The sequence below is a fragment of the Eubalaena glacialis genome, chromosome 6, assembly GCF_028564815.1.
Source record: "Eubalaena glacialis isolate mEubGla1 chromosome 6, mEubGla1.1.hap2.+ XY, whole genome shotgun sequence".
In the NCBI taxonomy this organism is placed as follows: Eukaryota; Metazoa; Chordata; class Mammalia; order Artiodactyla; family Balaenidae; genus Eubalaena; species Eubalaena glacialis.
In genome coordinates, this window is record NC_083721.1 from 18,217,759 (window position 1) to 18,289,847 (window position 72,089).

Sequence of the window (72,089 nt, forward strand, 5' to 3'; positions counted from 1 at the left end):
TTTTTTTTTTTTTTCTATATTTACATTTATGTTTCACTAAAAAGCCTTTCTAGGCTTTTTTACAACTCCCCTTTCTTTCTTTTCCTTTCTATGCTCTTAGCAACATTAGTCCCTCCACTTTCTCAATGTATTTTTCTAATGGTTACACTGAGGTTATAGGTTTTTGGGAGAAAGACTATAGAGATGAAAGACGAAGTATCATTCTCATCACATCATATCAAGGATACTTACTATCAACATTACTTATCACTGGGATTATTGACTTGGATCACCTGGCACGGTAGAGTTTGTAGGCGTTCTCTCCCCTTTCCACATTCTACTCATTGGACACAAATCACTAAGTGTAACCCATACTCAAGGGGCTGGAGAGCTAAGCTCCATCTATGTAAAAGGGGCACTGTATTGACATATTGTGTGGGAAATTTGTCTTTTTTCTTTTTACTTTTTCAATAGTATATTTGTATCCACATGATTTCATGGATATTCATTATACACTCTGGGTTATAATCCAATAATACTTCATTTATTTTTTTGCTGAAATTGTCCCATCTTTAGTCACTTGAGAGCTCTTTCAGTTTGGCTCCTTTATTAAAGCTCATAATAAACTCCACCATTTTTATTATTTTAGATAAATGCTTTAAGAAAAAGCATACAAAATGTGCTGTTTTTGCCATTATGTCAAAATTCAGTATATTAATCAACATATTATGTCAATTTTGCATTTATCATTTTATCTTGTATTCTATGCTTCTCCTCTGTGCCGACCTTTCTTCTTGCTAATTTTTATACTTTAACCATTCCTATATAGGGGCCTATTGGATGATGGCAAAATTTCGTAGTCTTGGAAAAAATTTTCTGATCTCCATTTTGCCCTCATTCTTGGAAAATAATATGGCTGGGTATAAAATTCTAGGCTTACAATGTCTTCCCGTCAGTCTTTTTAAGATCTTAACCCACTGTTTTCTGTTACCTTTTTTTTGCTGACCAAAAGTCTGCTAAATATTTATCTGGGTTTCCCCTCACTCTGGTAACCTTTACTATATAATCCTTTATGTTAGGAAGATTCAGAGCAATAAGTTAAATAGAAATTATTTTTATTAATTAATTTTGATACTCAGAGTAAACTTTTGATCTAATGAATTCTGGAAACATCAACTATTTTCCCTTTATATACTTCTTCTCAACCATCCTCTCTGTTCACTGAGTCTGTTGGATCCTTCCTGATTAATACCCACATCTTTTGCCTGCTCTTTTGTCTCTATACGATGTTACTATGGTCTGAATGAATGTGTCCTCCCAAAACTCACGTATTGAAGTCTAATGCCCAGTGTGATGGCATTAGGAGGTGGGGCCTTTGGGAGTGGTTTAGGTCATTAAGGTGAAACCCTAATGAATGGGTTTAGTCCTCTTATAAAAGACCCCACAGAGCTCCCTTGCACCTTGTGTGAATACAATAAGAAGTCTGTGGCCCATCTGACCACAGACTGAGCAGTAAAAAGAAAAAAAAAAAAAAGTCAATGAATATTTTCCAATATATCATTAAAATTTAACATTTAGAAAGATATGTATTTAACAAGCTTCTATCTAGAGCTTAGGAAGGAACAGGGTTTTTTTTAACCTTTTTTTAAAGTAAGCCACTTCATATGGTAGAGTATAGCATAGTGGTTAGAACTACAAAATTTGGAATAAAATAAACTCAGTTCAAAAAAACTCTGCCACTTTACTAGCTATGTGTGACCTTCAGAATGTTATTTAATGTGACTGAGTCTTTCTTGGGCTCACTTGACCACGCCGGACCCTGATTTTAAACACACAGCCTCCAGAATTGTGAGAAATGTATGTTTGTTGTTTATAAGCCACTCAGTTTTTGGTATTCTATAAAGCCACCTGAACAAACTAAGACAGATGCACCTTGATGAATTCAATACCTTCTTCCAAATTACTATCTTCAACTGTATGCAGAGTTTATGGATGTATTTTGTGTATATATATATATATATATATATTTTTTTTTTTTTTTTTCCTGTATATTATGATGTTTTGACATCTTAAAAAAACCTTTCTGGCTGGGGAGAGACTACACCTCCCAGGGCTAGCAGATTCTTAGAGGTAGAAGGTGATTCAGGGATTCAGCTGGGGAACATACCGTTGATATGCAAACCAACCCATGCAAAGCCACACCTCCTCTATCATGTGGCCCTCATACAACAGAAGATCCTCTGTCTGGTCTTTGTACTACAGTTGACAATTCCCTCTGCCTTAATCATCCCAGGGAACTAAAGCCAGGCAACTGAAGCCCACACCTATAGCTCAAAGCCCACTGAAATTACACAAACTGGATATTCCTAAACTGTTGACCCTGCACTGCCTTGCCTCCTTCCCGTGAAAACCCCGAGAAAGGTCATAGCCTAGGCCTTCCCCAGCTCCTGCTTCAGCTTCCTGACTAAAACCTGGTGTTCCTCCAGCGGTCCTGTGATGCAAGTTGTGCCTGTCATTTCTAAGGAACTATGAGTAAATTAAACTTTTTTTTCCAATGGCATTGCCCTTCTGTGTTGTCATTCAGTCGCATGTATAAATGAAGACCTAGGCCCAGAACAATGAAAGTAATTAAAATAGTTTTATACTTTAAAAATACATTTTTTATTTTCAAGATTTCTAATTTCTAAAAATATATTACCTATGTTAGCATGTAATAGGTTTATTATTATTACAAATGAATCAACAAATATTTACTTTTTTCAATTCTATTTTCTATTATGGTAACTATCAGTAGATATAATCATATACTGAGAACCCCACATAAACCAAAGTTTGGGAGGTCCTCAATCATTTTTAAAGGGACAAAGGGACCCCAAAATTTTTGAGATTCACTGCTTTCTAGAGGATAGAAATTTTTTTTCCCTTGTTTCAACAAAAACATGAAGAAAAAGAAAGTATAGACAAAGTATTCTACTCTATAGATATGCCAAGAAAACATTGAGAAGACACACATTTTAAAATGCCATCTTAGCACAAAGTACTTGTGGACATTTTTGAAAGAAAAAAATAAAAGAATTTGACCACGCTTTATACTGTTTTTAATGGAACGTCAATAAACATTAAGGCAGTTCTTATTCAAGTCCCTTAATGTTGGGAAATGACAGAACAGGAAAACAAGTGAGTCTTAATCCCAAAATATGCTACTCTGCCACAAAAGTAGATGAGTCAGTTTATCCTTGGCCTCCTTAAATCCTTGTGTTTTCCTACCCATCTCATGGACGAATGAATATTTAGGAAGAAATTTTCTCTATTGAACATGCTCTTTCTCCACTATGAGTTTCTCCACTTCAAGAGAACACTTCTGGGGCAATGAGTCAAATAATGCATTTGTTGATTTCACATGTGTCGAAAAATAAAATGCTTCGGGAAGTTTCAAACCAACATTTACTCTAGGCATGCTTAGTCCAATTGCCACTGTCTTGCCTTCATCATTTGTAGCTCTGTTTGCATTTTTGACTTTCTCTTCAACCTTATTTTAATGGAGACCCACAGTTGTGTGCTTTTTGTACCTAATACATTTCGCCATCTTGCAGCTTTTTTCCAAATGTTTATCTCACTGGTGAGTAAACTGCATTGCATAAACCACTTGGAGTCACCGTCCCAACTATTTCCTTTTCTTATACCTCTGGGCAACATAAGTGAAATTGTTTACATGGTAGATCTGAGCCTTTACTGAATTCCCTTTTTCAAATCTAGCCATTTTATTTTCTGTCTTAAAGCACAACCGCTTTACACTTTGTGTTCTCTTCACTTCCACCACCAATAATAATAGTGACCTCCTTTGAAGAAACGTCTGTTTTAAATAACAGACAATAAATGTCTGTTTTCAGTTTTTTAATTTTTTTTTTATTTTGGGGTCAAAACATTTGGCTCAGGAATTAATTTTCTCACATCCTGAAGGATAGAAGTCCAAAATTAGTGTCAGCTGGGTCACATGCTCTCTAAAAGCACTAGGGAAGAATCCTTTCTCGTCTCTTCCTAGCTTCTGGTAGTCGTCCACAAGCCTTGGCTTTCCTTGGTTTGTAGCTGCTGAATCAGTGCAATCTCTGCTCTGTCTACTCCGTCTTCACGTGACCATCTTCCCTCTGTGTGTTTGTTCTTTTTGTATCTGTGTCTTACAAGGACACCCGTCACTGAATTTAGGACCCACCCTAACCCTGTATGACCTCATCTTAACTAAATCTGCAACAGCCCGAATTCCAAATAAGGTCACATTCTGTGGATTTGGATGGTTTCTTTTAAAGAAACAAAAAGTTGTGGTTTTCATTTTTTGTTTAATCTCTTTACCTTAGCTTTTTGTTGTGTGATAAGGACTTTTCAAAACAAAACAAACAAACAAAACCCAGAACCGAAATACCAGGCAACTACCTAGGCTGACCACATTCCAAATTATGAATTGCTGTGTACTATGTACCTAAGTTCTTCCAGGAACCACCAAGAAACTGGAAATGTGAATATTATGTCCACTAACCCTAAGGGTCCCATATATTATATCATGTGATGGGAAAGATAAGTGTCATTGAGTCTTCCCTCAAGTACCAACAACCTGTACCGTATTGTCACCATTTATATTCTCTTCTGGACATGGGGTTCTAGAAGTTTCTACTAGACTGAGTTATAGATGGTCATGATTGCTTTCATAAGCTACAATTATTTCTCTTTTCCTTGAACTCAGATCAAGATTATAGAAAAGAAACAGAAACTAAATATTTTGTGCTTTATTTCTCCTCACTTAAACCCTGTGGGATTAAAGGAGATTAATTTAATTGAAATAAATTAAAGCAAATGTTTGTGGAGAGACTATAAGGTCTGATGTGCTAGGCTCTGGCGGTATGTGTAGATGGGGGTGATGGTCCCTATACTCTACGATGGCAATCTAGCACATGGCAGAGGGACAAAAAGACAAGCACACAAATGACTTCAACACCATCAGGGAATATAAACACAAGAAGACATGAATGGAAAAAATAAAGTTGTTTTTTTTTTTAATTCCTCTTTACCGTTCACTCAGACATCAGAGGTAATAATGACCATTAGAAGATACTTCTCTCTAAACCCTTTTGGAATTTCCACTTTGCATCAGGCTTTTCTCCAAATTTAGCACCTGGAATGTTTTAAATATCTTTATTCTTCACAGCCTTAGTGATGTTCTTTCAAAACCTCCTTTCAGGACAGTCAGAGACACACTCTGAGCCAAAATATAAATGGACATGAAAGAGTTAAAACTAAATCTGCAACTGCCGTAGTGGGATGATAATAATAATAATAATAATAATAATAGTAATATATTATTTATTTACTGTGCACCAGGCACTTCATACATATTTAAACTCTTAATCTTTATAAGAACCCAGGAAGGTAAGTGTTACAATCGTCACTCTTTGGCACATGAAAAACAGGTGCAACAAAGGGTCTAAATGACTTCTAAATTACAAAGGATCACAGACAGTGCCTGGGCTGAGATAGAAACTTGGGCATTTTGGCTTCTTGCTGCTGTTTTGGAGGGATGTGCTCAACCATACAGCAAGTTGGCACAAAGTAAATCTTCTGCTACTCCCGTGCCTCATGGTTTGGTAGAAGAATTTTCTTACGATGTTTGGCTCTGGTGATTTCCTCTAATTACCAAAGCCCCGTGATGACTATCTTTCCACACTGCGGGGTCAGCACAGAGAGGGGGCAGGGAGCCAAACATCTCTTCAGAGCACACATCAGAGGGATGTTAGGTGTCCTTATGTTCCAGAATTTCACAGACATTTGCAGTGTTTAACAGGATTAAACAGATTTAGAATCAAAGAAGTACAACTGAAGTCTCAGTTTTAACTAATCATAAATGTGAAAATTTCTGCAATAAGTGAATCAACCCAGATAAAAAGTGTTGAAAATTTTGATACAGATCATCATGAGACACATCAGCGACATGAAACAGAATAACAGGAAATATAATGATAGACTGTGTGGTGCATTTATTAGTATAAGTTTGACAGCTAACATCAGACAAATATACTAATATTGAGTGTTCATTCCTATAATCTGTGATTCAAAAAATATTTAGACTGTCTACCACATGCAAAGCATTGTGTTTAAGCCTACATATAGTGTTGCAAGCAAAACAGGGGTGTGTTCATTCAGATTATTTCTATTTTAGGTGACAGAATTTCTAATTAAACTAGCATAAACAAAAGTAAAGATTTTATTGACATTGTGAATTCAAGGTTTCTAATGTTACTGTCTTCTTTTTTTTTCTCCCTCTTTCTTATTTTCTCCCTCTTGTTCTCTTTCTCACCACTGCTTGGCTTCATTCTTAATCTTTTTCCATTGGTGGCATCTCTAAGATAAATGGCAATCATCAGAGACTGACTAAATGTTGTTTTCACCCCCTTTTTTCTTGGGTTCACACCTGCATCCCTCTGCCTTACATCTGGGTTGGTTCCTAAGGCTAGTTATGCCAATGGACTGTTAACAGAAATGAAGTATGCCACTGTTGGAAGAGGCAAATAAGAGAGAATGCCTTATCTACCCTCTCTTTCTTCCCTTTCTAAGTCAGCCTCTGAGGCAACAGGTGAAGAATGGGGTAGGATCACAGGATGAAACAAGGTTGAATTCTTGATTGATTGCATGGAGCAGCCTCCCGCCTGCCATCAACCTACAAAGAACTGTGATATCGAAGGAGAAAATACGATTACGTAAAAACACTGAGAATTTGAGGGTGTTTATTATACCAGTTAGAATAAACTTCAATTGTGTGAGACCACTGAGAATTTGTGGGTGTTTTACAGCAGTTAGATTTCCGTTTTTAGTACATGGTCCTTACATCTTTTGATCATGGAAAGAACAGTACATTTGCCTAATGACCTGGGCAAATGTCCCAAGTGAGAAAACAATGGGCAGAGCTCTTTCTGGGACCAATTTCTACCGCCAGGTCTATGGGGAGCTCTGAGCTGCCAGGTTTGGTGTCAAGTGCCCAGACCTGTGGGAAGGGGACAGAAATGGGATCAGCTTTACTCAAACATGTGGATTAGGGTTCCCTGAAAAGGTGTGGATTTATTATTAGAGAAAGAATGATTAAGAAAGGTGACAGACAAATGCCAAAAAACACATGCACAAATACTTTTAAAAAATAGTTAACATAGATGTTTTGTATAGTTACCATGTATCTAGTCATGCCTCCCATTTGCAAGTTACCAAGCTAGAAACTGGAGTTACAAGGTGATAAAGATAAGCATCGGTCCTGTTTTCATGGCGCATGCATTCTAGTGGAAAAGACAGGCATAAGGAAAAGGAGAGGGAGGGAGGGAAAAAGAGAAAGAAGGAAGAGAAAGAGGCCAAGAATAATTCTGATACATGGAGTTATCTTGGGCATGCAAAAAGTTTACTTGTGTAGGAGGAACCCAACCATTAAACTTGTCAATGATCAAAGCAAAACATTATTTTGCATTTTTTGGAGAATAAATTGTTTGGCTGAAAGCTAGCAGAGAGTCCAGTTGGGATAGTTTACCCTTTAATCCTCTGACTACTAATTTTTTTTAAATTATTTTTAGATTTTCTGAAAATTCTGTAGAATTTAGCTGTGAAACATATGTGAGAGGCTTTCTTTATGTCATACTTGATAGTTTCCTGCTGTGACTGCCTCTGCCTTATTTAGTTTCAACCTGCATCATTTTCTTCAACCCACTTTTCTAAAATAAATCTCATGAGCAAGTAGGTGAATAAAATACTGACCGATTTGATTACTGCTTTGGCAGAAATAAATGAAGATCTGAGATGCAGAAAAACAGGCTAGAGATTATATAGTTCATTGTAAATATGTGTTTAGTAATTCACAACCAACTACTGGTAATTAATTCTAAAGTCATGAGTCAAAAGAGCTCTTTCAGGTATAATTCAACAGTCACTTAAAACATCTGGGCCCAAACTGACATGGACCATCAAGGTCTGATAATGACTGTGGGCAGATCTGGTGAGGACACCTTTGAGAAGATGATTTTGAATGTAGGTCTGAGTTTCATGAGTGACAGCACCGCAACCTCATTCTTTCCTACCCAGCTCTGTTCTCAATAGAATGGGACGCCCCAAATGCCTGAAGGACAAGGGGAATCTTGCTTCATCACGTATATGGACTGGAAAGGGTGTAGATGGCTTGAAAGAGGATCCCGAAATGAGAAAAATGAAGGAGCAAAAGTAAGAGTCTGGCTTTGGGGACAAATACAGAAAAATGTGGGCAAAGATTAGTTCCCTCAACTATAACTCAGTCAAATTCTATTTCCTCTTCTCTTCCTGCTGCCTCAAGCCCATCAACTCATATTCTTAAAGATGAGAGGTAACAGCCTCGTTGGGACCCTGGGTCACGTCAGTAGAGGTGAAAGGGGAGTTTCCAACAGGTTCAGGATGGGCTAATGGGAAGGAGGAAAGAGGGAGAGTTGATGGTGATTGTCATGAATGGGCTCCTTCCTGGAACTGAGAATAAAATCTTTATTCAGTAAGTCAGTAAGTAATAGTGGCATTGTTACTTCCTGTTTCCGCCATGAAGCTTGGGAAGAGGGGTATAGGAAGAGGGACACCTGTGAAGTAAAATAAGGGAACACTGCAAGCTTTTTACCTGCACCCCCATCCTCACGTAGGATCATAACCAGGGTAACTGCTCCTTCCACCTGCTAGTACCTGTCTAAGAAAAGTGTGTGTTGGACAGGTATGTATTAGTCCATGGAGAGTCATGAAAAATGATACTCTGTATTTCTTTCTTAAACCACCTAAGCAACCAGCAGCATGGGTTTCCGGAAGGTAAGCTTATTGATTAGGCAGCCACTGTCTTCATTCCTTACTAGCCAGGGGCGAGTGAGGCAGGAACCAATTGATGTTTATCAGCTTTGTTTGGACTAACTTCCGCTTCTTACTTTACTGACCACAATAAGGCAAATACTTTTAATAAGGAGAGATTCACTGGTTTCCAAGGAGACTGTGATATTGCAGAGGTCGAACAAAGTGTTGCTACCATGTAAACTTTACTTAAAAAAACAAAAAAAGGGCTTTCCTGGTGGCGCAGTGGTTGAGAGTCTGCCTGCCAATGCAGGGGACACGGGTTCGAGCCCTGGTCTGGGAAGATCCCACATGCCGCGGAGCAACTAGGCCCGTGAGCCACAACTACTGAGCCTGTGCATCTGGAGCTTGTGCTCCGCAACAAGAGAGGCCGCGACAGTGAGAGGCCCGCGCACTGCGATGAAGAGTGGCCCCCGCTCGCCGCAACTGGAGAAAGCCCTCGCACAGAAACGAAGACCCAACACAGCCAAAAATAAATAAATAAGTAAATTAATTTTAAAAAAAAAAAACTAGTTGTAGGGCTATGGAACAAAATTCTTACCTGCTACAATTACAATGGCAACAACTACTCATTAAGCAATTTGAAATCTTTGCTTAAATTTGCCATCATGAAGGAAAAAATAAAAACCTCAAATGTTTCAAATTACTCTAGGCTGGAAATTCCTGATTTTCCATGTGTTTCCAGTAACGTTTGATTTTGAGATGATTTTTGGAAAATAAAGAAAAAAAAAAAAGAACTTGAGTAACTCATGAAAGAAAGTAATATGTGCATATTTGTGTGAGAAAAGCTAAAACAACGTTTCACAGCTGGTCAGCATAAAAACACTTGTCGGTTTTACTTTACAGATAGCACCTGTATGTCTTAAATAATACCATGTACATTACTCACTTGAAGACTTTTATACTGTATAAAATTTCTGCATATAAAAAAATGAAAATCTAGCTTTGCCCAAAATTTATTCTTTATAAAATTAAATAACACTGATTCTGAAGCATATGTTATCTGTCACAAGAGGTAGACCATTCTGTAATATGTCCTAAGCAGAGACCAGAGAAAATGGTTTTGAGTTTTATCAAAAATGTGGTATACTTCCCTAAAAAAAAAAAATCTCTACAATGAAGGTCTCAAGAAAGTTTTCTCTGCAAGGGGAAAGGAAGAGCTGGCATAATACCCTCTCTTATTTTCTCAGGACGTTCTATCCCCTTGTCACATCAGTACAGCCTAGATGGGAAACCGAGTTAGGGCAAAGTGTGTGCGCAGGTGCACACATGCTGCTGTGTGTTGTGTGTCCAATATGTGTGAGATTGTGCGTGTACACTGACGTGTACACCATTGTAGGTTATAGGAGGAGCTGGAGAGGGAGGTAAAGGGTTAGGAAAAAAGAGAAGGATAGTTTAGGTAATAGTTTTACCCTCTAAAAATTTAGGATTCATATCAAAGGTAGCATACACTCCTTTCCCTATTCCCCAAGTGTAACCTTCGGTTTTCATTTCGTTTTTGTGTTAAGAACATTTAACATGAAATCCACCCTCAATAAATTTTAAAGCATACAGTACAGCATTGTTAACTATAGGCACGATGTTTTACAGCAGATCTCTAGATTTCATTCATCTCGCATAACTGAAACTTTATACGCTTGAAGAGCAACGCTCCATTTCCCCCTCCCCTTAGACCCTGGCAGCCAGCATTCTACACTCTGCTGTTATGAGTTTGACTATTTTATGTGGACAACATGGATGAACCTGAAGGACATTATGTGAAGTGAAATCGACCAGTCACAGAAGAACAAATCCTGCATGATTACACTTCTATGAGGTATCTAAAATAACCTTTGGTTTTGAAGCAAGTCTTCTGAGAACTGGAATTTGCAAAGCTGAGTGGCACTTGAGGAAAAGGCTGACCTAGAATCTTTAGAACATTCATATAGGGCCTCAAGCAGCAGTGGAGCTGCTTCGCTCCCAGCATCCAGCATCCTGCCACTCAGGGACATGATACTCAGGGACTTCAAAATACAGCAAGACCTAGGGTAGGGATCCTGATGTGGGAAAGGAAAACTATTACAGAGTTGACAGGCTGTCATTCTCCTACTTGGGAGGTAAGGAGCAGGTGTTTGACTGGAGGGGAATATTTTATTGTCAGTTATTTCCTCACTTTTAGCATTAAAATCATAGATGGGGGAAGGGGAGGAAATGACACTTTAGCAAATGGAAATTTGAGAAAATACTACTTACAAGGATATACACATCCTATGAAGTGAAGCTGTACTGGAAATACACAGCTCAAAGCACCTGCAGAAGTTGTTCTCTTGCTCTTTTCTCCCTCTCTATTTGCATTTTCCAGTTTGCATTCCAAGTATCTCTTGGTACAGTTGGCTCCATCTCTGAACTGTCAGCATCTTTGAACATTAATCATGCCTTATTCATTTTCATATGTTTCCAGAGAACCTCCAGAGCACTTTGCAGTGGGCCCTCGACAGAAATTTGTTACACTGGGTGGATTTTAAGAGAGGTTGTGGATTGCCCATCAAATCAGGGGGAAGGAATTTAGGTTGCAGGAGAGCTGGCCACTAGTGGACTTTTGACTCCCAGGCAACTCACTTTGGTCTCAACTCTTAGATAATCTCTAAGATAATTTCCAACTTGTAACATTCTGGAGTAGAAAGTCTATCTTCCTTTGGGGAAATGTAAAATTACACATCAGGTGTGGTCATATACTCTAGAAATGCAGTGCAAACTTCTCATTAAATATGCACAAGTAACACTGTCACTTGGAATAATGAAATAACGAAATAGCAAATTGTCCCCCTAAACATGATTCCTCATACATGTTCTTTTTCCTCTTCTTTAAAAAGAAAATAAAAACACGGGCTACTTTTAGCCAGTGCAAAGTATATTACTGGACTGACAGACATTAATTTTTCTGGAACATTTGTGGAATATTCATCCTAATCCACAAGGGTAATATTTTTAAAGTGTTACCAAATGAACTTCCTAAAGTGAGCAAGTTACTTTCACAGAAAAAGAAAAAGGTTATATACAACTAGAAATGTTCTGAATATGTAAGAATTTACTCATTAAATTTATAAGCTGTATTAGTTCCTGTCCTTGTGAATATGTGGTTATATTTATATTTAGTACTTGATATTCACGTTTGGAGCTTTATCTGTATCTATCTTGTTCTTCAACATATTTCTAAAAATTTGAATAATCTACCTGAGTACAAATATCATTATGTAATTAAAATTGAAGGCATAAAATTCAGAGGCATGAATCATGTGAGAAATGCAGTGTTTCTGAGAGAGGAGAAAGCTGTTCATTCACTAAGACGAAAATTCATTTGGAATTTCTTTAAATGCTAAATATGAAATCTGTGAATTCAAATAATTATAATTAATTTACACCACTGCCATCTGCTTCTCTATCAAAATGATCCTTTGAGATTAACAATGATGAAAGGGTTAAAATTAATGAATCCAAGTTGTTTTAGAGATGGTATTTAGTGACGAATATTGGGCTACTTTTTACTGAAATTGGTAATAATAACAATAACAAATCCTATCTAAAGGCACAGGCAATGACCACTGAAGACAGAATGGCTGGCACAAACTTGAAGGCTACTGGGGGAACAGGAAGACTTCAGGAACTAGGTTCTCCTTTATTTCCTCATTCTGAATGTCTCTGGTTCCTCAAAATATTCAACTGGTAGTATTGGCCTTGGACAGCTGACCACTGAGAAACTGAGGGGTCGTGGAATTAAAAGGCAATGGCCTTCAGCAATAGAACTTCCTCCCAGATCTTGAGGTATTTCAGAATCCACTAGAAGTTATTGGGTGGTCCAGGAGCCCCAATGATCAGTTCATTTATAAGTGAGAACTAACTCTCAAAACACGCTTCACCCCTCCTTCCAGGTGACTCCAGAGGGTGCTGCAGGCACAGGGCAATGGGCATCACTGCTGGGCAGTTCTGGGATTCCCGGGTTCATCGCTACTCGGAGGACCTCAAGCCAGTTCAGGACCCTCCCGATTCCCTGAAACAGTCATCAGATCTCTTAACAAAGATACAAAAAACCACCAGCAGCTTGGAGTGCACAGAGGTGCCCCTGCTATCCTTGGCATGCATCTCTGTGAATTAAACAAAGGTAGAAAGACAGAAATGTGCTAACTATACAGCAGATTCATTTTTCACTGATGTATTCATTAATTCATCTTGGAATAATGGGGAAGGAAGGTGCTCTTGTCGCTACAGTAGACCTTCTAACCATTATCAGTAGTGGTTAGAAAGTCGGATTTTCCTTCTTTTCTACTAGAGTTGATAATTTGAGGAAAGAAAGAGGAGAGAGAAAGCAAGTAGCAGTAACAATACCACTCAGATACTAATAAACACCAACCTGCGCCCTTCCTCCCCCCAAAAGTCTTCTTTTTCACCTAAAAGGAATTTCTGAGAATGATAGTAGGTCAGGGCCAAAGGTGGTGGTGGTTGTTTTAGGAGAAATAAATACATATATGGGTATTTATCATTTAAATATCATTTTAGACGAAAGAATAAGAGAAAAGTGTGGGCACATTTTTTTTTTCCTAATCTTATGGGGAGAAAAAAAAATGAGCGCAATTCCCTTCTAGAGTTAACTCTCCCCCCCTCCCGCCCTCGCCTTCTTAAAGCAAAGCAAAGGAAGTTCCAGTCATCCGGGATTAAGTGACAGATCGTGGGCGCGGATGAAAGGCGCGCTTGAGAAAGGGGGTAGCCCGCGGCTCGCACACAAAGACGCGGAGTTCCCAGGCCTCCCGCGGCCCTGCCCCGGGGACACCTCAGCCCTCGGGGCGCAGCGACGCGCCAGGAAGCGCCCGCGGCTCTCCGCTTGCCCGGCCACTCTGCTGGTGGCTGGGAAAAGTTAGTCACCCGAAGCCCGAACCTAGCGTGGGTCCACGAGCGAGAGCGAAGAGTCCGAGGGATGCGGAGGGAGGAAACCGGTACCGGGAGAGCGGGGCGAGGGGGCGCACGGGAAGCTGAAAGCCCTTGGCTGATGGATGCGGTTGCAAGGTCTACGAGGCCAGAGCGCACCGGCGTGCACAGGGCAAAAACGTGCGTCAGGAACTTCCTACCAAGGGAAAGAAAAGCAGGAGAAAAGGGGGCAGAGAGAGACTTGAAACGTCTCAGTAACTTTAAAAACATACCAAAACACCCCGTCAGGAGATGAGGTAAGCCGAGGTTAGCCAACCCCGATTGGTTGTGAAATATCAGACAAACCCCAGCCGCTGTGGCTTTAAATGAGACCAAAGAAATCTGTTTTTCTTACTCAAATACTTTTCTCCTCCTCGCCCTTGCTCCCTCCCCCCCCCTCACCCCCCCGCCCTCCTTCCACCTCACCGGGTCCCTTCCTCCTCCGCGGTCGCCCTTTCCTCGATCACCCCCCAGGCCCGCCCTCCCCCATCAGATTAGGCGCGGACCAGGAAGGGTGGGAGTGGTGGGGGAAGCTCTCCCTTTAAGAGGCAGCTTGCAGTGACGAATTGTTGAAATTGCCATTGCAGGATGGCATGCCGCTATAAATTCATTGTTCCACCTCCTCGCATCTTCACAGCGCTCGCGCTGCTCTCCGCGCTCGCAGCGGCCGACTGGGGATGACGGCGGGCAGGAAGACACTGCATCCGAAGGGACACGGACGCGCAGCTTCGCTGGCTCGCCGCAGGCCGCCCCTTGCATTTTTGTTTTAATTTTTATGGCCTTTTTTCTTCTCTTCTTTCCCTTCCTCCCGGTTCCAGTAGAGTCAAGGAAACCCACAAAATAAGAAAGGAAGCGGGCTCCGGAGCTTGGAACCCCTGCTGCCGGCGGGTCCCGACCAGCAAGGGGGCTGGAGGCAGCACGCACCAGTTGCCCGCCTGGTGCGCGGCACCTTCCTTACTTTTCTCGGTGCCCCAATCCTGGCTGGGGTTGGATTGGGGTTTTTCCCCTCTTCTCGTACTTGCTGAATCTCCACAACCCGGCTTTTTTCTTTTTCTTTTTCTTTTTTTTTTTTCTTTTCTTTTTTTTTTTTTTTCCTCCTCTTTCGGGAGCACGAATCCAAACATTTTCCAAACCAACAAAGAAAAGTTCGCACGCTGGCATCGCGGCCGGGACCGGCTGGCGCTGCTGCCGGGTCCCCCTCCCTCCGACACTTGACTCAACCTTGCAAGCAAGTGTATGTGTGTCCCCACCTCCCGCCCCGGTAACTTCCAGAGCGAATAACAAATACCCATAAAGTCCCCGTCGCGCAGCCCCTCCCCGCGGGCAGCGCACTATGCTGCTCGGGTGGGCGTCCCTGCTGCTGTGCGCGCTCCGCCTGCCCCCGGTCGCGGCCGGCCCCGCCGCGGCACCTGCCCAGGATAGAGCCGGGCAGCCTCGGGCTGCTGCGGCGGCCGCCCAGCCCAGCCGGCGGCAGGGGGAGGAGGCGCAGGAGCCGGCCGAGTCCCCCGGCCACCCTCACCCCCTGGCGCCGCAGCGCAGGAGCCGCGGGCTTGTGCAGAACGTCGACCAGCTCTACTCGGGCGGCGGCAAGGTGGGCTACCTGATCTACGCGGGCGGCCGGAGGTTCCTCCTGGACCTAGAGCGGGATGGTTCGGTGGGCGCCGCTGGCTTTGTGCCCGCAGGAGGCGGGCCGAACGCGACCCGGCGCCACCGGGGCCACTGCTTCTACCGCGGCACGGTGGACGGCAGCCCCCGCTCTCTGGCTGTCTTTGACCTCTGCGGTGGTCTCGACGGCTTCTTCGCGGTCAAACACGCGCGCTACACCCTGAAGCCGCTGCTGCGCGCGCCCTGGGCGGAGGCGGAGGCCGGGCGCGTGTACGGGGACGGGTCCGCGCGGATCCTGCACGTCTACACCCGCGAGGGCTTCAGCTTTGAGGCCCTGCCGCCTCGCACCAGCTGCGAGACCCCCACGTCCCCGCCAGGGCCCCGTGAGCGCCCCCCGGCGCACAGCAGCCCGGACCGACGCTGGGCGCTGGCCCCGCAGCTCCCGGACCAGTCAGCTCCCTCGTCCGATGGGAGTCAGGGACCACAGACGTGGCGGCGGCGGCGGCGGCGCCGCTCCGTCTCCCGGGCCCGCCAGGTGGAGCTGCTCCTGGTGGCCGACGCGTCCATGGCGCGGATGTACGGCCAGGGCCTGCAGCATTACCTCCTGACCCTGGCCTCCATCGCCAACAAGCTGTACAGTCACGCCAGCATCGAGAACCACATCCGCCTGGTCGTGGTGAAGGTGGTGGTGCTGGGCGACAAAGACAAGAGCCTGGAAGTGAGCAAGAACGCGGCCGCCACGCTCAAGAACTTTTGCAAATGGCAGCACCAGCACAACCAGCTGGGGGATGACCACGAGGAGCACTACGACGCGGCCATCCTGTTTACTCGGGAGGTAGGTCCCGCCTGGGTGAGTGGTTCACGCCCCGGAGTACGGAGGTAGGTCAACGGGACAGCCTTGTTGACAGCCTTGTTTCTCCCACAAACCGCCTGCCCCCATGGGTTTGCTTCCCTGCTTCTTGCAGGAAACCCAGCCAGCCTCCAACTCTGCTCCTGTATTCGGGATAGAGCCGGAGCAATTCAAGCCCTAAATGACCAAGACCTGCTTACACAATCAGTCAAACAGGCAGGATGTCTCCAGTCTGAGATACGCAGTCATAGATGCATAAATATGGTAAAATGGAGCTAGAATGCTTGGGAAAATGTGCGTCGTTAAATGAGAAAAGGGGGAAAGCAAGTTTGTCTTTGGTATCAGGGATCATCTACTTTCCAATGAACCCAAAGATATAACTTTGTCTAACCTAATGGAAAGAGCTGATGATTCATTCACTGCAGTCACTTTTATCCACCATCTTCCTTTGTAAAAGTCCATACCTTCTTACTTGAAGCCCTTTCAAGACATAAGTCAAGGGAAGACTTTCCAAAGGAAGGACTTGTTTTCCGATCTGGCTTCCTAATGGAGTTCTTACATATCCAGCTTGGTGGAATCTTGCTTCCTTGGATGGAAGGGATTGGGGATGGCCAGGAGGGTATAGAAACCCAATCTTGTGAGGTTCCTTAGCAACTCCTTTGCCGAGTCCTCCAATGCACGGCAAGAACTGCTCCGTCCTCCACAGCTGCCAGTCAAGGGTCACATCCAGCTTGCATGTTTGGGTTTTGGATGAATGTTTCTGAAGCCCCAGTGCGGAAAGATCTGGGCAAAGAGTCAAGACATGAAGGAATGTTTTCCCAGGATTTCCCTCTTTTAAGGAAGGGGGTTACAGGAAGGGAAAAAATACTGATCTTTATAGGTCCAGAGGTTCTGGGAGGAACACAATATCTATGTAGACTGCCACAAAAGTGTGACATTCAGATACAGAGTCTGGACTGGTTTTGAGCTTGTTTTGCTCACAGCTTTGAGCCTCGGTTTTCACAGCTCTACTCTGATTGGCGGTTTTGAGTCATGCTTTCAGATGCCTGGTAAGAATGGACTTTGAAAGCTCATTCTTTAAGTGTTTGAGATCCATCCAGGATAGAGAGAAGGATTAGAAGCTTTGAAATATTATGCAAAATCATGGTACGAAGGGAACGACCAGAACTAGGACAGGAAATTCAATGATGGCTTGCAGGAGGTTTCAGAATCACATAGCTCCCACCTAATTCTCCTATTTTTACTAAGGCACCTCTGGTGTGAAGGAAAAGTGTTGATAAATTTGGAGTGGAGAAACACTTGTGGTTCACGGGGTGGACACAGATGTAAACCACATGTAAATAAAGATGCCGGAGGGCAGCAGTTTAGGGAGAAGTGGGCAACGCACAGGGCTTTGCACAATGGAAAACCTTTCTCTTCATGAAGTGATCTCCTGGAAACCATCCCTTAATTTTTCTGCACAACATTAATCTTTAAAACGGAAGAACATTCATTTTTGTAGCCTTCCATATGAAATGAAGTTCTCCTGTAAAACTATCCTTTTCTTATTTGGTTTCCAAGTCTTTTTTTTTTTTTTTTTTGGTACACAACTTTCCATGTCTGGATTTCTTGCTTTGCTACATCACTAGGGGCTGCCAAGAAGGAGGCTTCAGAGAGTTTATGGAAGGAAGTTCTCTAAGGACAGAAGAAAAAATACTTTTGTAGGCATACTACTGCAAAGTGTTCACTTTGAACATTTTCATGGTTCACTTTCATTTTTGAATAAAAATGCACATTCCATAAACATTAATAGAAGACCCCAATACTCCCTAACTCCTGCCCCATAATTTTCCTAATTGCTTCTTAGAAAAAAAGAAAACTAGTCAGTGATTCAAAATGATCTGTCTGTTGCTTTTTCTGGATTTGTTTTTTGTTTGGGTAGTTAACAATTCTTATTTTCCAAGCTTTGAAATATATGAGTACCTTTAAATAGATAAAGCAAGGGGGAAATAAGTTAACATCCATCTTAATTTTAATAAGTATTATAAGAACATTCATTTTTCAAACTAGTCTACACATGGAAAATATTTTACATGGGCCCTCCCTGGCCTCCTTGCCAAGCAGAAGCATACTTTTAGTAAAGTAAATCTCATTTAGTTTGTGGTTGGCCCTCTGGTATATACATCTAACTTGATGAGAACCAAATATTTGAAGAGCATATTATTATGAATGTATGCACCTAATTTTAAAAGCACAATTAATTAGGGGGCTGAGAAAAATACTGCAAGACTCATGTATCATTCATTTGAGAGTACTTTAAAATATAATGTTAATCTCCGCCTAATACTTCAGAATGTGGAAACCAAGAGGGCTAGAGGAGAAATGATCTGAGATCTTCAGTTTCATGGAAATCAGATATCTAGGACCTAAAGAAAAACTTTCATGGCTATTTTTTTTCAATGAGAAATACCCGGAGTTGGCACCAGGATCTACTTTTACATCTCTGTTTTGAATGTAAGAGGTACGTTGCTTAGCAGCCAGACGCCAAGCCATGAAATCCATGTTTTGATGGGCTCTGAGCACTGCTCAAGTTCTGTATCCAGATGTCTTCTCCTAAATTGCTTGTTTTTCAGGCATGAAGCAAATGTGTGAGGATATGTTTTCCACCCCTGTTGACTAGCCGAGGGCACCTTGAGCGTTATGTCTAGGAATCAGCAGAATAGTGCTAGTAATTCATTTATCAAACTAACAGGCTTCACTGTCAGAACTGTACCCCAGCACAAGGCGCTGTCCTAATTAGGGAAATTTAGCACCAGTCACTTTTTTGCAAGAGGAGCCATTTTCATTCCAGAGTGGCACTTACGCTGGAATTCATACCACTTCTGCCATCAAACAGTAGAAATCTGATCTCCCCAGGATTTATGATTGCTTTCCAGAATCCTTTTCTGGTTCCTGGCTTCCTCTTTTCTTTTAAGATAGTTTCCTTAAAGGCACCCTCCTAAACCCATTTTGGAGACGATGCACTCTCCTTTAGAAACAAAACACCTACCTGCTTGAGAAAAAAGTGGGAAATTGTTTAACATTCCCTGTCTATGACCATACCACCCTGAACATGCCCGATCTCGTCTGTTTAACATTCCCTCACCCCTGCACAACATTAATGAAAGCTTTACTTTTTCATGGCTTGGAAGCATTGGATTGAAACTGAACCAGCTACGAGACTATACAATAGAAAAGGTTCATGCATTTTCATTAATCATCAGTGTGCCAGTTAACAGGCAATTGTGTGTCAGCTAACACCTCACTTCTATATTCTGCCTTATTTTTTTTTAATTTTTATTTTATATTGGAGTACAGTTGATTAACAATGTTGTGTTAGTTTCAGGTGTATAACAAAGTGATTCAGTTATACATATACATGTATCTATTGTTTTTCAAATTCTTTTCCCATTTAGGCCATTACAGAGTACTGAACAGAGTTCCCTGTGCTATGCAGTAGGTACCTATTGGTTATGTATTTTAAATATAGCAGTGTGTACATGTCAATCCCAAACTCCCAATCTGCATTCTGCCTTATAATGCTGTGGTGGAGACTCCACCCAGAATTAACAGCTGGCTCCTTGCAAGGTTATGACAATAGGGGGCCCTAGAGGAAGACTGGAAGCTTGGAAGAAGGAAACGGATCTGCTTTTTCTTATTTGCTTGTAGACTGGATTGACTAATTCAATCACATATTTGAGTTCAAATCCCATTTAAATTCAAAAGCAAACCCTTATCAAGGAATCCTAGCCGATAGGTCAATTCTAACCCATAGAAGGCTAAATGTCTAAGAAATGGGAAGACTGGGAGCAGATTCAGCAGCTCAAGTTGACATTTTAAAAATAAATTGTGAATTGAAAATTGCTGAGAGTAGGTCTTAAAAGTTTGCATCACCAAAAATAAAAATTGTAACTATGTGTGTGATGGATGTTAACTAGACTTACTGTGGTGATCAGGTTGCAATATATATATATATTGAATCATTATGTTGTACACCTGAAACTAATATAATGTTGTAAGTAAATTATATCTAAATTAATTGTGAAGAATATTACGTAAAATCTGAAGTCTATTAGATGAGAGACAGTAAACCACAGCACACAGGACATATTTCACTGCTGTCTTCCTCACTTTCAGCACATGCCTCTGGGCATCTCCTAAGTGTGAGACACTCATTTAGGGAGCTGAAAGCAGCGAGATGGAAAATACCTGGTCCCTGCCCCGCCCAGCTTATCACAAGGGGAGAGGAAGCAGATATATGCATAAGTCACTCTAATGTTAGGAAAACTCTAATAAATGCTGTAACTAAGCTATAAACAAAGGCTTAGAAAAGAAAGAGGAAGGAAGAATCAATTCTGCCTCTGTATCTTTATACAGGCTTCATTGTAAATGTAGAATTGAATTGGTCCTCGAAGGACGGACAGATTTGATTTGGATTCAACCAACTTTTATTGAGCATTTCATAAGATGCTATCCATAGTCATAAACCATTTTATAATTAATCCTTTCAACAGTCTACAACCATAGTGACATTATCATAAGTTGACAGATAAGGACATTCATACAAAGAGAAACAGAGATAAACTTCTCAGAGTAACAGCTGACAGATGGCTGAGAGGGAAGTTCGTCCTGTCTACTGGTCTCTAAAATAAAAATATTACAGCAAATTTATTCTAACATTCAATATATTTCTAATAGGCAAAGAGGGAAGAAGAGGTTTGAAAAGTAGCCCCTTTCCGAAGAACCTATTCTAGGAAACAGACAAGGAAATGAATAATTGTTATACAGTGTGATGACTTTTGTAATAAATGTGGTCATTAAATGTCATGGAAGTACATTAGAAGGTAGCCTAACCCATCTGAGTTCAATTTGGAAGAAAGAGGAGAATTAACCAGATCTATAAGGGAGAAATAGGCATTGCAGACACACCAAACTAATAGTGCAGTGGCCCAGAGGCAGCATGGTAATTCTGGGAAATATAGGGGTTTAGGTATGATAGGACAGACGGTATGAGAGTGGAAAGGTGATAGATTAGTCTAGAGAAGATGATGACAACCAGCTTATAGAAGAAATTCTATGCCATGTGTATTAGTCTTCTTGGACTACCATCACAAAACTCCATAGACAACAGAAACTTACTTTCTCAATTCTGGAAGCTGCGAAGTTCAAGATCTAGGTTTCAGCCTATTTGGTTTCTGGTGAGAACTCTCTTCCTGGCTTGTAGACTGTTACCTTCTCACTTTGTGCTTACATGGTGTGTTTGAGGGGGCAGGGGTAAGAGAGCATTTTCTGGCATCTCTTCTTAAAAGGACACTGATCCTATTAGATCAGGGCCCCATCCTTATGATTTAATTTAACCTTAATAACCTCCTGATAGACCCAATCTCCAAATATAGTCACATTGGGGATTAAGGCTTCAATACATGAATTTAGACAGTGGCAGGGAACACGATTCAGTCGGTAGCATAAAGAGTTTAAATTGTAAATTAAATTCAGTGGGAGTCTATGGGAAGAGCATCAGAAGGAAAACAGCAGTGATCAGAGGTGTGTTCTTGAATGAGCCTTCTGGCCTAAGTAGTTGGGCTAGAGCCTGCGGGAGCCTTTACAGACTATTTCGGTAATCTTCAAGGAGAGACTCAAGACGGTCTAAACTAAAGCAGTGGCATTAGAAATAGAGAGGCAGGGGTCGAGTCAATAAGTGTTAAAAAGAAGTGGATGTGAGTAAATTAATCCTTTCTAGCAGGAGGAATATTGGGGCTAAAGTTTGGGCCCAAAAAGTTGGAGAGATATGCAGGAAATAGTGGACAAAATGGATCATGAAGGTGCAGTTAAAGCTGACAAGGAAGCCTGGGTTGCATTGTGCAAGGTTTTAAATGCCAGGCTGAGGTTGGCGTGCCTTTTAAGTTTTGCAGGAATGGAGGAATCCTATAAGATCTGGGCTCTAAAAGGTAATTGACTGCAGCATATAGGTAGGGAAGTCACAGGAGACGAAAAGACCATTTAGAAGCCTTAGGTGATAGTCCAGGAAGGAAGGAACAATGGAAGGAACAAGAAAGAGAGGACACCTACATGAGACATTTGGTAGATGGAGTCAGTGACTTACAGTGACTGATCTGATGCGGCAGGTGAGAGACAGGCAAGTTAATGATGTCACCAGGTTTCTTATCCATCACTTCCAGTTTCTTGCTTTCTGGAATCTCTTTCTCAGTGCATTTTGTATTTTACTGTGCCTCTAGATTATTGAGTTTCACCAGATATACCACAGAGAGAAAGACTGTGTTATTTGTTACAACAAAAGAATTTGCTTGCCCAAGTAGAGATTATGAATGTAAAAGATAAGAGTAAGGTAGGGGGAAACACAGGTGATGATTTAACAGCACCTTGGTGAAGTAAGTTCAGGAATTGGAGTGTTTAGATATAGGTTTGAATTGCAGCTCCACCAGTCTCAAGCTTCTGATTTTGGACACTAATGACCCCTGAGCTTTAATTTCTCCATCTATAAATTGAAGTGTTTTCCCTTAATCTCAACATCTGTGTAGCTGGAACAAACCCATAAACCACCTGGTCCAAATTCCTAATGCTATTGATGAAGGAAAGTAGTCTCAAAGCATATAAATAATTCATGCAATGATTCTAATTAATAGAGTTGAATTTAAAGCATCACTATCTCTAATCAGCTTCCATCTCCATTCTCCAAAACCACTCTTCTGAGCATCTATTCCCCTCAATCTCCAATGTGCTCCATCTTTCCTTTCTCTTCTTCTTATCTCATATTTACCAGGATAAGTTCCCTATCTTGGAACTCTGGGCCCAGACTACCTTTCCAGCTTCCCCTGTTCATCCTCCACCGGGTCTATCCTGTACTCCAGCCACAAGAAACATGTTGTCATTTCCAAAACAGACCCTGCCTTTTCCCACCCCTGATATATTCACGAGTCTTTCCTTTTTTTGAATACCCTTCCTCTAACACTATCAGACTCCTTTTCATCCCTCAAGATCCAGTGAGCTCCTTTGAAACACCTTTATTGATTCCCCCAAGGAGAGCTTGGCAATTCCTCTTCTGAACTCCCTCAACAATCTGTTCAATCTGCTTCCTTTTTGAAATGTCTTGTTTTGCTCACTAGATCATGATGTTTCTTAAGGGTCAAGATCAGATCTTATTGTATTTATTCACCACACTGTCAGCACTTCACACAGTGTCTGGCAGGTTGTGGACACACAATAATTGTTTTAGGAATAAGTGTACCTGGATCCCTTGGTCCCTAATCCATGTTTTTTGTGTTACCTAGTTGTATCCAGAAGCATGGACAGAGACTGCAGAACATGGGTCATTGTCATGGTTGGCCTAACAGACCCTATTAATGTAGTTTCTGCTGAGGTCCAAATCAAGACCTCTGCTATTGGGGGCTGCTGTTTAGGTAGCCAGAAAGGCAAATGACACCTCAAGAATCAGATCCACAGGACAAATATGAATTATGATGAATAAGTATATGTCTGTGTACTACTGATGGCTAAAATACGTACCACACCCAATTCTCCTGTCACTAATCCCTCTTCACTAGGAATCTGGTAGACAGGTAGATACCTGAGGCTAGTTAAACCCTCTTCTCTGCCCTTCCCTTGAGCTCTGGGCTTGTCCTTACCAGGGGGTAATATCTGTAGAAATAGAAGATGCTGCTATTTAACTCCAGATTCCCCCATACAAAGTACCCTGCCTTCATTTTGGCTGCCGTTACCGCAGCTGTGATGATATCTGCTCTTATCAGCCTTCACGTTTCCTTCCTTCCCTCAGCGCATTTATGCTGCCTGAGAGACCAATCTCCCATCAAGACTAGAAATCCTGCGTCTCCTGTTATGCCTTCCACTTTGCACACTCACATCGGCTTAGTTCATTTTCCCCACCCAGTACCGACCACTGGGATTTTCCAAGTTGTATTAGCTTCTGGGCACCTGCTTCTCAAGGTAGCAGACTTTGCTGGCTTCCTCCCTAACCCCACTCCATCCACGAGAATAGGTCTGTGGTACTGTGAGTCCTTCTAAACTTCACGATAAGTCACAGATACTGCCATATTCATGATCCTCTAAATGACCACCCCTAGTCACCATGTCAGTGACCTCCCTGTCGAGTCTTCGTTGGGCTTGCTGACTATCTCGGCTCTATTTTAGATACAGTCCCAGTCCTGGCTTCTGGCCAGGACCACACCACAAACCCACCAGTTAAATCTCTGCATGCTCTTGCAACCCTTACATTTTATTAAATCTTCCATTGCATTGTTGTCTACACGATATCAACATCATGATAAGATATCAATCCTGCATAAAAAGAACCATCTTTAACATAACAGAGATATAACTTCCCTTCAGATTTACACTGACTAAGCAGAAAAATTCTTGACAGCACTTTTGTTTGCCTCTTATGTGGCTACTGTATGTGATTTACATTTCTTTAGTATCCCCTGCTTCCAGATTTGGAAGATAGATGGATGGGTGGATAGACGGAGAGACAGACAGACAGACAGATAGATAGATGCTATTGCCCCAATGGTGTCCTTACTCTTTCTCTGAATTAAAAAAAAAAAATTTCTATAAACTTCAAATAAGGTTTGCACCTGTAAATGTTGTTATAAATCACCATCAGAAAATAGACATGGATGTGATGTGCTGTATTCTTAATAATTTGATGCACAAGTTGAGTTTTAATGCAATGGAGTGAACATTGCATCCCAAAGAAATACAGGCATTCGTTGTATATCTTGAGGAAGAAACCATAACTGAGCTGCCACGGTTTGAAATTGCATGAGTGAAGTGGAAAGGTTGCCAGTTTACATAATTACAGTTACAGAAATATAGTCTGTGGCTATGCAGTCAAGGGTTTAATCAGTGTGATTAAAAAAATAACTGCTTCTGTTCATTATTTTGTCACATGTACAAATTTCCGTGGCAAAGGGCCAAATGCATTTAATGCAATTCAAGGATGACAAGGAGGTTTGATGGGCTCTAATGAGCAATTGATTAGCAGTAAACAGAGAGAGATTAAGAATCCACATTAAACTCTATTCAGAAAAGAGGGCCATTTCCATTAGCTGTGGCTGTTCATCCGAGCTTATTAATGAAGTAAGGAGTAAGAAGGGGAAACAATTCTTCGGTTTTGTTATTTGAACCCCAAATTGTGAAGATAAACATAAAACTCGGTTTAAAAAAAATATGCATGTGCAGAAATAACCCACAGTGTCCAGCAGTTCACTTACACCATGACCTGGGCCTTTGGTCTTAAAGCTACTAAAATGACCGGGGGAAAAATGGATTAAAACATGTATTGTACTATATAATTATCTCAAAGGCTGATTGTTATGCAAAAGTGTGTTCCAATTTCAATTTTAAAAACTACTAATTTGTTCTCAACAGCTGTAATTTGAGATCCCATGGGATGACATATGAGGATACCCAGGAGACATTGGGAGGCTATTGTTGGTTTGGTGACTGGATTCACCCAGGCTACTTGGCTGAGATTTCTACTGTCTGCAGCTATAATAATATGGCGGCCACAGTGCAATTCATCACAGCTGGAATCTCATAATATACGGAGCGCGATAAGGACCTGAAAATGTACTAGGGAGATCGTAGGGTATACCTTTTAAATATTATTCACCTTAACTGGACTTTTATGCAGCTTTTTATGTAGAGAAAAGTTAGAAGAGTATGTTGACATTGACTAGGCGGCATTAGTTATGTAGTAGTAATATCTTGTGCTGGCTTCCTGGAGTCTGTTGAGGTCTTGCTAGCATATAGCATATTAAAGGTATGTGACAATGTTCAGTAAGGCAAAAATCTGTATAGGATAACCATCTTTTCTCTTTTTCCTGGGAGAATAAAAATATTAGCTCCATGTCATCAAAAAAAATAAGTAAAAAATAAAATTATGTGAGGTCTACATTGCATCTGACTATATGTCAGAATTCACCTCTATTAAGCAAATGTTTGCTGAGTTCCTATTATAAGTCAGGCATTGTGGTAGTTGGAGATACAAAGATAATAACTGCAACAGAGAGAACACTTATTTCAACTAGTAAATAGTCATATTTCACAGTAATTAATATTTTTAAAAAATTCTTCTGCTGTTATTCACTTATGGCTTTTGCTTTGGATAGAAATATATATACTGTCAATTAATTTTCATTGAAAACAGGAGTCAAATACAAGAAAGTCTAATGTCCATTAATACTCAAATAGCATTTAATGGAAAGTTTATCATTACAAATCTATCACGTCAAAAAATTTGGCTTATAACTTCTCTTTATGCTTCATAATTTAAAATTGTCTTGCTGATGTCTCTTTCATCTAATTTGATCATATTAACCATTAGCGAGGTGTGATCATGTTCCCCTTTGAGAATCTCTTAAAAGCTATGCAATTTCTCTCCAGAAAAACACGTATGCTCATTTATATAAATACAGTATATTACATATATTTTCTGAGAATTGATCAGGTTGAAAAACACTACATTAAACACTGTGGGAAAGAGTGTATACATTTCTGAAGACACAACCTATGAAATTACAACTCGATTTGGCAATTAAGAGGTGATCTTTTGAGGAATTACCCTTATAGATTAAAATTTAGTTTCTTACCCAAATTACTGAGAAATTTATATTCTGCCATAAATAGGTGATTGCAATTTGCCCCTGTGGTGGAAAACAAATTATTAGGCTTGGCTTCTGATAAATTTAGCAGGAATTTAGGTCAGAATATTAAGGCTTTCCTAAGCGTGACTATATGTGAAAGTGACCCATGGCATATGTGCCTGCATATACACAGTACAGCTTTGTTAAGGCTGCGACTGCTATTGTAATGGACAAGCCACAATCTTATGACATGTTTTAAAATGTAACTGAGTCCCTTCTGGGCTTCTGGGACCCAGAGAAGCTTAGAAGAGTCAATGCTATTAGTTTGTCTTTGGAAGGTTTCCAGAGCTGAGCAGGTGATACCATAAACATATCCCAGTGTTGACATTTGGAGTGAGCAAGTGACTCTACAAGGTGGCTCCTTCTGGATGTAAATTGATTTTAATGATTTCTTTCTTTCTCCCGGGCAGGATTTATGTGGGCATCATTCATGTGACACCCTGGGAATGGCAGACGTTGGGACCATATGTTCTCCCGAACGCAGCTGTGCTGTGATTGAAGATGATGGTCTCCATGCAGCCTTCACCGTGGCTCACGAAATTGGTATGCAGTGTCTTTTCTCTTCCCTGGCCAAATCAAACACTTGTAACAGCTGCAACAGGAACAAAAATACTTGGCAATTAATTCCAGATTTCTCCTGGTTCAGATGCAGCATTGGGGATTACATTTGTTTATATTTGTACTTTTAGGGTTAACTAATAAGAGGGAAGGAAAACAAAGTCAGGCATACACAGTAGATATTTCCTTTGTGTCAGTGCCATTTAAAAGTTTAAGAGAAATTCGCTAGTGCTACTGTCTTTTGAAGCATCCATAAAGGACTCAGACAAAATTTGTCACAGTTGACAATGGAATGCAGAGATGTTTGCCTTAGAAGTTGCTCTATTGATTCATCCAGGGCTAATCAGTTTACACAGAAATTCATCAGGTTTTATTCCACTGTAAGGGATAACAGCTCCTGGAAAAGGTAATCAATAGCTTATGGACAACATTCCTGTCTTGTTTTTAATAGCAAAGCAAATGAAACAAAACCTAACAGTTACCAGGGTTGGTTTTAAAATGTCACTTACCTGGTGACATTAAGAAACTCATCTAAATCCTAAAACTAGAAATTTAGGACTGAGTTAAATATGAAAAATATCCCAGCAATTAGGAATATGTGTTTCCTAATAATTGACCTAGCTACTAGGTACATAAGAAGTTAATTTAGTACTTAAGATTAAATGTTAGAATTATACGCTTCTGGGCTCAGTTTTTGCTAAAGTGCTTTCTGCCTGTGTCATGCTGGTCTGATTATTTAAACTCTCTAAGCTTCAGTTTTCATATCTGAAATACAGGCATAATAATGCCTATTTCATTGAATTATTTCAGGGACTAAGTTGGGTAAGTTACAGATACTAGCTGTTATATATATCCATATACACTTCTGTTTCTCTTTTTAATTAACTAGTCCATTTACTTTTTAATGTGTCACCTTTTAGCATTATCTTTTTGGAGGCAAAGTATGGCTTGATAATTATTGTACTTTTTTGCTGTATTTTATTAAGCAGATTGTTTTCTTAAGCTAAAACCATAATTTTAAAATAGAAATTAAAACTTTTTTCCCATAATTTTAGTAGGCAAAGAACATTTCACAACGTGTTGATTTTTGGCTGCTATGTTTTCTTTTGGGACTTAAAATAACTTCACATCAAAAGTGTAACTGTATAAGTCAGTATATTGGAGCAGTAAAATAGAAATCAGTACTTAAATTCCAGTTCGTTTGTATTAATCATGATCTTAATTCTCTTAACTGACACTCTTCTTACCATCTAAGCAAAAAAACACAAACATAATATCTTAATGTAAATAACTGTCCGATAGCATCACTGATAACAATTCAATTTAATACTTTATTAATTGAGCATCTTTAGCTTCAAGATGGAATCCCAGCTCTGTCTCCGTGTTCTCTTTTATCTCAGGAAAGAGATTCAGACAATGCGTCTCCATTTCTTCCCTAGTAAGTGAACTAATAATAATGAATGAGGCATGGCTCTGTGGTGGCTGCACTAGAAGACCTGGTATGTCTGAAAGTGTTTTTAAAACACAAATGCCATTTGAGCTTTGGGGCTGGGATTATGTCTTCACCTATCTCTCATTCATGCCTATTAAACTCACTGATAAAAAATACAGCCTAACATTGATCCTTCATTGATATTTATTACATATCTGTGTATGTGCACGACTAAGTGGGAGAAACACAAGAGCCACCCAAGGCAATATTCTGATTTTGCAGCAAAGCTAAGAAGAATTAGTTCAAATACTCAAGAGCACTGTAGTGACGCAGAGACGATTTAAAAAGTACACCAGTAATTAATCACCATTATTCAGAGTGAGAGAAGTTCCGTAAGAAAAGTTCTAAGCCCTCGGTAGGTAGAGGCTGGTTCATCTCACACTGGGTAGAGGAATGATGAGAAATAAGCAACAGTGCTGCAGTGAACATTGGGGTACGTGACTCTTTTTGAATTATTTCAAATTTTCTCTGGGTATATGCCCAGGAGTGGGATTGCTGGGTCGTATGGTAGTTCTATTTTTAGTTTTTTAAGGAACCTCCATACTGTTCTCCATAGTGGCTGTATCAATTTGCATTCCCACCAACGGTACAAAAGGGTTTCCTTTTCTCCACACCCTCTCCAGCATTTGCTGTTTGTAATGGCCATTCTGACCGGTGTGAGGTGATACCTCATTGTAGTTTTGATTTGCATTTCTCTAATGATTAGTGATGTTGAGCATCTTCTCATGTGCCTCTTGGCCATCTGTATGTCTTCTTGGGGGAAATGTCTACTTAGGTCTTCCGCTCATTTTTTAATTGGGTTGTTTGTTTTTTTGATATTGAGCTCCATGAGCTGTTTGTATATTTTGGAGATTAATCCTTTGTCCGTTGATTCATTTGCAAATATTTTCTCCCATTCTGAGGGTTGTCTTTTTGTCTTGTTGATGGTTTCCTTTGCTGTGCAAAAGCTTTTAAGTTTAATTAAGTCCCATTTGTTTATTTTTGTTTTTATTTTCATTACTCTAGGAGGTGGGTCAAAAAGGACACATGTACCCCAATGTTCATTGCAGCATTATTTATAATAGCCAGGACATGGAAACAACCTAAGTGTCCAACGATAGATGAATGCATAAAGAAGACGTGGTACATATATACAATGGAATATTACTCAGCCATGAAAAGGAACAGAATTGGGTCATTTGTAGAGATGTGGATGGACCTAGAGTCTGTCATATAGAGTGAAGTAAGCCAGAAAGAGAAAAACAAATATCGTATATTAATGCGTATGTGTGGAATCTAGAAAAATGGTACAGATGAACCTATTTGCAGGGCAGGAATAGAGACATAGACGTAGAGAACAGACATGTGGACACAGGTGGGGAAGGGGAGGGTTGTATGAATTAGGAGATTAGGTTTGACATAAATACACTACCACGTGTGAAATAGCTAGCTCGTGGGAACCTGCTGTATGGCACAGGGAGCTCAGCTCGGTGCTCTGTGATGACCTAGATGTGGGGGGGCCGGGCCGGGAATTTGGGAGGAGGGTGGTCCAAGAGGGAGGGGATATAGGTATACATAGAGCTGATTCACTTCATTGTACGGCAGAAACTAACACAACATTGTAAAGCAATTTTACTCCAATAAAAAAAAAAAAAAAAGAAGAAAGAAAGAAGCAACAGAGTGGAATTGTGGCATCAACCGCCCATAAGATCATGAGCCCTAAATCCTGACCTTGTGAAAAAGAGATTACAGATTCCATGAAGGAAGGGCTGTTTCTTCCTTCAATCCTCTTACACATTGACAGCCTCTGGTTTCTTTGTAAAGGAACCACTGTGGCAGTAAATGCAGCTTCTTTGAGGCTGCATTGATCCCCAAGGCAACTGGACTGTAATGAAGAACCTTCCAGCATCATCTTTCCCAGCCCTCCTGAGTTCCTAAACCAAGAGGTTATGCAGGCAGGCAGCAGTCAGAGAGGTAGGAAGCCAGTTGCTAATGAGAACGTTTTATTAAAACTGTATATGTACAATAAGAACTTTTCTTAATAATACAAGAATAGTGGACATAGTTTCATAAGAGAACAACGTGGGAGAAATGTGGGTTTCTGTGCAAAAAAATCATACCTAAATCTTTGATGTCTGACTGTGCTCTGTGTTCCCTTTAATTTCTTGTTTGGATCATTTCTATTTACTTCTTTAGAATTCTCTGTAATTCATTCTCCAATCAAACAGTGCCTACTTAATTTCCCTTTTTGCATTACATGTGCCCTAACCTGAGAAATTTAAGGTCTGGGAATAGGGGGATATGGATTTAATTTCCCTTTCATAAAGGGATCTGGCTTTCATTCACTTTGTTTTCTAATTGCTTTATTTTTCTTTAATTTCACTTTTCGCCTAAATATTGCGAACACGTGTTATAAAGTATAAGCCTTAAAAATTGTAGAGAAGATAACCTTACAAAATATTTCCTAATCATCTGTATACAATTACAGAGCTTTGCCTCTGCAGCCAGTGTGATTTTGGGTAGTGCAGCTCGCTATTCTGTTCCCAGCGCTTTATTTTTAGATGGTTGCTTGAAGCCATCAGCTTGAATTAACTATGCTCTGGATTCTAATTCTACTCTGTTCTTCTTATGTAATTTCCTCCCTTCCCTTTTATTAGACATTTACTACTTTCCAAATTTGGAGGTTATATATCCAGGCTACATATGGTGATAAAATGACGTTGTGAAACCTCGGTTTTGCCAGAGTGTTTTGAATTCGCTTCAGTCCATTCCAAAATGAGCAATTTGCTTCATGCATACGGTGTAAATACGTTCCTGTGCTCAAAACATAAGCTGTGGAGAAAATTTCCAGGCTGTTCCCATGATCTTTCTACTTTATTTCTTCTATAAGAAGTGAAATGATATATTTGATCAATACTTCTATTAACCGATTTAAATTCCGTTTCACATGGAATGTCCCACTCACTGCTTCCTCTTTCTGTACATAGTGGTTTAAAATACAAAGTCATTACAGTTGAATAAAAAGCTTTTTGTTCTTTTACTCCCTTCATCAAAAAATGCCCCTACATTGAGAATTATGTAAAATGTCAATAAACAGAGGCAAGCCTGAAGTCCTTATCTTGTACCTTTTCTATCCATGATGTTAAAGTCATGATGAAGTGACTTAAATGAACAGTTCTGAAAAGTGACTCTTCATGTGCCACGTGTAAATGGGAACACTTCTCTTTTCCTGCTAGTTCTTTCCAAAAAAAGAGCTAGATTCTGGAGATGCGTAGTCAACTGATGTCAATACAGGCTTCTGGAAAATAGAGTTTGATGCGTCCAGGCTCTGCCTAGACAGTAACAAATTGCCTGCCATCTTGCTATGTTAGGGGCATGTCAACACTGAGTAAATTGTTGGGACGTTTAAGAAAGTTGTTTTAAACTATCAAGAACTCAGTCCCCATCCCTGGACCTTGGGTGGAGGTAAGAATGTGGTTATAGCCGTTTTACAATCCAAATGTGAACTGTAGCAAGTTTCAAGTGAATGTAAGTTTACATTTGGAGTTTATATTTTTAACGTGTCAAACTTTTATTATCAGCTTTCAATAATAAAGATTTCACCTGCTGCACACATGGTTCTCCAACATAATAATTTTACTGATGTTAGGCCAGCTTCTAATGTGCTAGGGGGAGCAATCTGATTTTATTTAGACTAATGAAATCCATAATTTGCAAACAGGCCGAAGCTTAACCTTAGAGTAGTTAATTATAAAATGTGCTAAGTGAATCTCTCCACCATGAAAGTCTCCAAAATGCTTCCTAAGCTAAAATCAGGCAAAGTGTCAGGGCCAGATATTCAGCTGGAGGCTTAGGAAGTGGTCGAGACCCAACAGTATGGCTGCATATGTTTTGCTGCATTTGGAGTGATTCTCTGCGGTTCTCTGGTTATGTTGATCTGCATGTGACTCTGCTCCCACCGATGATTAGATTAAACGAGGCCATGTTTTGAAAAGCTGCAGAGGCCCTGGAAACACCATACACCAAAGCCAAGTGCACAGAATCAGATGTCAGGACTGGCTGTGAGATGTGAGGTAAAAGGAAGCTAGGTTTAAACTTGGTATTTACCCTCAAACCCATAGCTTTAATCAGCATGAACTGAGCGTTTTTTTCTGTCCAGTTTGGAGCAATGCCACACTGTGTCTTTCTTGGCCCCCAGATGAAAGGTGGGAATAGGTCTTTGCTCCATGTCCGGAGGCAGCATTGAAAGATTTAGCGTTTAGTATCAGTCGGTTTGTTTTTAAATCAAATCCCAATTCGTATTTCTCTAGGGGAGGCCTGTAGATTGTCTGTCACGTGTGTGGAAAGCCAACAAGTTGAAGGTGGCACAAAATAAATATATCACACACTTAATGAGTGATTTTTCCTCTATGAAGAGAAAATTTCACCTTCTCTCACAAATCAAGAGTGTCTAGTAATATCAGAATTTATCAAAAACTACCAAAGGCTAGAATACCCATAAGTAAAGTTATAACAAAACCAAGGTATTAGTGAGAACAATGAAGTTAACTAACAATCACTGGGTATTTATATTTGTCAAGCACGTATTCTAAGCACTTTGCATCTTTTATATCCTTTAAGCCTCACAAAATCCCATGAGGTACGTACGTACTGTGAATGAGTCACCCAAGAGGGGACGCTGATACAGAGCAGTTTCTAAACCGGTCTAAGGTCAACAACTAGTATACTGCTTGGGGAAAATTTGAACCCGGTTCATCTGGCTCTAGAGCCCAAGATTTGGACACTATCCTATAATGGTTTGCTAGTGTTCCTTTTGAAGGAGATAATCCTGAATTTGATTCAAAAGGTTATTGACACAGCTATTTATAAGGTGAAAAAAATTCGTTTTCTTCCTTCTAAATTACATCATTGATATAACGTTTAGCGTTTATGTTTAATGTTTTGAAATGGAAGTTTAAGAGTTTTATCACTGCTACATAAGGATTTGCGTTTGAATAGACACGTAGGATCCAATTATTGGAGCTCCTGGTTTCCTTCACCAAGGAGTCTAGATTCTGATCCCATGTGAGCTTTTGACTCTCTTTTCAACCCCTGGCAAGACCTTCCTGCACCTCAATAATCTTAGCTGGAAAATTAGGTAAAAATAAAAACATCACGTCATTAAGAAACAGATGCTTCATCTGAGCAGTGCTTTCTTAAGTAAACACATGACAGAGCTTCTTGTGACATTTTTTAAAGATGTGGTGCTGTGCCCCCTTGTCTATTGGTCAGTTTGGGGTCAGGAGACAAGAGCTTGAAATTCTGTTTAATTTACAGACCAAAGTTTAGAAAAACAACCCAGTTTCCCTCCTGAGGTTAATGTTATAAGTCATCCCTAGTTGTACGGTAATAACTGAGTTGAATAAGAAGCTGAACCAACATTTTCCTTTAAAGTCATGTGTCTTTACCCGGGTGTCCATTATCTCAGATTTTAGAACACCAGATTCACTTGTGAATTTAAGGAGACAAGATGCTTTTTAAACCTACATTGTGAATGTCCAAGATGAAACTTATTTAATGAAATGTCACCCATTTACCAATTTTAAAAGACGATTACTGTCCTAGAAAAATTATCAGGTGACTAATTGTTTGCTATTTCTGAACTAACACTATTACTCAGACTCTTACCCTACAGACTTTGCTTTAATGTAATTTACCATGAAACTCATTTCCTTAGCATAATTCAAATAAACTCCTTCCTGAGGTTATTTTGTATGATGGGCACTCAGCAGGACTGTTGTATTTATGACATGATTTAATATCTATTAATATATGTGTATATGTATAGCTGATTCACTTTGTTATAAAGCAGAAACTAACACACCATTGTAAAGCAATTACACTCCAATAAAGATGTTAAAAAAAATTAAAAAAAAAAAAAGAATAGGTCAGTATTTTATACAGAAGCCCGTTTAATTTACACCTTGAGTTTTACTAATGATTTCAAACAGCAAGACACAGTTCTGGAGGCTGCATCACTTGGGAAAATGCTGAATTGGACCCCTGCATTACTCTGTAAATTTTACTCTGACTTCTGTAATACTTTTTAAAAAAATTTACTGTGTGAATACAAATGCCATTAACAAACTCACCCACTACATAACTGTGTTTGGTCCTTAACTCTGTCGGGATTTTAGGTGAGAAGTGGCTTCCAATCACAGGAGTCAAGAATTAAAGATTCACTAAGAAAGATAGTATTGTAAATAAGATTGCCTAACTTCATTAAGGCCAACAAACCGCTCTTCAATCTTTTGCACGTCTACTGATTACAAATGGTTCCAAATACAAATGCTAATGCTTCCTTGCAGCGAGTCTTTGGGACCGCTGCTTTAAACCCACACCTTGAATTGTGGTCCTTAATGCATATCAGCCCTGTCCTCTCACTAGGATTTTTCACATCCTATTTTACTAAGGTAGCTTGGTTGAACTTCCTCAGATCTCTTCCTTTACCCTTCCAAATTGCCTTGAACCCTCCTCACTCTTTTCCTATACCTGGACTACAGAAAGAAGTATCTCCTCTGTCTTTCAAGGGAAAGAATCGCCTTTCTCTGTGGCTTTCTGGAACCCATCGCCCTGACTCCTCCAAGACCTCACCCCTCAACTAACTCTGGTCTGCTTTGCTCTAAAAACTCATCATAAAATATATTTTGATTAAAAAACCATATTTTATTTTAGGAATTGTCAATATTTTCTCCAACATTGTTTTATTCTCTGGGGCACACGTGTTTAAATCTCAGCTGCACTAATCCTGCCCAAGGCTGCTTGTGGGAGAAATGCTTAATCTCTAATCTTTAAACATTTCTGTGGATGATTTAGGAACAGTCTCTCACTGGAAAAGTTACTCCTAGGCAATCAGTGACATCGTGATAAATTCTGATTAAGCTCTTCACAACATTTCCTTAAAATGTGTTGTTGTCAGCTGTGACATTACATTTGAAATTTCCTAGATTCCAGATTTTTCTCTGTTAATAAGCTTTGAATATCATAGTGTGTGATCTCTGATGTAAGTGTCCCTTGAAAATAACGTATGCTTTTATATGTATCTTGTCATTTCAGGGTTCAAAGATATTGGCAGATTTCACACTGACATTAGATGTCCTAGCTTAATGATTGGGGGAATCACATTTGAAAATGCCATTTCTTTGGCTGCTCACAGCCTTTAGTATGCCTGTCACATCTCTCCAGAAGAGCTTCCAGACATCCCTCACATTGTTCTTCCATTTCAATTCCTCTTCGGCTCCTGAAGGGAAATCACATGGGTCTCTCTTGCTGTGCCCTGGTTCCAGCTCCTGTGGCACTGGCTGCCTGTTTCTTTGGGTGCCTAAATGTTCTTCACATTGCCCATGACTCTCATTGTCCTTGGGAGAGCATACCTCTCCCAGCCAGCTGACAAGCTTTCTTCGTGGAGAACAGAACATTCATCCTCCCTCCAAGGCGTCTGTCTCTCTCAGCTGACCCTCAAGCAGTCCCTTTCTGACTGACTCTTGGAGATCTTACAAAATTCACATCTCGTTTCAGCTCTTGCTAAAGTGGAACTGAGATGTGTTCATGCCCAGAATGGCAATCTTTTCTGATGGCCGTCTAAGCATTTCTTATATGTATCTTCAGCAACAAGTAAATTACATTGATAAATTAGCAATTTAGGGGCCAGAGAGCATGCCAAAAGATTCATTAAAAGAGACCAAAATATCTTAAAATAAATTGCTTTGCTTAGATAATTGATATTTAACATTATAGGCTTCACCATTCTGTATAAAAGAAAAAATGGAGGTCCCAGGTCCCTCAAAGCGAATGTGGTGTTTACCACCTGGCTGGTATTTAAATCGGAAATCTAAAATTTAGCCTCCAAATGAAGGGAATATCTCTTGATGCAGTAACACAAAGGCATATAAAAAGTGCTATTTATTTAGATACATTTGGAGGAAAAGACTATTACTCCATTAAATAAATATAAATATCTTATGAAATAGAGTGCAAAGATCACATTTTTTAAAGTAGAAAACCTGGATTCATATTATAGAGGTCCCCTTAGGCCACTTTCCCTTTCTCTTCTATGCCAGGGGGGAAAAAACTCAAGTATGAAACTTCCGCACTAATCCCACAGTGTTAGCTGATAAACATTCTACATTCTCAACAGTGTTTGATATACTAAGTAACTTCTAGCAGTTTTGAATAGGACATGAATGAAAGGTTCTATTTTTCTGTGAGTGCGGTGAAAAACTCAACATACCACCCAAAAATTGGACGAGTTCTTTCCAGTCTTCTTTTCTATGTTATTTGGAAGATACTTTACAGATTATGATGCGCGTTTATGCTGCTGACCAAATAGAAAGTGAGTGGTGGTGAGAGGGTTTCCCACAGAAAACTGACTATCCTAGTAAATGCTACTGAAGTAAATAACTGCATAAATAGCATCAAAATGTGGAGCCTTAGAAGGTCACTGAGCCCTGGCCACTTAATTTCAACCACAACATCAACCAGCTGCTCAGTGGACAATTTTATTATGAGGTGTTAGTGATTTAACAAGTTGGCCAAAAGTAGTTGGAATTTGGCATAAAAAATTTCATCTCTGTTGGGTTTTACTGTTGCTCACTGGACTTTTTCTTGGCGGAATGGACAAAGTTCCTGCCATTGGCATTCCGGAACCCAAGGGGAATGCAGTAATCACTTTTCTGTGGTATTTTCCACATTCTTTTTTGGTGGTTTGTGTATGATTCTATAAAGCTTTGCAAAAAAACACTACTAGGATGACTTGTCTACCTTTTAGAGTCTCTCCAAACTGTTGTCCTGGATTTTTTTCAACAATATTTTAAATTTATTGGAGAATGCATTATACCTTTAGACTATGTGAAAATTAGTCTTATGTAAACAAAAAAATTTAGCCAGATTATAAGAATGAGGTATGTACTCTGTGAAATAATACCTAGCTTGATAGAATGGGAACGGCAGTGAGGGAGTGCAGAGAGCGTGTTTCGTAGACTGAAGCACAAATACCACCTGAGTAGTTCTGGACAATCACTTACCTTCTCAGTATTTGTTTTCTCTCTCTAAGCGCTAACACTCTGTAATGGGCATCTTGGTGCTTTAGACATTTCTTAAGTGTAAGTGGGTATATCTTCAAAATATACCATTTACTTGTGGGGCTAGTATACATTCACAACTCACTAAATAACTAAAAGAAATGGGAGTGAAGCAAGCTTACATATGCGTGGAAACAGAAATTTACTTGAAATCTTTTTTTTTTTTTTTCCTCTAGTCATCTCTTTTATGGCTACCTATTTACTTGGCCAAGAAAATAGAAGTCACTGACATTCAAATACCATCTATTAAGTGTTTGTAACTTGTAGAACATTGAGTTAAATACAGGTTTTTTCCAACAGTGGATGGCGGGGGGAGGCAGGGAGATGCTCTCTGATCTCCTGCGGCTTATAGTTGATCAGAGAAGATGGAAAATTAGACAAGCATTCAAAATAATATGTAGTGAGGACTATGACATAATCCCACAGTTGCCTTGCAAATTCTAGATTCTAAATAAGTCCTGTTTCTACATATCCTTGAGCATGTGTGATCCAGGTGGATTATAGGAACATCTACTCTAGTGTAATTTTTCAGTTTTCCTCTAAATATTCACCAGAAGTGACCACTCTAACTACATGCAGCTTTCATTTACCTGGGGGTCCAGTCTCTGTGTGAAAAGGCAGTTAAAATAAACTCATATACAATTGGGAGGAAAAAAGTCAAGTGCTAGTATAATTGCCACGGAAAAGTAGAAATGCAAAAATCACTCACTATTTGCACTTCATTTGTTCTGTCCTTTAGGACATCTACTTGGCCTCTCCCATGACGATTCCAAATTCTGTGAAGAAAATTTCGGTTCCACAGAAGATAAGCGCTTAATGTCTTCCATCCTAACCAGCATTGATGCATCCAAGCCCTGGTCCAAATGCACCTCAGCCACCATCACAGAATTCCTGGATGATGGCCATGGTATGTATAGTTCCATAGGCTCAGAAACAAAACTTGGAATTATTGCAAATTGTACTTCATTATATCCTCGTGATGTTCACCTTACCCTCTAAGACAATGGTTGCTTAGACAGTGTCAGAAAAAGGAACAAGGGGACTGTCCGTTGGTGTGTAATGCCAGCGTCCTCGGTGGCATTATAGCTATGGTATTTTTGCTTTTGAATTGCAAAGTTCAAAGAGAAGCAATGTGGGAGACCACACAGAATGCCTAGCCAGTGCCCTGAAAACCTGGCTTTTATTCCCTCTTTCACCACTAGCTTACTGTGAGAACATTGGCAGATAATCTTGTTTCCCTGCTATTAATATGACTCACAGCATTATTTGTTACATTCTTATTATAGGGGTGTGGTTAAAATGTAGGTGACAGTTCTGTCAGATTCTCTTTATGGCGACATAAAACCAAGAATGGAAACTCTTTAGATTTGCATTCACTAAAAAGTTTGGTTTCATCCTGACAGCCTGTTTTCCTGAAAGTGGAGTGAAAACTGCAGAACAGGAATAGAAAATCATTCTGAATGCTGAGAAAACAGTTTAAGAACTTCAAAAGAAAATCCTTGGCTTTATCCCCTAAGTACAGTTCAAGAGCACAGCACATTTTGTTAAGTTCTGTAAATCTAGGATTAGTGCTGTAAATTATATAAAAATACTAAGGAAGTCACAGTTTTAGAAATAATAAATTCTGACCCTTAAGTAATCTTTGAAACAAGCTGTTGCTAATTTCCTAGCATTCCTTGTTACCTTAAAATATTAGAAACACAGGAGAAGAGATGAGGTAGAGTTGGAAGAGATCTTCAGAGACCACAGAGTTCAAGTTTCTCATATTACAGAAATGGACATCTCATTCCTTTTTTTTTTTCTCTTAAAACATGTCTCTTTCTAAAACTGGTGGTTGAAGTGAATGTGACAGAAATTCTTGATCATGATAATTGTTCACAATTTTATCTCATGATGTATGGTTCAAAGTTAGATAAACAGAATCTGTAATAACTGTTTTTCCTTGTTCCACAAAGTTTATGGTTTGAAATTTTTGTAATTTCTTAGTGAGTTGGCCATCTTGAGCTTTGGCTACATAATTACACAACAATTAATAAATTCAGTTCTTTGCAGACAAAAAGAAATTCCACTACACAGTTCTTTGCTATCTTGTAGCCAAAATGTTCATAAACTCATTTTTGCTATGCTAATGGTGAACTGGTAATGCTTTAGCTACTCTCAACTACTTACATTTCCTATTCCTGAAAACAATCCACACCCATCTTGCTTTAAAATTTCCCTTAATACAAAATAAATGTTCTTTGTTAGTTGAAAGGATGGCCTAATATCTTCACGATTCAGAAACAATATCAAGAATCAATGTATTAGGTTTTTCCTAGACTAATAATAAAGTGGTAATTTTCTGTTTAGTTAGCCCAGTTTAAAATGCTGATTAAATGCTGATATAGTCCTGGAGTGAATGCTTAGCTAATTATCTGCCTACCTACATTGATCAAGTCCATATCTAATAACATTCCTCTTGGGTGGAATCTTAGTTTCCACTCTTAATATTACTTTTACTGTTTTTTTTCAAGTTTCCTAAAAATGGAATAACATTAATATTTCATTTCAAAATCACACATTACTCATTCCAAAAGGTTGAGCTAAACTTTGAATCACTAAATGAACAGATTTAGTTGCTAAGGCAGCAAATACTTATGGCTAAAATGGGACCAACTTTTTTTTCCCTGTGTAAGTATTAGGTCAGCTAATTACAATGCTGTGCAGAATTTTGTTCCTATTGCCATATTTCTGGAATGATTCATTTATTTCATGTTTGTGGAATTCATGATTTTACTTTCCATGCAGTAAAGATGCTCCCAGTATTGTTCTCATTTTTTAAACATTATTTCTGTATTTAAAAGAATCTACACTCAGATTTTTTAAAATTTTACAACAAATTTTATACATCTTTCTGTGTCTACTCCAAAGGATCTCATGGTAGATAACAACCAAAACCATACTTTTGCTAGAAATAGATCTTATTCATTTGCACTGAGGAAATCACATTTGAATTCCCCATTTATATGTTAAATAAATAAATAAATTCAGTTACCAGCATTTGTTGGACAGGAAATTCTCATAATATATTCATTCATTCGTTCATTTCATCACGCCTAGGCTCTCTCAGTTTTGAATGTGTTGGTTAGGCAGTCTTGTGTTTTAACTGACCCATCCCACCAAAAACTTCAATTTTATCAGTAGCCTATAGTTAGTAAAGTAATTTCAGAATGATGAGAATCTAAGAAAGGCACTGTAGCTGTGACACAGTGGCAAAGTTCAATTATATTCATTTCAAAACAGATACAGAACTGAAGCTACAATACTCTCTGTAGCACTGTCATTTACACTTGAATTTAAATAATTTAATAACGTTTAGATTGCAACCAAAAACTGACTTAAGTCAGTTAAAGCCAAAGTATGACAATAGGAACTAATCAACAGGATTTTCAGATGGTGGCAGTTCTGACATTTCAACTCCAGAGCTTAGGAGAGAACCAAGGGGACAGTCAAAGCCCAAGACGATGGAAAAACAAACGAAAAAGCAAACAAACATACATCTTTGTTAGAAGACTAAGCTGATATCATATCATCAAACCTTTTCAATTTACTGGTAGGGAGCTACTCAAATTTGCAAGCAGAGCCCATTCATTCATATGTAGTAGAAATAGTTCTACTATTTTTCTGTTCTAATTTTCTAGGCCACTAACTATTTAGAGCAAAAAAAATAAAATAGTCATTTAGGTGCATAGGGCATGCCAGACAGGTAAGCTGAGAGAAAGAAGTAAAATCATTTGACAATAAAAGAGAAACCAGAAGAGCAGTAAAATGTAGCCCTGAAACAGTAAAAGCACAGTGGTCTGGCACCATGCTCCAGAAGGTCAGAAACCCTCTTACCCCATTATTGTAGCCTGTTGAAATCCCTCAAGATTTCAGCAGGATACAGTAATCGATACTCAGAAAAGAAGTGATTTTCTGTTACTTAGGAAGGTTAAATTAGGACACTCATATAAAAGGCAGCAAAGCTATTGATGTTTTTAGGTAGATAGTCTCACAAAATTGATACAATTTTTAGGTGGTGTCTGAAGACTACATTACCTAGAGAATCCATTTATGTAATAGTTTATCTGTCTTGTTCCCACCTCCAGCAATGCTGGAGAAATGATGTCTTAGAGTACAATTAAATTTGAATCATTTCATTTGTTTTTAAAATTATTAGCCATAAGTAGCCAGACATGTGTAGCACTCTACCACTGCCAAATTTAAATGTCCTAATATTGAGTGTTTCCCGATTTAATTCCAACAAGAAATATGCAGCAATTAGGTTATGGTTGAAAAGTCAGTGTGCACACTCTAAAATAACTGGGCCTGCAGATTTGTGATTCAGAAAGGAAGAAGCCATGTCTTATGGAGACCACCTCCTCCAACCCAGCCTGGCCAAGATACTTGTAGACTTCCTGCAGTGTTTATACGAGTTAGCTCTAGGCAAGCTGGCTAGGAGTATGATCCTCAAAAATAAAGGTAAGCAGTGGCAGAGAAACTGTTCAGCAAAAGCAGGTTATTAAGTTTCTTTTCTCAAATGCTTAATAACCATGAAGCCAAAAACAATAGCCCTGTCTGCTGGATCCCTCAGTTCACAGTGCCAGGTGATAAGTAGGACCACTGCCTAAGCAGACACAGCTCAAGAAGACACAGGCTGCTAAGGAAAATCTATAGACAGCTTTGAAAAATTCATATTTAAAGAGCTTAGTTTACAGCCACTTACTGAACACAGAACTTTGGAGAGAAAATGGTATTAGAAAACCAATTCTCTGAATCCTTTGTTAAGTGTATACAGTGAAGCTAGTAATAAGATCTTAACATTCAGTTTTTAAGGCCCTACTCATAAAATTCAAAGCCCATGATGGTAGTCTGTTTATTTTCACAATAAATATGTTCTTTAACATGGTCTGCAAGTAAAACATGTACTTTCAGTCCACAGTGACCCATATGTTTAAAAAGCTATGCTTCATCCTTTAACACAGAGAATTTTTAATCGAATTTCCTTGGCATGACATCTACTAAACAGTTTACCACAAACAGATCCCTTGAATTGCTTTGGTCAGCAACCACTGTCTGTACCTTTGTCATTGGCCAAGTTAGTTTATTCGTCACTGAACCCATAATGCATCAGTGACTCTTTTAAACATGCAAATAAAGACCTCAAAGAAGAGTTGCAAGATCAGGGAGATGATGATAAAAGAAGAAACTTTGCAGTGTTGTGAGCCTTCTTTGAATGAGTTTCATTAGGAATATTAATTGATTTTTCCTAGGCCAAGGATATTTGGACCAATTCTTTTTCTTTTTCTTTTTCTTTTTTTTTTTTTGCCACGCCATGCAGCTTGCGGGATCTTAGTTCCCTGACCAGGGATCGAACCCAGCCCACGGCAGTGGAATCACAGAATCTTAACCACTGGACCACCAGGGGATTCCCTGTTTGGGCCAATTCTTATTTTCAGTGTGTGTGTATTAAAAAGGAAGAGAAGACAGAAATAACTACAGTGCTAGAAACGGGGTGGGGCGGGGGAATGAGAAGAATAAAGAACAACCAACCTTCATCTGATAAGTTTCATTAATCATTAATATGAAAGACAAACAGTGCTAGAAGATATAAAAAACCAAAGATTTTTCTGCTCCATTTCCTGGAAGCATGGCATACCTTCCATCACCCCAAGTGTACTTTGTGGCCGTGGAGAGACTACCACTTTCTTTCCTTTATTTGTCCATCTCAAATCACTGGCTCTTACTTTTTAAATTTTCTACTTTACTTATAACTTAACAGTTAATTTAGCATTTAACTTAACATGGATGGTGAAAACAAATATGTGATGTGCACACATTTCCATTGTCTTTCTTTTAGAAACTATCCATCTATATACGCAGAATGTTAAAACAAAAGGAAGGAAGGAAGGAAAGGAGGGAGGGAGAGAAAAGGGAGGAGAAAAAAGGAAAAAGAACTTGGCAATTTTGTGGAACAGAATAAACAGACAAAAAGTCAGCAGCAAAGCCCAGATAGGATTTCAGGCTAAGAGAAATTTAAAAATATGTGAAGATATGGTTGAGAATAAAAGTAAAACAGATTAAGAAAAGTCAACAATAGATTGGACACTTTTAGAGGTCAATATAAAAGACACTAAAAGACTGATCAATTTCCTCTCTCACCCCTCCCCCAAACTGTACATATTTTTTAGATGAAAAGTGTACATCCAATCCACTATTACTTAAGTCTTAAATATTTCATATCGTGAGATTCGAAATCAGGCTTTATATTGATTTTTTCATGGTTGTCCCTTGGCACAAGTCTGCCCTTTGGTAGCACTGTCTGTACCTATTTTATTGCCAAAGGACATAATTCAACATATAGATGAAATGGATAGACTGTAGATTTTACTGTTAACAGAAACTAATGCAGCAACAAATCCTAATGTTGAGAGCATTAAAGTAATAAATGAATAGCAACTCTGAATAAATCATTTTTTTTTAAGCAAGAAAAGTTCATCTCCAAATGACCTCTAAGGGAAGACCATAGAGCTAAGATATCTCTTTTTTTTAATAGCCAACTAAATATGTTATACATTTTTAAAACTTATACTTTGGTATTGAGCTTCATAAAGAGAGGTCACATCTTGAAGCCTCCTTTGTCATAAGCCGATTCCAAATTGCATTGTACGTTTCTTTTCACACATCATACATCATCAGGGAGGTAGAGAAGATATCAGTGACCGCATATCCATGGAGAGGTGCTGAGTTATTTCAGCTTGGGAGAAACGAGGTCGACCCATGCCACATGCACCCACACATGTTAAAGACTTCCCAGCTAATATTTAGTTACCCAGTCTTACAGTCTGTGCTTTTCAGTAAAATTTAAAAAAAAAAGAAAAGTTTCTTCAAACAGCACTTTTGGAGAACTGGAAAGCATTCTTGCTGCCTCAGAGATCTGTTGACAGTCTTCTATCATCAGCAATCCGCTAGGCATTCCCTGGTTTACACAGGCTCTTTTTTATGTAGCAAGGAAGATAATACTTTTCCCGGAGTTCCAAAGGGCCTCATCTCACTTTATCTTCTAAACAAAGCTTAGTGAGGTTTTACTATCATTCCTTCCTATTGACTTGCTGTTGATGTTTTTCTTTTAACTTGATGTTTTTCTCCCCAAGTTCTCTCTGGCTGGATACTGATTTTTAATGCTTTTTCTGGCTTGCCTTAAGAAGCTTTACCTCTTCAAACGTTCTGGCTCAGAAGTTAAGTAGGAACTTTGCTCTTTATTCATTTTCATATAATGCCTCCATCACAGATTGACAAATTTCAAGGTATTCGCTTTGAAGAAACTTGAGTGTAGTTGTAAAAACATTTGCAGTGTTTTTGCTGAATATTCCATTTCTCGGTGGAAAGTAGGATTTAAACATGGTTTTCCTTTGTTGAATAAAAAGAATGACTTGAATACATCTGAAATGTTGTTAAATATGTTGGGCATAGTACCAATATGATTGTTTTATATTTTTCTGGTCCCCCCTTATAGCTCTGTGAGCTAATTTTACCCTTCCAGTGTCACAGTGAGGAGAGAAACATTTCACAGATCTTAAAAATAAATTAGGGAGCGGTTAACTAATTTGGCCAAGAACACTCAGCCATTTAGTGTTTTGCCAGAATTAAACTTTAGATCAACTGTTTCTACCATTAGCTGCCATTTAAAGGATCCCTACACATGCCTGCCCTTTAGCAATAAAATAAGCAATCTATCCACATGCTAAGCAGAGGCAGGATGGGCCTCTGAGCATAAAACCCTAACAGCTGTGGGACCTTGGGTAACTGATACATCTTTATATCCCTCAGTTTCCTTATCTGCAAAATAAAACAGGGAAAGAATCTGCTTCATAGAGTTCTCGTAAAGATTGAATAAGCTAATGCATTTAAAGAACTGATAAGTGTTAAGTGTGTAACAAATATTAATTATTTTTAGTATTGTTAATAATCAGCGTGTAAATCTTAAAATCAAGTGAACAGAAAAATACCAGAACTGATGGGCAATATGTAAGCTCCTGTATGAAGAGAGGAAGTTGAAGGAATTAACTCACTGGGAAGGGATTTCTTAGGGAAGCTTTTTGGGGAAGGTGAGGCACATTTCCGCTTCTGAATTTGCACTGTCTATGTCAGCTTCTACTGACCACCCCCCCATCCCTTTATAATCCCCACATCACTATGTACTGAGAGCACCAACTTGTTTGTGACAGACCCACTCCAAAGACCCAACAAATACCAACTGCGTTCAATAACTAATACAAAGGGGAGAAAAGGGATGCAAAGAGTAAAAAACTGGGCCTAGTCCCAAGTTACCAAAGATGGTTTCTTTTCTTCTCCCACTGTTCCTGATATGTGATGCTTGAAAGCTCTTTATTAAAATTCTTTCAGTCTAAAAGAAAGACTTTATTTCCTTCAGTTTATTGGGAGACCTTTAGGGGCGGATCTGGGTCATTTTTCTGTATCCCTAATATCTAGTATGTTTGCTAGAACATTATAGGTGCTAATCAGATGCTGGTTGAGTGAGTGCAGGAATGAATGAGGCATCCACTTGTTTATTACTTATGGAATTAATGGAAAGGTGACATGGATGGGGGATGGGTGCATGAAGAAGAAGTAAGAATGGGGTAGTTGGAAGTGGAGAAAGGGATATAGAAAGGGTGCAAGGACAAACTCTGTTTCTCAAAGTTGTAAACACCTATTTATTATTATTGTTGCTGTTGTTATTGTTATTATACCCACTATCTTATTTCCTCTAGGTCCATCCCAGTTTCTGTTAGTACCTCAGCACAATGACTCTTTTCACAGCTAATTATTATGAAGTAATTTTATTTAATCAAACCACTGCACATCATTATGTATACCCCAGAGCACATCATCCATGGGAAATCCTAGTGGGTGCTGGTGAGCTCACAGAGGCAAGCAGCCTCGTCCACAGGGAGTCCCCTCCCCAGGGCATCACACTGCAGATCTGTAGATGCATCGTGTTTCAGCACCAGCTGGAGTCTTGCATTTTCAGATCCATAATTTTCAAGGTTTGAAACAGAAACACAGAACAGTGGTCAATCTTGGTTATTCTTTTAGGCAACTGTTTGCTAGACCTGCCACGCAAGCAGCTCCTGGGCCCCGAGGAACTCCCGGGACAGACCTACGATGCCAGCCAGCAGTGCAACCTGACCTTCGGGCCCGAGTACTCGGTGTGTCCCGGGATGGACGTGTGTGCCCGCCTCTGGTGTGCTGTGGTGCGCCAGGGCCAAATGGTGTGTCTGACCAAGAAGCTGCCAGCCGTGGAAGGGACACCATGTGGAAAAGGGAGGATCTGCCTGCAGGGCAAGTGTGTGGACAAGACCAAGAAAAAATATTATTCAGTAAGTGATTTTCTTGTCACGCAGGGCCTGGAGACCCAAGGCCTGATGTACCTTCCTGTGACACATGCGGGAACTGGCCACAGAAGGCTCTATTTCCTAGTTAAAATATTTTTCCTTGAGGGATCTATTTACAGCTCCCTCCTTTACCTGCAAGAGCCATCCCCAGCTGTCAATTACTGGAGAAAATGCAGATCTCAGGTTATATCCGGTAGCAAATAAGTAGAGAGCCCAGATTCTGTCTAATTGAGACCCCACGTAAGGCCCCAAATTACCGCTTGGGAGTTTACTTTCAAACTGCTCTTAAAGTTATTGGAATACATTTATTTAAATTCGGTAAGGAAATAGCAGCAAAGCTGACACATGGTCCTCATGCATACTTGGTGAACTCCAAAATGGTCATGCTTTCCCCCTTGTGGCAAGTTAATCTAACTTCAGGAGCTACAGTAGCCACACCTGCTCCAGGGAGACACCTCCTCCCTCCCTATGCACCCGGTCCAGCTTCAGGTCAGCAACTGCCACCTTCGCTGTCAAGGTCCAAGCAAAGCATTTGTTCCCTCTCACATAACATTTTCAAAGTCCCTAGAAGAGTGTTGTCATAGGCGTGTTGCCTGTGCCTTTCAAGACTAACACACAAGCAAGCATCCTCAGATACCCTGACACAGATACCCTGACACATACAACCAGCGGAAGTTCTTCAGGAATTCCCTCGGCAAAGGCGTTTCTAGTATCTTCCTTTTGGAGTCGCTCAGCTTCCTGCTGCCTGCCGTGTTTCCATAGCAGTAGACCTGGGATGTCATAACAGAACTTTTCATTCCCTGTGATGTGGGTGCATGTGATTGGGTGCTCTTCAGTATCTGTCCCATTTCCTCTTTACGGGGTGTAATGAAGCCAAGCCCAGGTCAGATACATTTATGCATGTGGCAGAGGGTCTGTCACAGGTGGGACGTGTGATGTCAACAAAGGGACTGCAGAACTTCAGTGCTGAAGAGGGAGAAAAGATGTAAGCATAATCAACCTGGAATCATAAAAAATCTTTAGCATCACACAGTTCTTTAAAGATGCAAGATCAGGGTGGACACAAAGTGAACCGTGGCTCGGTGGTTATTTACAGAAATGCACAGTATCAGAAGGCCCAAAGAAGCCACGAGCAATTCTTGCAGAGTGCTCAGTACTTAGGGTGAAGTGTTCAGACCCTCTAGTGCTGGGGGGTGGGGGACAGAAAAGGTGGATTGCCAAGATTTGGAATCACATTGTAATTCCAGAGTTCAATACCTGTGACCACGTTAAATTCAGTGAAAATTTAACTGTGATGAAGTTTCCACCGAGTGACTGAATGCAAGTGATTTCCAAATGTACATTCCACTGAGTCATTGAATGCATGTGATTTCCAAATGTACATTTTGAATGTTTTCCTCCCTTCTCAGTTAAAATATCTTCTATTTTCTGTTTTAGACATCGAGCCATGGCAGCTGGGGATCCTGGGGGTCCTGGGGCCAGTGTTCTCGCTCATGTGGGGGAGGAGTACAGTTTGCCTATCGCCACTGCAATAACCCCGCGCCCAGAAACAATGGCCGTTACTGCACAGGGAAGAGGGCCATCTACCGCTCCTGCAGTGTCATACCCTGCCCGGCCAATGGTACGCTGCTCCCAAGTGTCAGCAACCATCATGTGTCGGGTGTAATTTGTATTCTAGCAGTAATAAATAGCGGAGGCTGGAGAAATAGCCTATTAATCTTGTACTGCACAGTTCCACCAGTAGGCAAATCAATAACAAATACATGAGTGATTTTTAAATTATTATTATAAACAGCTGAGTGTTCAGGGAGTAGGAAGAAAATAATTGCTGTTTTCAACTCTGTGTTGAAGATAAAAATCCTTCAACACTGGTGTGGAGAGACTCTGGGAAAAAAAAAAGTTATCATCTATCATCTCCTTAAATGTATTTAAATGAACAAGAATATATCTAAGTCTCAGAACAGAGAGAGTAATAATGTGACATGTTTGATTTTTAGGTAAATCTTTTCGTCATGAGCAGTGTGAGGCCAAAAATGGATATCAGTCTGATGCAAAAGGAGTCAAAACATTTGTGGAATGGGTTCCCAAATATGCAGGTGTCCTGCCAGGAGATGTGTGCAAACTGACCTGCAGAGCTAAGGGCACCGGCTACTATGTAGTGTTTTCTCCAAAGGTAACTGCGTGTAGACTGTCCAGAAACAGTAGACGTCCTTGGTGGAAATTATTTGGTGGAATGGAGCCTGCACATACCAAATGTAAACAGTCATTATTTGGCGGGGTGGCTAGGTTTTGGAAGGTTTTATTTTCACCTCTGTAATTTCTATATTTTCAAACTTGCTACAATGAATCAAAAGGATTTTGTAAACAGAACAAGTAAATGTTTTAAAAGCTATTTTTGAAAAAGTGTAACTCTCTCTCAAGAAGGTGAATTGCAAACTTAACTTCACAATAGTATTCCCTAGGTACATTTGTAAAGGGGACTATAAAACAAGAAAGTTTTCTATTTTTCTGTCATCTTTTACTGAAGAATTCCTTTGGCGATTCATGAAGATAGATTCAAGATCATCCCTGACCTAGACTTTAAAATGTCTTGCGCCTTTAAAATGAATCAGTGTCCTTCTAGTTATACACATTTATAATATATGCATGTGAAATTATCCCTTGTTTTCCACAGAAGAGCATTTTCTAACGGATTGAAGTTTCATTTCTCACAAGCAACATTATGCAGCAGTTTAAAACAGTTTATCTAATTTGCAAATAGGTGCTATATTTAAAACCACCTCTGTAACTGGTCTTCAGATATTTATGACATATTATTGAAAAATAAGTTAATGTCCAAGTTATGTAACATTTAAAATGTTTTATCTTTTTATTACAAAATAATACATTTTCATTTAAAAATATTATAGAGAAATAAAAGGAAAAATATTACCTGGAAATATAATCATTTAGAGAGCTGTTAACCTGTTGAAGAATACCCTACCTCACTTTATACACATATACACCCTCATATACTCACACACGTATATGAAAGAGTTTTGTATATACACAAATACAAAATATGTATGTTTATACATATGACTATATATGTTACTTATACATACTTATATGCACAAACCACTGAGTCCATACACATAGTATTTTGTAACTAGCTTGTTAAATATATGCTAATTCTTTTTTTCAAAAATATTCAGTCTCTTCCAGTAAGTACTTTTCTCTGACCTTCCCAGACTTCTTTTTACACGAATTTGTCTCTACTTCAGTGTCTCACAGTTCAACACAATAGGGAATGCTTTCCAACCGTTACAAGGTTGTGACTGTCCAGTGTAGTTTTTCAATTTTGTTACGGTAATAACAATTATGCACAAGACAGAAATAGAGTCACAGATATAGAAAACAAACTTATGGTTATAGAAAACAAACTACCAAGCGGGGAGGGAGGAAGGGATAAATTGGGATTGGGACTGACACATATACACTACTATATATAAAACAGATAACTAACAAGAACCTACAGTATAGCACAGGGAACTGTACTCAATATTCTGTAATGACCTATATAGGAAAAGAATCTAAAAAAGAGTGGATATAATGCATATGTATAACTGATTCACTTAACTGCACAGCAGAAACTAGCACAACATTGTAAATCAACTATAAAAATTAATTAACAAAAAAAAGTTGTGCAAACAAAAAGGATGTCTGCATTCGTGAGCCTGCTTGTATTCTGCTCTCCACACAAGTGACAGACAGTCCCACACACTAAGTGAAAGATTGTTTCTAGCAATAAAAAGGCAAGACTGTACCATGGGAACGTATTACGCACACAGAAATGGAGACTAGGACCTCGGGTCTCCTAACACATTCGGAATTAAGCTCAAGAGATAAAGAAGAGAGAAAGGGCATTACCCCAGTCTATCCCAGTTGTTCTTCTTTCTGCCAATATGTCAAGAATTTTTCAGTTGGATACTCCTGGAAACTATGGGTTGTTTTTTTTTTTTGGTTTTTTTTTTGATTGGTTGTTTAGTTTCCAAAGTACTATCTATTCCAATCAAACTTAAAACTCCCAAATTAGAACTTGCAATTTTATCAAAAAACCCACCTACGCAGGCCCAAGTATTTCCCACTGCTAACGTGTTTCTCATTATTCAGGTGACCGATGGAACGGAATGCAGGCCGTACAGCAATTCCGTCTGCGTCCGGGGAAAGTGTGTGAGGACGGGCTGTGACGGCATCATTGGCTCGAAGCTGCAGTATGACAAGTGCGGAGTGTGTGGAGGAGACAACTCCAGCTGCACAAAGGTGATTGGAACCTTCAATAAAAAAAGGTAACGTGAGAGAACGATTGCCCTTATCTGATCTGAACGAAGCTTTAGACTCTTGCAAAATTGATAAAGGAGGACACGTGTTACATCATAAGCTATCTGTGGGAGGACATCTAGCCAGGACCTAGTTACACATTATGAATATGGGAAGGGAAGGAGAGGACATGAAATGAGCTCTGCATGCCGACTGGAAACCCATGGCACCTCTGCAAGCAGATTAACTGCAATAGCCGTGGGTCCAGGTTTTGCAGAGTGTGAAAAAGGCAGAGAAAAAGTCTGTGACAGTCCACTTTAGCCATATCTTGCAAATCTATTATTTCTGAAACACCATGTAGGAAGGGATGACTGGTTTCCAACTTAACTACCGTTTTGTTTTTTCTTTTTTACAAATACATTCTCATTAGGCTGTAGTTTTCTTGAGAAAACATTTCTCGATGCAAAATGTAAGTTATCTGCAGTAGTGTAGATGGCAAGCCCGTTTTTGAGACAACTATCCTCGTTTATATCTACTCTGTAAAGAATAATGTCAGTTTCCTGCTTCCTCTCATGGTCCTTGATTACACTCTTGCTATATATATGTAAGTTTAGAAAGTACCACTTTCTGGCGTGAAATATTATACTATCAGCTAGGATGGCTGAGTCAGCCAAAGAGCCTGCTGGAATGCAGGATTGTTTTTCCTCTTCACCAGACCACTCTTATGCTGAGTGGTATTGGTCAGGTTCACCTGTATTCCTGATATATGTGCTGTGTTGTCTTTAACTGGAGAGGAATATACAAACCAAGTCAACAATAAGAATTTCTTAAAACAATCGCATGCCATGGTAATGTAAAAAACTAGAAATGACCTTTGATGTGATAAAAAAAATGTATGGCTGGAGAATTTATTCTGTATTAAAATATGCATTACTAATCCTATTTGCTAGTGATATAATAATTATTCATCTAATTGTGTTGGGCCATCTAAGTCAAAAACCCTGCAAGTCCAATTATATCCTGCATTTTAATATATTTCAAAGGTGCAAGGCTCCTTAGAAATGATCCAGTCTAACGTTTTGCTTTACAAATGAGGGAATTGGGACTCTGAAAGTTTAAGACTTACCCAGTTTTACTTGACTGATAAATGCCAAAGTAGAGGCTATAGCTTAGGTCATAAAAATAGGATGCACAGGCCATTTGTAAAAAAGAAAAAAAGAAACAAAAAAAGAAGGAAGGGAAAAAATTCAGGAACCAAATGAGAAATAAAAAATTATTTTTAAAAAATAATACCTTATGTACTGTATGCTGTGTATCCTTCCTCTATCAACTTATAAACCTCTTTTTATAATGCTAAATTTAGCATTAAGCTTTTTGTATTTACAACAAATATCCGCATATTTGATGTTACCTGAAAAGGTGAAGGAAGACATTCATGATAGCAACAAGCAGGATACAACATAACTGCTTGCAAATTGATTTGACCAAGATTATAGTATGTGGTACACATGACCTGTTTGAGTATCCTATATAAATTATCTTGGCCTAGTGTGATCGATAAAAGAGAACGTTGATCTTGGAGCTGGAATGTTTGCAATCACGCTCTGGCTCGGTAATTCACTAGCCATGTGATCTTTGAAGAGTCACCCAACTTCTTTACAATTAGCATCCTTGAGAGTAGAATGGAAATAATAGTAATTACCTTGCCAATGAATGTCGCTGTGAGGACCAAATGAGATAATGCATATTAAAATTTTGCACTAAGTTCGAACCTCTTCACAAATATGATCCTAATTTTAATTCACTCCTCCCTCAATTTTCTTCATCTCAGTAAAGGGCAACTCAGTCCTTCTACTGCCTAGTACCAAAACTTTGGTGTCATCTTTCACACCTCATTTTCTCTCACACCCCACATCCATCCACCTGCACATCCTCTCAGTCCTACTTGCAACATATGTCCAGAATCTGGTTGCCCCTTACCGCCATAAGCAGGAGCACTGCTATCTGGTAGTCATTGTCTCTTGCCTGGACCAATCGAGCAGTCTTCCCACGGGTCTCCTGGCCCCTGGCCCCTCACAGTCTCTTTTTCACAAAGCAGAGAGAGCCATCACTTTATCACCTAAGTCAGATGGTGGCATTCCTGGGCTCAACCCTCCAGTGGCTACCTTCTCACTTACAGGCAGTGTCCGAGATCTCTTCATAACCTGTGAGATGCTAACACATTTGGTCGCTGCCCTGCTCTGAGTCCCTTCTACAATGGCCACTTCCCTTGCTCTGCGCTAACATACTGGACTTCCCAACACTCCTCAAACATGGCAAGTGGCAGCATGTGCACTATTTCCTCTGCCTGGAACAATTTTTAACAATTAATAAGCAGTGCTTCCTCTAGAATTCCTTCAGATGTCTGTTAAATGTCACCACTACCCGCCCCCCAACAAGGTGGTGGCTTCCATAAGTGAATAGGAGGATCTCTCCCCCATCCTCGTCGTTCCTCTATCTTCTTACTCTGTTTCTTCACAGCTCTTAATCCACAGATATCGTCACATATTTTGTTTGGGGGTCCAAGCCCCACCCCACTAGAATGTCCCTTCCATGGCAGCATGCTTAGTATGTAAGAATGCATGTATTCCTTCATGGCAGGTACTGTTCTTGTACTGGGGAGGTAGCCCTGAACAAAAGAAGATTCCCCTGCCTTGCCAGCCACACTTCACACTTCATAGTTATATGAAAACAGCTGCATTCATTCATGGTAGCCAAGGAAGCTGGTTAATATCCAAAGTGTAAATGATACCAAGAAGGGTGCAAAGAAAATGAATAAGGAGTACAAAGGGAAACCTATTTTACTAAAACATCAAGAAATCAGGGCATGACTATTTACAATAGCCAGGACATGGAAGCAACCTAAGTGTCCATCGACACATGAATGGATAAAGAAGATGTGGCACGTATATACAATGGAATATTACTCAGCCATAAAAAGAAACAAAACTGAGTTATTTGTAGTGAGGTGGATGGACCTAGAGTCTGTCATACAGAGTGAAGTAAGTCAGAAAGAGAAAAACAAATACCATATGCTAACACATATATATGGAATCTAAAAAAAAAAAAATGGTTCTGAAGAACCTAGGGGCAGGACAGGAATAAAGACGCAGACGTAAAGAATGGACTTGAGGACACGGGGAGGGGGAAGGGTAAGCTGGGGCGAAATGAGAGAGTGGCATGGACATATATACACTACCAAATGTAAAATAGATAGCTAGTGGGAAGCAGCCGCATAGCACAGGGAGATCAGCTCGGTGCTTTGTGTCCAAATAGAGGGGTGGGATAGGGAGGGTGGGAGGCAGACGTGAGAGGGAGGGGATATGGGGATATAGGTATACATATAGCTGATTCACTTTGTTATACAGCAGAAAATAACAGAACATTGTAAAGCAATTATACTCCAATAAAGATGTTTAAAAAAAAGAAAAGAAAAGAAATCAGGGCATGAATCCTCATACTTCCCAGGGGCTCGGGAAGCTCAGCTTGAGACCTGCGCAACGCTGAGAGTTCCCAGTGGTTCTCGTGAATATGAGTCAGACTCTAAGAACAAGGATGAAAAAAAAGGCTCTCCTGTCTAATTCCCTTACCCTATATTCTTCGCTTTCTTGACACTCTGTTTGGTACCATTTAAACTCTGAGCATCACCAGAGCTTATTTTAACTGTTACGAAGTACAGTCGGTGGAGGGAAGTGTTTCATGCAATGGGGACGTGGTAAAAGGAGCATGAAGTGTGAGTCGAGAGGCCTAGAACTGCCACTCCTTAGCTCTGGAGCGAACTTGTGCAAATACTTTAATGCATCTCCACGTTATAGACTTTTTAGGTAAGATGGAACGTTTTCTCCTGGCTTTGTTTGAAGCCATTGTAGAAATATCTCATCTCTTAATATTAGATACTTCAAAAAAAAAAAATCCTGTGACAGAATCTAGTCCAAATGTATTACAAAAATTAAGATAATGAATCAAATTAGGGAATTCCCTGGCAGTCCAGTGGTTAGGACTCCGGGCTTTCACTGCCAGAGGGCCCGGGTTCAATCCCTGGTCTGCAAACTAAGATCCTGCAAGCTAAGTGGTGCGGCCAAAAAAAAAAGCTAATGAATCAAGTTGAATAGATAAGCAACATCATCAGCATTGCATCTTCTCTCTTCAACACAGTAGGAAGCTCTGACACCTGTCTGGCCGTCATGGTAGGCCAGATGCCCAACAGAAAGGGGCCTTCCCTGGGGATAAGCCTCCTCTCCAATTCAGAGGAAATGCTTGAGTGGGAAACACATTTGGATTTTACATATATGAATCCGTTATCCCGTATCCTCTAAACTTGAGTAAGAATTCATAAGTAAATAATTAAATTTCACACACATCAGTCAAACTGCACAAGCAAAGTATTTGTTTCTATTTAAATAACTAGGAAAGTAAAACATATGAGGACCTTAATATGAAATTACTTAGAGAGGCAAAGATTTGGGCGAAAGATGACTCCTCCCCACTGGTATAGTTAGTCCCTTGGTGCTTAATTAACCTTTCTGTCCTTGCGTTTTCTGCAACCTTATGGGTATCAGAGATATTTATGCCTTTTCCCATTTTCCTGAGCAGATGATGGGTCATTAGAGATCTAGCTCATATGTCACTCACCATAAAGCCTCGCTCAATTGACCATAACACTTTGCAGACCCTAAGCATTCAGGGAAATTTGCTAAGGCATTAAGGACTTTTTTTTGTCCTTTGATGATTCTGGTAAGCTAAGGTTACGCAGTTAAAGAATTTTATATTCTATTTTCTGTCCTGCCCCAGGAAATCCAGAGTTTTAGTAGAAATGGAGTCAGAGCCTCTAACCTGTCTATAGTCCAACAAATAATTAAATCCATGGTTTCCCAACTAGTCTGCACCTTGGAACAGTGTGGGGAACTCTAAAAGTACTGCTGCCTATGACCCATCCTGAAAGATGGGGATTTAACTGCTCTGGCATCTGGGGATTTAAATTTGTAGGCTTTGGAATTTTTAAAAGATCCTCACATGATCTTAATATGCAAACAAGCTTGAGGAACGTTCATTGAAAGACTTCTATGAGATTAACTGAGGGTAGATTTTTGTTGGTTTGTGTTTACGTGCATTTTGTGCCAGAAAAAACCTAAAGTAGCTTTGTAAAGATGATAAGATTTGATAAGGATGTGTGATTTTTGTGTAAATCCTTAACTAAAGGTAGTATAAATTTTTAAAACCAAGGCAGGTTGCTAACATCATCCTAATTTTGAACATCATAATAAAAATGTAACAATGTGATAGTCTGACTGCAATTTTATTTTGTTCTAAGAAAATTAATTTTTGAAGGCAATTTTAAACGAATCTTTTTAAAACATTAAAACTTTATATTAAGATAAGGTGAGACTTTTAGAGAATTTCTATTTGTTTATCCATTTGTTAAGTGTTTACTTATTTTTCTTTCCTCCCCTTTCTTTCTCTCTCTCCCCTGTGGACATTCCTGCTTCCAGCAAGGGTTACACTGATGTTGTGAGGATCCCTGAAGGCGCGACTCACATAAAAGTCCGACAGTTCAAAGCCAAAGACCAGACTAGATTCACTGCCTACTTAGCCCTGAAGAAGAAAAACGGTGAGTACCTTATCAATGGAAAGTACATGATCTCCACTTCTGAAACCATCATTGATATCAATGGAACAGTCATGAACTACAGTGGTTGGAGCCACAGGGATGACTTCTTGCATGGGATGGGCTACTCAGCCACGAAGGAAATTCTAATCGTACAGATTCTTGCAACAGACCCAACTAAAGCCTTGGATGTCCGTTACAGTTTTTTTGTTCCCAAGAAGTCCACTCCAAAAGTAAACTCTGTCACTAGCGACAGCAGCAATAAAGTGGGATCACCCACTCCACAGCTGCAGTGGGTGACGGGCCCTTGGCTCGCCTGTTCTAGAACCTGTGACACGGGCTGGCACACCAGGACGGTACAGTGCCAGGATGGAAACGGGAAGTTAGCGAAGGGATGTCTTCTCTCTCAGAGGCCTTCTGCATTTAAGCAATGCTCGCTAAAGAAATGTTAGCCTGTGGTTATGATCTTCTGCAGAGACAACTGGATGATTCATCACTGATACAGCCGTGGTGAACACGAGGTCAACCGAAAGCACGGAAAGTCACACTTCAGTGTCATTGTCAACAGGAGTCCGATTATGGGCAGAATCTGCTCTCAGCGACCAAATAAAGATGCGCACTGCTTCATGTGACAGTGGTGACCTTGGAATATAGAAAAACTTGGGAGTTATTGAACATCCCCTGGGCCTACAAGAATACAAAAACACTGATGAATGTAGAATCAGGGGACATTTGAAGATGGCAGAGCAGTCTCCCCCTTGTCACCTACCTCTTACAGAATGTCTACAAAGGCATCGTAATCATTTTCATGCATATTATTTACACAGTAGCTTATTTTTACTGTTTGTAAATACATTCTTCCTTGGTATGTCACTTTATATCACTTGGTTCTATTAAAAAATATATATATATACATATATATATATATATATATATATTTCTATAAAAAAGTGTTTGACCAAAGTAGGTCTGCAGCTGTTTCCACTCCTTCCAGTTTCTAGAAAGAGCTGTGGATGTTTTACTGGAAATTAAGATCTTGCTGCTGTTTTAAGAAGGATTTAGCATACGTTCAGACTACAGGAGATAAAATTTTCGTCAAAAACCATTTTGACGGCAAGTATCTTCTGAGAAATTCTGAAAAGAAAAAAAGAGCTCAATGTATCTAGTCATTTAAATACATACAGGGGTCCATTTATTTAAACCTTTGACTGCCTGTATTTTTTCAGGCAGCCAACCAAACTAATGGATAATTAGGAGGTAGAAGAAATGTTTGTGTGTGTGTGTATGTTATCGAGTCTAAAAATTAGTTTCCTCCTGTTAGAATTTTAAAAGAAAACAAATACATGCTTCCCCATATTTTCAAGTTATATTTTCACAACTGCTTTCTCTTTCTATGGTTCCCATCTGATATCTCACAATGTGTAATATACATTCAGAACACACAGCAAAGAGTTTTCTATCACCTTCAACACTGGTGTACCTCTTACCAGCGAGCCTTTAAAATGCATTTTGTTTTTGCTTGTTTGTTTTGTTCAAGGGTTCTGTAGGACCTACAATGTTTTGTACTTCTTGTTGACTTGGTAGTTAGCCATATCTAGAAGTGGTTATCATTAATGTGGCTAGTGAAAAAAAATGGTTAATATTAATAATACTGTTTCCACACCATAGGCAATAACTCCTTACATTGTTTTTTTTCTTAATCCAAATATACTTATACTGTACTTAAGATTTTTCCCAATTAGAAAGCATTTGGTTGGACCAGTAAGTGTTTGAGTGATGAAATGTGATGGTCTTTGCAAAGTCTGCCCTTATTTCCATAGCCTGTCTAGGTAGGTTGTGAGTTGGAATAGTTAGACATGGAAAACTTTTACAGTCATCTGCATAAAAATCTCATAGACAGTAAATTGCATCCCTCTACCCCATAGCTCAGAAAACCTAAGATATTTCATTTCATTTGGTTTTTCTTTTTCTTTGTGAAATATCACAAAGCTACTTGTTTTTATAAAATTTTATAATAATCATACCAAATGTGCCTATTGTTAAAGATTTGCATATAAGGATATTAGGGAACTATTGTTTGAGTTTCCTTAAGCTCGTGAGAGTTTATTTTTATTATAAGATATTTTTAATATAAAAGGATTATGTAATTGATCTTGCTATAGCACATTCATTTCAATAGACCAGGGGAATGGATGTCTCACTGTTTTAAGTATTTTCTTAAGAAATCATTAAGAAATCAAAACTGTTAATCATCCTTTGGATTTTCATAGACTGACTTTGCTTTAGACGTGGTCCTTTTTTCTTAATAAATTACCAGTTAGAAAAAGGAGGCCTATACAAGACTGGTAACCTCCATTTGACGAAGGTACCAGATATCAGGGACAGGGAGAAAAGCTATTCATATCAGTCAGAAGAAAAAATTAAAAATAAAAATCACACCGACCATTTGACTATGCAGAGAGAATTAAGAGAAGGACCAACTTTACTTTTTCCAGTATTCAGAATAACTTGAATCAAGTACTTAAACTATGACAAATTTTTTTTTTAATCTTTTGTGGTTATATTGACAGCAACATTAAAAAATAATTGAAGAGCAAACATGATTGTCTCCTACTCTGCTTCTCCATACTGTACTCATAGATTTTTAAATATGATTTACCAATGATTCATTTTTTCCCCAAATATTAAAGTTTTACACTTCTCATGGGAGCAATCCTAGGGAGTTCAGAACAAATAAACCACTATTCCATGCTTTTAAGGAGTTTCCTTTAGGGTTTTTTGTTTTGTTTGGTTTGGTTTGGTATGGGTATCAATAGACTGACTAAGGAATGTATGTCTAAACTCCTGAGAAAATTTATAGACTGGAAACTGAAATTCAGAGAAATGGAGTGTTTGGTAGACATAGAGAATGATGAGCAAAGGGAAAATCCTCTATAATGAAGATAATTTAGTTCAGTTTCACATTGGGTTATGCCTTTTACCTTTCCATAGTTACATCTTGAATAAAGAGCGTAGGATTCAGGATGCTAGGGGCTACTTCCTAAAAAGAAAAAAAAAAAAAAAAAAAAAGAGCTTGTCTAAAAATGCTCAGGTTGGTAAGAATCTAATCTCACTCACAAAACTAAATACTCCAGGTTGTTTCATTAAATATGAAAGGGAGCCCAGAAGAAAATAGCATTTATTTCTTCTGGAACAGAAAAAGTCAAATGAAGCCCTGCCTTGTTGTTCAGAGGTTTAAGGACATATTGTTTTAATTTATTCAACAAATTCAACTTCCTCTGCCTTCCTGTGGAAACAGTTTTAGCACATTAAGAATGAAGGGATTAATCACAAACAAAAAAAGTTGCAGCACTGAAAAAAAAAGTAATTTATTGTTTTTGCAACTGGTATGTGAATTTGTGTGATAAAATTATTTATTCTTATTTAACAAAAATATGTGCAAATTCTTCTATATTTAAGATGTTTTGCTGTTGTCCTACTTTTTAATTTATGCTTCATGTTTGTGTATAAAGTACACTTTGTGAGTTTACATAATATACGGCACTGGTTGCTTTTGTATTTTTTTTTACAGAAAGCTTTCTGTGTGAAACAGGTGTATATGTATATATTCCTCATGTATTCTTATTCTGATACTATCCCTTTTCTTTCTAAGTAAGTTTTAAATTTAATCTTCCATGGCTAGTAGTGTTCGTCACTTGTGGTTATGTTAATAGGTCTTTTGGATTCCATTTAATACTAATTTTTCCAAGCTTCAGATAAGAAAAGCATTTATTCAAGCAACTACGGTCTAAGTTTTAAACTAGGGTATATAGGTAGCCTGGAAGCTTCCCATAGAAGCTAAGACACAATTCAAAATCAGGTCCATGAGCTTCACTGATGAACTTGGACAAGGGGCTGTTGATATATCACAGCCTCCAAGTGACATCAATGATAATAAAACCAAATAATGTCTTTTGCTGCTCTAGAAACCCTCCTTAAAATTAATATCATTCAGTCTCTAGTATCTTTAAGATTCTATAGATGAGAGTAAACAAAGTGGATTTAAATGATTCAAATGTTTGTAGTCATAACTGTTTCACCAAGTGTGGGATCTCCATTGATACACTATGACTTTTTACTACTACAGATTAATCTCTTGGAGGGATAATAGGACTTGGGACAAGCAGGGACACCTCTGAGCACACTAGCTTGCTCCTGACTATGATTTCACAGTCTGGTCCTAGCAGTAAGGCAAAGCACCTTTGGATACACAATTGACTAGATCAATCTCTGGTTCTGATGTTTCTCCCCTTTACTCCTTCCTCATTGGACAAGGTCATTGTAATGGTTTAGGTGAGGACAACAGCCAGAGTCAAAGAAGTTCAGGACTTGTGCTATAACTTAGAGTTCACTGTTTGTGAAATAAGATTGAATTTAATAATGGCTGGATTTTGCTAATAGTTTATGGCTGAGTATGAAATCTCATTGGTATGATTGGTGACTATTACTAATCTATTAGTAGTTAAACTTGAAGCCATAAAAAACACCTTTTTTTTTTTTTTAACATTTCAAAGGTACAAAGTAAATGAATGACCTTGAAGACAGAAATGGCCATTCAAAGCTATAATAGAACCAAGTACAGTGTCAAGGTGATCTATCATATAGACACACAGAAAAGGAATTTACATGTTTTCTCTATTATTTTTCTCATTTGCCAACAACATGTAGTTTTAGGTTGTCAAACAGGTAGATCAACTTAGCTGCATAGCCCACTGAAAAATACAATCTTTCTAATAGCTCCCTGTTAGCATGAACTACAGAAATGACTGCTCAAGTTATAACACATGAAACACATCAGTCTGTACCACATAATTTTGTGTTCTATTCAATTAATGTATGAGAACATATTGAAACACCAACCCATGCATTAGTGAGACAGAAAATGAGAATATATGTAGTGTTTAGATCAGAAAAACATTCAACCTGGCAAATATATTTCTGGTGCCATTATATCATAATTTTTAATGCAGATTTTGTAGAAAAGATAAAGGAATGTGTTGTTAGAAAACGTTGGTTTTAAAATGGAGTAGGACTGAAACATATACATTCATTAACCCTGTTAGTTTCACCCTCTTAATATTCTAGCACGAATAGTAAGTTTGCTGTCTGTGGTCCTTATCTCAGAGCTCCACTGGCTGGTCCATGTGTACTGCCATAGGTCAAATGAAAAAAAATAAATAAAGGCCCATCATCCTATAAGGCACTGCCACATCAGAGTGACCCAAGTCTAACACTGTGAGGAAAACTGTGATTTATAAGTAAAACAGGGCATTTTTTCTTCTACTTTTCCTTTGGCACATCCAATGAACAATTGTAATCTTTATCAAGGTGCTAACATTTTCAGTGACCAACTGCCAAATGTGGTATTTCTGAGTTACTATTTTATTCTACATGATTTTTCAATTTGCAAGAAAGAACTCTAAGCAGTTTGTCAAGCCCGGGCACAACTTGATACTCAAAGTTCGGGAAATTGTATTTAATGGTCATTCAGATTGGCGGTGTTTAGTGGCATAAGCTATATGTACATTGAGGATGCTTAATGTGACGTCCAAACTTGAAGAGCAACAGGTTGGTGTAGCCCACTTTTAGATGTCATGTTCCATCACATACTAAGCCATCAGCATTCCTTTCAAACAAACTTGTTTGTTTCTTATACACAAAGGAACTTCTGTGTATATTTAGCTGGACTTTAAGCTTTGCAATATTTTATGTTCATACATACACTTGGCTACTATATCTCCATCTTTTCTGTAACAATTCACAACATATTAAAAACACTCACCCCATGCTGAGTATATCTAGGATAGAATATCATACTGTGTGTGACTTTGTGAAACTAGACTTTGGGTTAAGAAAGTCTCTGGATGGTATTTTTGCATCACACACTCTGGCATGACGTAAATGTAGGAGTCGACAAATACTGCTTACATTTTAGTATGACACATTGATCAGAGGAAATCATGCACGTGCTTTGTAAATAGACTGCAGATAACTAAAACAGATTGCGGGAATATGTTCGATTTGATGTAGGCAGTGGCACGAATATTTGATTTCTATATTTGAGTCTGTGAGCCAAGTCAGGTAATAAACAAAAATAGGTAGAACTGAGATTCTTAAATCTTGAAAGATGCTTTCAAGGTAGAGTAAAATATTGAAGATTTACATGCTGTATACAAGCAGTAAAATGTAAGCTGCTTTTTACACTCAGTTTTCCAGAAGTGTTGGCATTTTTCAGTAAATATAATGCTGTTGGAAAACCAAAAAAAAATCTTGGAAAACTAAGACGGGTCTTGTTTCAAATGTCTCTTCAGCTTTGGCAAATTTCAAACCTGAAACGACTATTGAAAGCATTACTGTGTCTTGTAGCCTGCATTCCACAACAGCTCTGTTATTCAGGTAAACGACTTGAACTGAGACTTTTGGGACCTATACTGTAATATTTTTCATTAAGGAACAATATCTTATTTTGTAAAGCATTTCCCCTATGTGTGACTTTAAACTGTAAAATTAAACATTGGCTTTGTGGTTTCACTGGGCATAATAAATGTAAATTGTAAACTAGGTTAAAGTATGTCCTGCATATAATATGTTTTAGAGGTGGAAACTATTGTCCATTTATTTTTAATTTTCTCATAACAGCAGTAGGACCAAGCCAGATCTTAATGAAGCCCTAGGTTCTCTATAATTTCTACCATCCCTCATTCACGTTGGCACAGACAATTAATACTTTCTCTCTCTTAAAGTACAATGAACTGTATTGCTTCAAGTTCTCCTTACCAACTACCACCCCCTAAGTCTGTCTAGTGTCAAACTTCTGGTGTTAAATTAGAAGCAGCAAGCAACATAATCTACCTGCTTCATCCTTTCTTTTTTAAAAATGAACATATTCTAGATATAAAGTTAAAGAGCCAAAATAATAATGCATGCATGGAAATTCAAAAAGAATTGATATCCACTAGCAAAGCCTATTTATTAATATTTGGTATCAAATTTATAGTATTAGGATTCCGAAGGACATGAATTCCTTCTAAACCTGAAATCATTACTATTAGTGTATATTGCAAACATTGAATTTCTCTCTCTTATCAAATAGTATTTCAGAATTGTACATTAAATTTTATTCTTGTTAGGATGTATACTTTTGAAAGAAATAATTTAGAATGCTTAAACATTTAAAAGCATGGTATATAATAATTTGGTTAAGATTGGTTGAACATCTCTTTGGGTCAGGCCCTGGGTAAACACCTCACAAACTTTCTCCCAGGTGTTCCTCTCCATGACCCCTGTGGCATTGGTCTTAAGATCCCAGTATTGCAGATGGCTCTCACATCATCATAACTGTCAATGGTCATCTAGGTGTCACCAACTGCCAGGCACTGTTATAATCACTTTAGATATTTATTATCAATTATTGGCTTTTCAAAGCACTAGGAGTCTTAAATCCATATGGACCGTGAGTCTGAGGGAGGGATTGCAGGGCAGATGGAAGAATGTGTGAGATTGGGGAAACGAGGGGAAGTATTTAGATGCCCTAATGTGTGGGCCCTTGAGTAAAAGCAAGAGTGGTCCTAAACTTCCAATTAAAATGGCATGGAAACTGGAGAATCGGGCAAGCAGTGAGAGTAGAGACAAGAGCTTAGAGTGTACAAAGAACTGTTGTTTAAGGAGAGAGAATTTGAGGTAGAAAACTAGTAAAATGGCTGGTAGGGGGAAAAAAAAAACTTTGGTGTTTAATCTTACAAACTCCTTCACAGCTAATAATGAGCTGGTTCAGGCAAGGTCGAAGGCGTAAAAATGGTCCTGGGGGTAGTTTTTAGACTAGGAGTAAAATGAACAAAGAAGATGGTTCAAAATGGAGCAACAGACATTTGAAAAGTCCAAACCATCTTTAATTCCTAGATTCTGTGGGGTTTTTCTTGATATATTATTGTTGTATCTGTTCAATTAAACTTATGTTTTCCCACAGAATGAAAGATATATATGTCTTAATGTAGACACAAGCAAAGGAGCATAGCTCTGTTTTCCGCAATTTTCCTCCATATCCATCTCATAGGTAAAGAGATTCAAATTCCAGAATGATTCACCAACTGGGGCAGTTCCCAGGAATGGAGAAAGATAGTAAGCAGTCCCAGAACCTCACTCTGACTTGAATTTCATTAACTTTGCCATAATATTGATTTCTGTTTTTATTTCTAGATGCCCATAGCACTTTGCCTCCCTATTTCTGCTTTCATTGGAGTTTGCCTTGGAGTTTCAGACCTTTTGTTGTTGTTATTTATTATTAAAAGCATCTAGATCTTGGAAAGCAGGAAAGTATATTCTTCATCATTTGTAGTAGACTCATCCCCAAAACAGTAACTGAACGAGTTTTAGGTGTAAAGAATTTTTCATCTACAAAAGTGTTGGGGACCACTAACCTGTTCATCTTCCAAATAAGTCTGGTACCTACTAGACATGGTAAAGAATTTATCCAGAGTGTTCCTTTAGTCTTGAGCCTTTTTACTATCTCTTTCCTATTCAAAGATTTTTTTCTCGTTCCTTGGATTTTTTTTTTTTGGTACACCTATGATCACAGCAGCATTATTCATAAGAGCCAAAAGGTGGAAGCAACCCGAAAGTCCATTGACATAAATGGATAAACAAAATATGATACATACATACAATGGAGTATTATTCAGCCTTTTAAAAAAAGGGAAATTCCGACACATGCTACAACGTAGATGAACATTGAGGACATTATGTTAAGCAAAATAAGCCAATCACAGAAGGACAAATACTGTATCATTCCACTTATATGAGATAGTAATTGAATTAATGGTGGTTACCAGGGGCTGGTGGGAGGGAGGAATGGGGAGTTGTTGAATGGGTACAGTTTCAGTTTTGCAATGAAGATAATGGTGGTGATGATTATGCAACAATGAAGCTACTTAATGCTACTGAACTGCACACTTAAAAATGGCTAAGATGGTAATTTTATGTTATTTTTACCAAAGTTTAAAAAAAAAAACTCACAGCCTAGTCTGGGGTGGGCACACATGAAAGAGCCCACATTTTCACCAAAAGTGGTTTATCAGAGTAATGGCCTGCAAGAGCCCTGAAAGGACGAGGGAGGCCCTGAGGAACTTACATGTATTTTGCGCCTATATTTGGGGGGAGGGGACAGACTGGAAATGGGACAAGGGGCTTCATCCATTCCTTGGTTTTCTTCCTGATTCAGATAGAAAATGTCTCAAAGACTCACTGGGGTACCTGTGGGAACGCTGGTAGTATATTTGATGAGAACCTAGAAAGGGGAGATTTTTTAAAAATTTAACTGTTATAAGCCAGCAAGTAGGTAGGACTTTGACACATGAAGGGGCAGGGCAGGGAGGACATCTAGGAGCAGTGGCTGGTACAGCACCTCTGGATTTGCAAGAACACACGGCTTCCATGAGGTTTGGGAATCCCGCCAATCACAATCCATTCTACTTTGATTAAAAAACGATCATGCAGCTTGATGTAGCCTCTTCATCAGATTTAACTTGGACCTACTTGTGGCTCTTTCCAAAAATCAACTGTGCCCTCAGATAAGAACTTTTACAATACTGAGAATATTCCAAAGAATAACGGCACCACCCCCGGAAGCTTTTAAACAAAGAGAGCTACTGAAGTGTAATCCCATAGGGGAGCAAGGCGGGATTCCTGGTCCACCAAGATGTGCAAGCCTGGCATGTCAGGGGTATCCCGGAAAGAAACACGCATAAAATGGAGCTGCACGGGAAGGGCGCAACCCTTTGTGACCGTCCTGGGCTCCTTGGATCTTAGTTGTGTTGTTTTAGGCAGTTTGAATATCGGAGCTCATTTAGAGCTGGATATTATCAGACAGAAGATACAAAAGACACAAGAGCCTATTAGATGGAACCCTGAAGAAGCGGCCAGAGCTGTGACCACTGTGGGTATGTCAGACGGGATATTAGTGCACAGGAATAAGCAATAGATATCCCTTCCCTCGAGATGATGCTAATAGCCGCTTCTGAGCTCCGCCACTGCGACCACCTAAGTCCAAACCACCAGCATTTTCCACCCTGAATGATAACAAATGCTTCCTGATGGCGCTTCCTGCTTCCTTCAGCAGCCAGACTGATCATGCAAAACCATAAGTCAGATCATTTAACTCCTTGGATGAAAAATTCGCCAATACCTTCCTACCTTACTCAAAGTAAAAACCAGTGTCCTTTCCATGGCCTTTAAAGCCCCAAAAAATCTGGTTCCTGCCTCCCCTCTGACTTCCTTTCCTATTTTCCTCACCCTGGTCCAGCTGCTTTACCTCCCATCTGATTCGCTCAGTACTGAGGAACCCTGACCAGAACTCTTTGCATAGAACATTTTTGCCCTTATATACACTTACTTCTAATCTTCCCTCAAGTCTCTACTTAAATGTTGTCTCTCAGAGAAGCCATCCCTGACTACCCTAAATCAAAGAGAACCATCCCTCCTTCATTTTTCCTCATGACACTTATCATCACTTGAAATTTTATTATATACTCATTTGTATATGTCTGATTATCTATCTATCTATCTATACAAATGCACATACTTTAAGGGCATAGTCTTTGTTTTTTCCACTACCATATCACCAGCTTCTCAGAAGGTACCTAGCATATAATAAGTACTCAATAAGTACTTGTCGAATGAAGGAAGGAAGGAAGGAATGGATAGCAATCCAGGCAGATAATCATTATTAAGGGGGTTCAGAAAATGGTCAAAGTTATCTTAGCAAGGGGGGAAAAAACATGGTAATGAAAATATTTTAAACAGGTAACACTGACATTTTAGACAAAAGGCAAGCCAGGGTTAGGCCAGGGAAGTAGGGGAGCCAGTGTAGACGGGTGGTAGAAAGAACTCAACTCCTTGGTTCCAAGACAGATCTTTAGTTCCTAGGATGGAATATTGAAAAGACAGAATTCTAAAGATTTCCCTCCATAATTGCCATCACTTGATTATTCAATCAAACACTAACACAGGTACTGCTCTAAAACTATTTTGCAGATGGAATTAATGTTACTAACCCCCCTAACTTAAAATAGGAAGATTATCCTGGGTTAACTGGGGGTCTTCAAGTAATCACATAAACTCTTAAAAGGAGAAAAAAAGGCAGAAGGGGAAGCCAGCGAAATTCCAAGCACAAGAAGGATTCCATGCACCATTGCTGACTCTGAAGATGGAGAAAGGGAGCCAGAAGCCAAGGAATGTAGACAGTGTCTAGAAGCTGAGAATGACCCCTGGCTGACAGCCAGCAAGGAAACAGGGACCTCAGTTCTACAATGGCAAGACACTGGATTCTGGCTACAATATGAAGGAGCCTGGAATCAGAGTCATCCTCAGAGCCTCCAGAAAGGGATGCAGCTCTGTTGACACCTTGATTCCAATCTGGTTATACCCAAAGCAGAGACCCAACAGAGCCATGCTGAGCCTAGACATCTAGAGAACTGTGAGATTATAAATTAGTGTTATTTTAGGCTGCCAAATGTCTGGCAATTTGATATGGCACTTATAGAAAATGAAAACAAGGAAAGATCCCAATCTAGAGTGGAGTATTAGAAAGTCTACCAGTTTAGACCCTTAATCAGAATGAACAAGGTTAAGAACCAGTTCTTGGGACTACATTATGAGAAAGGGGAACACAAGAAAAACACAGAATCCAACCTGCTAGAACAGGCACAAAGGCTTGAGGTCAGACCCTCATCTACACTAACTTTGATACGGAGTCACTTGGGCTGCTGGACAGTGGTCCATATATACACCCTGACTCAAGGACAGGATTAGCTAAAAGCTTGTTGGGAAATGAGAACCTGTAGCCACAGTGAGAAGAACAAGCAAAAACAGGTTAAAAACAGGGGCAAAATGGATAGGAGTTCATGGAATAGAGAAATCTACTGCCTGGAAAAATGTTTTCCAAAATGCAGCTAAGAAATCTTTTGTTGGCAATAAATAAATAAAGGTTTTGATCAAATAAGTTAATATTTTAATAAGGATGTTCTGATTTTGTATTGCTATTAACAAACCGTCCTCAAATGTTGTGGTTTAAGACAACAGTTTTTTGAACCTCATGATCTTGTGACTCAGGGCTCAGTTGGGAGATACACATCAACTGGGGTCATGTGATGAGATTCATCTGGTAGTTGGACTGGGCTGGAGGGTCCAAGATAGGTTCACTCACATGCCTGGCATCTTGGCAAGGACAATGAGAAGGTCAGGCTCAGCTGGGACCCTCCTTTTTTTGTAGTCTCAGGCCTTTCCCCATGGTCTTTTCAGCAGGTTGTGGTCAGTCTTCTTACAAGGTGGCTCAGGGGTCCAAGAGTAGGTGTTTACAGCGAACCAAGTGGAATCTACAAGGTTTCTTAAGGCAAAGACTTTGAAGTCCCAGAACATTCTTTTTTAACACAACTAATTAAAAATTTCACAATGCGTGATTCAGCAACATTCATAGATCCTTCCTTGATTCATCCAAAGTTGAAAGATTATATGATATACTGTTCTTTGTAGTTATCAACCTTTTAAAGTTAATTTTTCTGTGCAACCATGTCATTTCTACACACAAATATATGGAAGTTTTCATTTCAGAAACAACAATGTTTAGAATTACAAAGGCATACTAGTTAACAATTAAGTGGAAATCGTTACCCTTTATATTCATTTGAGTACAAAATCAGCGAGTTACAGACAATAAGTCACACAGTCTTGTAATTAACTTTGTGTACCAGCCCTAACTCTGGGGAATCTTTCTGGTTGGTTGGGGAAGATGAATTGATTTTTATTGTTTTGTTTTGTTTTGTTCTGCTTTGTTTTTGTTATTGCTGTTTTCCCACTCTGCTTGCTTTTCCCTGAAAAAACATTTCAATGTGTCTAAAAAGTTGTTGTCATTCTGTGGACCACTAGTGTCCGACATAAGGAGGTCTCAAATTTAATATTGCAAAGAAAGTTTTGGATATCAGTTGTGCATGTGGAATTAAATAAGTAATAAATAAATCTTTAGTTTCTAAAATATATTAAGCCAGATGTATACAATAGAAGAATAAATTGTTCAATCATCTGCAGGTCATTTCATAAGGAAGTAAAATCCTTCTAATTAGGAGGATGAAGACTTAGGAAATGTGCTGTTTAGGAAATGTGTATAACACCTTAACTTGGCTCTATTTAATGCAGCCACCATCAAGTTCTAGTTCCTTTAAAGTGATAGACCTCACTCCTAATCCTATCAGTTCCTCTGCCATTGGTCCTACAGAAGGCTAGTCAGAGACTATGGATGAATCAATATGAACCCATCAACACAGACTTTAAAAGGCATCTACTGCTGAAAATGGGTCAGGAGTTTATAGAAAGCACAGCTTGTATGTTGCATCTTTCTCCTAATGAAAGAACAAAACTGTTTCAATATTGGTGGAATATTTCTGGAGCCCACTATTTTTATTCTTATAATCCAGAAGAGATAGAGTCCTAAACCTTCTTTGAATTTTGACATTGACAAGACTCCAGTATGCGAGCCCAGAGACAGAGTTTGACATGAAATCTATGACTACCATTGCAGATGCATTTTTTTTTTTTTTTTTTTTTTTTTTACTTTGGGGTCATAGGAAGACAGAGATCTCTCCAAAATAGGCCCTTTCTGGTTGTTCTATTTTCCTGAAAATAATTCTTCTCTCAGAGTAATTTTCTTTTGATCTTCCATTTATCTTTTTTTTTAATCTATATTGTATAAGAAGTTTAAATTTCTTGAGCCAAATACCACTTTAAGACCCTGATTAAAATTATGGTTTGCTTCATAAACGCAAGTGCACACAAAATATTATGTACAATTTCTAGAGAATTCATGGACCTTTGAAGCTAAACAAGAAATCCAGTGCAACAGAAAGAAAAATAAATATGTCATAAATAGAAATGTTCTAATAAACAACTTCTTGCAAGTGAAAATTTTGCTCTTAAGATTAGAACATATTTGGTATACATTGATAAGTTTTAAAAAATATTTACTGATCACTTAAATAATATAGCTTGTAATGATATCAGGGTGCAATAGTAAATAATTCACAATTCCTCAAGGACCTAAAGCCAAGGTGCATATAGGTGACAAAGAAATTGTATTGCAGTGTCACAGTTTCTCTGATACAGCTAAATACAGTGTCAATCATGTAATATAGTTGCCGAAGAGCAATTAAGACTCTTGAAGTGTGAATACAGTTACATACAATGATTGTCCTCCTATTCTGCATGTTGCAGACACTGTTAATGTTAACATATGCCACCCTCCCTCTCTGCTCTATGTTAACAATTGTAGGGCAGACAAGACTAGGTCATAGAGAAGCTGAACCAAAGCCAACAATCAACCATCTTTGGAATACTTGTTTTGTGAGAACATTTTTTTGAAGGTTTACATCCTTACTGAATTTTCTGTTTGTTGAGACAAAAGCATTTCTCATTGACTCAAGTTCCCATTTCAATCCTGGGAATCCTAATTTAAAAATAATATAAACAGACCGAAGCTCCTTTAGGGGAAAGAAGTTGGAAAACTGAAGGAACTTAAAACTATGTCCTATTTTGTATAGTTAGAAAAAAAGGTT

General features: G+C 39.1%; 1 protein-coding gene across 1 annotated transcript; it reads left to right on the forward strand.

Annotated features, from left to right (window-relative positions):
• Positions 1-14,025: 14,025 nt before the first annotated feature.
• Positions 14,026-58,336, forward strand: ADAMTS5 (ADAM metallopeptidase with thrombospondin type 1 motif 5). Its single transcript, XM_061192948.1, has 9 exons — positions 14,026-14,048; positions 14,429-16,231; positions 27,357-27,489; positions 38,834-39,001; positions 47,212-47,495; positions 48,948-49,131; positions 49,508-49,683; positions 51,663-51,838; positions 57,338-58,336. Exons 2-9 carry the CDS (start codon positions 15,125-15,127, stop codon positions 57,903-57,905), a joined length of 2,796 nt encoding a protein of 931 aa, XP_061048931.1. The 5' UTR covers positions 14,026-14,048; positions 14,429-15,124; the 3' UTR covers positions 57,906-58,336.
• Positions 58,337-72,089: the final 13,753 nt, after the last annotated feature.

Excerpts from the sequence above, each read along its gene's own strand:
- ADAMTS5 (XM_061192948.1), top strand. The coding sequence starts at position 15,125 with ATGCTGCTCGGGTGGGCGTCCCTGCTGCTGTGCGCGCTCCGCCTGCCC. Across the intron at positions 49,684-51,662 it reads ATGTAGTGTTTTCTCCAAAG|GTGACCGATGGAACGGAATG; the intron begins GTAACTGCGTGT and ends CTCATTATTCAG. Across the intron at positions 51,839-57,337 it reads GGAACCTTCAATAAAAAAAG|CAAGGGTTACACTGATGTTG; the intron begins GTAACGTGAGAG and ends TCCTGCTTCCAG.